The sequence below is a fragment of the Lethenteron reissneri genome, chromosome 21, assembly GCF_015708825.2.
Source record: "Lethenteron reissneri isolate LAM-NWPU_2019-01 chromosome 21, ASM1570882v1, whole genome shotgun sequence".
In the NCBI taxonomy this organism is placed as follows: Eukaryota; Metazoa; Chordata; class Hyperoartia; order Petromyzontiformes; family Petromyzontidae; genus Lethenteron; species Lethenteron reissneri.
Window position 1 is genome coordinate 9,493,875 of NC_083799.1, and position 72,089 is coordinate 9,565,963.

The window sequence follows — 72,089 nt, forward strand, 5'->3', positions numbered from 1 at the left end:
AGTATAGTGCTATAGCAATAGAGCAAGTGTGTAGCCACCGTAATTGATAGCTTCAAAGCGTTTAGCGAGGGGCCCTTGAAAGTGCGGGGCCCGTAGCATATGTCGCTACTTTTGCTACTAGGATAATCTGGCAATGGTTAGATCGTATAAATATATAAATGCGTCGTTAAACCCGCCACCACCCGACACAGCTAACTAGTAAGGGTTGTCACGTAAACAGAACATGCCAATTCGTCACTAGTACATCACACCGGTGTGTTGGAGAGCCAAGCCACAACATTTGCAATCTGAGTACGACGTTTCGCCAGTAATTACAACTAGCTTCATCAGGCGACAGCCAGATTTGTGGAGAATCGGCCTGTTTAGTTCCTTATATAGAGGCGGTGTCGGCGAAGGCTGAGCGGCGACGGATACGAGGGCGGATGATGCTGCCCAGCGAGGTGAGTGTGGGTTGAGACGACGAAAATTCAGGTCGCGGTATGAATGAAAACGATGTATTTGTGTGTACGTGCGTGGTGTTGGTCACACCCCCCCCCTCCCCCCTCAGAAGTTGCCTGAAAAGATGTAAATACATAATTTGGTCTGATCTCATCATCAACCTGTAAGCGTAAAAATGCATCGCAGAGACAGTTTTTGTTCGTTATTTTGCTTGGTATTAGGTTTGAACTGTGAAATGTCAATACAGTATCCATCCTCACGCCTGGGAAACATCAGTGGGTACTGAAGAGCATCGTATGACCGATGAAACTTCTGAAACTCGGTGCAAGCAATCGTTTCTTGCTTCTATAACAATGTCTCTTTTTTCCAAAATGCTGACCTACAATTAGAATCGCAACCTCGTTTAAAGTTGCAGTGTTAAAACGGCCAGGCTGTTGTTCATTTGATTTTTTGTCAGTGTTAATGATGCTTTTAAAATTGTCATCAGGCTGTCTCTCCATTGCCACGTTGAAACTTTTAACATAGTCGTTGTGTAGGTGCAGCATATTTTGTAGCTCATCAACGATATCTTGTCTTAAATTAGGATAAATAGCGCAACGTTGGTTTGTTTGTGATTCCATGCCAGCCATGAAATGTATTTGCAGGAACATTGGCTAATTACCGGCAGGTATAATGAAGGATCCAGCCAAAAAAGAACATTGTCCCTGAATTTTAAAAGTGGGCATGAAATGACTCTCAGATACAATATGGGCTCCAAATGAAGTAATTTAAAATGCATCATTGTATGTTCGGGTGGCTTGTAGAAACTCTTTACTACGACTGTTTGTTCCACGTAAAAGGCCATGCAATAGTTCAGGTTGTTGTTGTTGTTTTACTTTGCCATTGCAGCAGCACATCCTAGGAGATTATCCCTTCCACCTGAGGGCGTGGCAGTGAATACATTCGACTGACATGGAACCAATAACAAGACAGCAGTGGGTTTGATATGCAAAATAGGGGTTGTAATGGAATGAAGATTTTTCTTTATTTTTCCATCGCATTAGAATGCGTTCCTTTGCTTGAGACAGCCTTTCTTGTCTAGTGTCATTTGGCTCTGTCAATCTGTTCCGATTAGTACTTTCTCTCTGCTTTGTGAGCCTTATGCTTATTTTTTCTTTAGCCTCCTGGTGCCTGGCCCTCGAACTCCTTTCCCGCATACGTTGCAATCTAGAATTTGTTTCATCTTGAGTTTCCTCATCTCTAGCCTTTGCACTCCTCTTACGCTTATCTTCAAGCCTAATACAGCTTTCCTTCTCTGTCTCTATGTTTCTGGCCATCATTTTCCTTTTCTTATCATTCTCCAATCTCCTATCTCTATCTTCCTTTGTTTCGATAAATCTACGTAATTCCATCGTTTCCGCACCAGTGTTGCAGGTAACAGGACTCACTGTTCGTGGTATTCCCCTTTTATATTTGTAGACCTCCCAGCGACGTTTGTGAACGGTTGCTCAATATTAGTATGTGTCTGTTGTGCAAAATCAGTACCAGATAAGTGTTGCACATACATAACAGTTTCAGAAGAATGTCACTTCTGCAAGTGGGCGATCAAGTGTTGTAGGATTATATGGAAGAGGACTTGAAGGGAAAACTCTGTTGTTTGGCCACGTAAGATCGAAATGTCCAGCGTCTCGATTGCCAGAGAAAACCGATACAATAGAAATCCACTGACGGAGTCCGATGTCGCATTCTAAATTTCCGTCACGAAACACGATTATTCGTGACTCAAAGACAGCCGAGGCAGCAGCGACCTCAACAAAAGTGCCGTGCGTGTACGGCAGAAGCATGTAAGCCTCGTACTGTTGAGAAGGCATACATTCCTCATGACCTCCGTTGGAAATGAAGTTTCTGTAATGATCATAATTTACCACGATGTGGTGGACAACTTCATAGCGGACACTAATAGAAACTATTTCAGTCCTAAACAGTGCTAGACTGAGCATATTAAAGAGACATGCACCGTCCCCTGTCACCGGCATAACTTCAAAATCTGCTGCTTGCCCATCAAAAAAAGACGTTGTCTCTCCATTTAACGTCTAAGCTGAATTTTTTTTTATGTTTGAAGTAGAAAAACTTTGAAATGGACAAAACGTACTGGAGGATGTGTGAGAACAGACACCAAGCTCCAAACAGGACGCTAGCCCTTATTGTAGATGGTCAAATAATATGTGAACAATCCCGAAGTAGACACTGACCTATAGTAAGCAGGAGCAGGTCTGCCAAGCCCCTCCACAAAATACGTGAAAATGAATGTCTCCCTAGGCCCTGAAAGGAAGAGGTTTTTGCTGTTATAAAACACAATCAAATCGCAGATATCAGATTTTCAAAGCTGTTTTGAGGGCTATTATGGCGGCCATTTGTACGGGAAATATGGCCTCCGCGGAGGGTTGGGGGGGGGGGGTCCAGGCACATTGCATCACGCTGCCGCGCGCGGGTGACATGCCAGAGATGTGACGTCAGAGCTCACTTGCCGTGCAAAATATATGCATAATTGCGCCCCCCCCCCCCCCCCAAAAAATACAAAAGTCTATTTTTATAATTTTTGCATGGTGTACAGTCTGGAAAGTACCCACATGGCAAATTTCAAGTTTGTTGCATGTCGGGAATTACGCTAAACATTTTGAACAGACACGCATAATCACAAATTTTCCTTTTATATATATGGAGATACCCCTGTGAGCCATGCGGCTCTTGACTCGGGTGCAACCGTAACAAAACAAAAACATGAACAAGAAACATCTTAAAGTGACTCCACGCAACAGCCGGCAGCATGAGTCACTCCATAACAACAGGAGTATCAGCAGAATAAAACAAATTAAATACACCTTTAAACATCAGCACACTATAATCAAAACTCAAGATCATACTTTGCAGCGGTCATCCGGAATGATACATTTGATTTCAGGCCATTCTGAATAGCAGTGGCAGCTAGGGGTGGACAAATCCTCAAGAGCAGTTTTGAGTGAAGATCTCCCAGGTAGTGAGGCTAAACCGGGCGAATCTTTGCATTTGTGGAGCCGGAGTGGAGCAGGTTAGCGCGCTTCGCTACAAACCCGGTCACCCGAGTTAGATTCACGCTCACGGCCAACACCAGTGACGATTATTGGAACCGGTCCTGGGCCTCCCCTAGGTCGATTCAGCCTCAAATTAGTACCTGGTGCGAAGTTTAAATATCGCCACCCCCTCGTGTGCCGTGCGAGCCTTCATAGGTGCTGCTCACTAACAGCACTTGCCCCAACAGTCTGTTAAGTCTAAACGGGGTATTTTTTGCATTTGTACGGAAGGCATGGCCCTGCGTTCTTCTTCAAGGTCGAATTCGTCTTAAATTAGTTGCTGGCGTGGCGAGTAACCGTAAATAAAGGCGGCTGAACCTGATGCTGACTCAAACCACCTACTCGTGCGCCGTTCCGGCCTTAATAGATGCTCGCTTCACAATGTTTGCTCCATAGCCTCTAAAACATATACGGGGGGAGTGGTCCTTTGTCTTTTGTTTTCATATAGGTAGGTTTATGTATATGTATGTGTGTATGCATATAAACACGTAATTTTCCATTTCCTATAAGTAAGGGTCACTGATGAAATACTTTTCCTTTGAAAGCAGCGATCTCTTTTGCAGAATGTGTTATGTTTTGTTATTTTAGATGTGCAGTACACACTTGAATATGTTAACATGGTTAGTCAACGTAAGTGCACATGCATATCTATGGCACACACGGTATACATGTCGTCAATATTATTTACATGTCTGGAAAAAAGTTAACATTTACATTTATATACACGCGCGCGCGTGCGTGTGTACCGCATATCGCTCACGACGATAATTCTTCATGTCATAGACAGCTTAGAAACCTTTCTACCACAATCAATGAGTTCGCGAAAACAACCAATGAACATCAAATACCGTTGTTGCTGGCTTTTCCTGTAGGCTATGAAAGGGCGGTTGACTCGGTAAATATTGACGCTGGCATCCGAACTCTCACAAAGCAACGCCCATAGGAACCAAATCAGAAATGATAAACACATTTCGAGGATTCACTTATTTCTTCGCGTGACAACGTGGTGAGAGGTGAGTTGGTGATGCCGCCGCTGCTGATGCTGCTTTGGCAGTGGGGCACAAGCACAAACAACAATAACAACGTAAACTCAACGCATTCATCAAGAATACTGTATCGATAGAGTAAATATAATACCGGTCCTGAAATTGGGGTGCGTGCTACATGCGCTACAAGACACCACCAACCGAGTTCGATTCCTGGCCACGGCTCACAATCAGTGGCGAGTGATATTAGAGCCAGTCCTGGGCCTCCCCTAGGTCGACTACGCCTCAAATGAATACCTGGTGCGGTTTGTAAACATCGCCACTGGGGAGACAAAGGCGGCCGGGCGTGGTGCTGGCTGCCCACCCCCTCGTGTGCCGTGCTGGCCTTCATCGGTGCTGATACAGACTATATGGGATCTTTGTCTTTGTGATTTTCTCTGCGCGTTCTGCATAACGCAACACGTGCAGGCGTTAAGGTCACGAAGCAGTTGGTGGTAGAGGGGGGGGGCATCCTTCTCACACACGGCGACCCCCCCTTCCCCTCCTCTCTTTCAACTCCCCCCCCACCGCCCCAGCCGCGAACCCCGCGTCCCGCGCTGGCTATATTTCATTCCAAAGCACGCGGTGTATTACACAGCTAATTACACCATTAGGAGTTAATTAGGTTTGGGGAGTTCCTGTGGAAACCACTCGCCAAATTTTGTCAAAATTAATTTCCTTTCCAGCCGGATCACGAGGCCGCCCGCTCGTTCGCTCGCTCGCTCGATCCAGCGGCAAGCAGGAGACCCGATCGGCGGCGCGTGCGCTCATCACATCGTCACCCGGTGGGTTAAACGCGTGCTACTAAATAGTAATCACACTCACGTATACACACGTGCACACACACGCGCGCGCGTTCACACCGCGCATATACGGCGGCTCAGAGCGCCAGTGTTCCTATGCCGCACCTCACGCAAGGAAACACGGACACACACACGTGCACACATTCACAACCTCCATCATACCGACACCACTCAGCCTCGAGTAGACTGTTCAAGGCAGGTACTGTTAACGAGCTTCTAATAAGGGCCGCACTGGGGTTGAGAGCACCGTGCCTTTGTCTCCTCGGTGCTGATGGTAACGCACCGCACGAGAAACTCATTGAAGAGCGAGTCGGCCCAGGAGATAAGCGAGACAGGTAGAGACATCACTTGCCGTGACCGGGAATCCCACGGGTTCATAGCTCAGCGCTCTAACCGCTGCGCCACCGCTCTCCACCCCCCCCCCCCCCCCGTGACACATATCCATGCATTTGAGAGCTGCTCGTTTGAACGACTGCGGAAAAGGCTCCAGGGTGCCGGATTGAAATGTACATTAATTCTAGATTTGAAGCTTTCGTGACTGCAGGGATTCATATACTTAGGGTTTTTCGGTAAAGTCACGTAGGTAACATTTTTTTATAATAATGAAATAAAAATAAATGAATGAAAACAACTAAATTAAATCACGAAGTTTCGGAGGCAACGCACTAAATATAGTACGCAAGTTGAAGACGGAAGCTTGTGTTGCCTCCGAAACGTCGTGATTTATTTTAGTTGTTTTCATTCATTTTATTTTTTACCTGCGTGACTTTACCAAAAAAAAACAAAGAGTATGAAATGTACGCGGTGCCAGCAGCTCTTCACGGGCATCGTGAAGAGTCTAGGCATCGTGAAGAGTGTCTAGGCATCGTGAAGAGTGTCTAGGCATCGTGAAGAGTCACGAGTTACAAACTTGCGTAAGATCCACTGCGTTGGCTCCTAAGTCCCCATCGCGGAGATGCTGCTCGCCGCGGAGATTCGGGGCAGAGGTTCTAATCTGGGTGCCGGATTCTAAAGTGTAGTGATTTGATGGTGTCAGCTCCATCACCAATGAGACCCACAACAAAGACAAAGATCCCCCCGTATAGCCTTAACATATTTTTGGGGCAAGTGCCGCCCGGGAGGAGTACCGATGAAGGCCGGCACGGCACACGAGGGGTGGGGGGGGGGGGTGGCCATCAAACCCCACGCCCTAGTGGCAATGTTTTTACACACCGCACCAGGTACTCATTTGAGGCTGAGTCGACCTAGGGGAGGCCCAAGACCGGTTCAGATAAACGTCACTGCTGTTGGCCATGAGCGGGAATCGAACTCGGGTCACCGGGTTCGTAGCGCAGCGCGCTAACCGCTCCACCACCGCTCCACCACCGCTCCCCACCCATACACTCGCATAGGGACCCACATCGACTCAGTGGTGATTAAACCGGGCTGTCAAGTGGAGCGAGTTGATGGACTCAGCCCGCTCATACTCAATGTAAAAGGATGGCGCTGCACTTTCTTTGACTGACATGACCACAGAGCTCCTCGTGAAGGAGGTGATTCAAGGAAGAGTTTGAGCCTCGTTCTGACGTCATCATCAAGACAGTATTCCGTAACGGTGCGATTACTTTAATTTATTTGTGTATAACTTAGGGGCCGTCCATAAATGACGTCACGCACCTAGGGCAGGGGGGGGTTAGACATTTGTGACGATGGGGGGTGGGGTTTGAGAAATGTGACGTCACATCAAAATGCGCAACTTTAAAATAAATATAGACAAGTTCTACTTAATTAAATAGACTTTTTAATACATGTTTTCTCCTACAACATCAGAATGCAGCGCCACATTAAATACGCACTAAAATGTCTTTCCGACAGACCTGTTCTTCACCTGAGGACGGCTGCTTGCGTTGTGGCCGAAACGTCGTGAGAATTATTTTATTATTTTTTTTTCCCTTCTACGTGACTTTACCGAAAGAACCAAGAAGATGAATCCCTGCACTCACGAAAGCTTTAAATTGAAAATTAAAACAATGACAATAGTTTAAAGCGATTAGAAAATTTCTTTTTTGGGGTGGGGGGGCAGACTTTGTGACGTCATATTTGAGGGGGGGTCTGACTTTTTGTGACGCCGTGTGACGAAGGGGGTGGGGGGGGTTAAAAATCGTCCAAAATCGCGTGACGTCATTTATGGAAGACCCCTTATGCATATGTAGAGGATTAGAGGAGAGTGGTGGCGTCGTGTGCGCTGTCCGGTGCGGTGACATCACGGGACGTGGGGTCACACGCGCTGGGCAGTGCACATGACGTCACCCCTCCTAGGGTATTTAAGGGAGACCCCGTGACGTAAGCGGGGTCACTGGAGGAACGGGGATAGTAGAAGGGGTGAAGAGGGAACCAGGGATAGTGATACGTGTTAATAAACCCTGGCGGAAGCCCCTAACTCACCTCCGTCTCCAAGTACGTCCGTCGGAACTACTCAACAACTGGTGTCAGTAGTTTACACCGTCGCCACAATGTCTAAAGCGGGGGCACGGCGTAAGAACCCACCGGCACATCACTTGGAGGGTACCGAAGGCGGAGAGGAGGCTCCAGCAGTGACCCCGGAGCAAGGGACCCCGGTGACAGTCCCCATGGAGACGAGCGGGCCCGAGCGGGAGGAGTCGGCTGCGGGGAGTGCCAGCTCACCGCCGCCACCAGAGACGGAGAGCGTCCCCGCAGCTCTGCTGCAGCAGGTCCTGCAGGCGGTGGGGCAGCTGACCGTCAGGTTGGCCGAAGTGGAGGCGCGGACGCAGCCAACCGGCCCGCACTCGGGACGGGAGCAACCGTCAACCACCATCGTTGAAACCGCCGCCGTTTTCCCAGCGACCGCTCCACCGGAAATGGCTGCCATGTTGGCTGCGACGCAATCCGCAGCGGCCATGTTGGCTCGGGAGCTGTATGCGGCCGCTGCTACGGCTGCGACGCGGCGGCCGGCGGACATTGTTGCTGCGACGCCGCAAGTCGGCGCCATGGCTGCCATGGCGACCGTGACGCCGCGTCTCTCCACCAACGCGGCCGGGGTTTCTCGGCACGCCGCTCCTGCGGGACCAGCCGCCGGCGACGACGCGGCTCCACATCAAGCTGCGCCCGCCGGGGGGGCCCCGGGTAAGTTCGCGCGTGCCGTCCTCGCCGGGCCGCCGGGGTGGCCAGCGGCGGCTGCCGCTGCCCTTGGCAGGGCCCCGTGGAGGTTGTGGAGATCTGCCGGCCGTAATGCGTCCGGATTCGGTTCGGTCGCCGGCAGTGGATAGTGCACCCGTCCCGGCTCAAACGTTATGTTCCATCTACCCTGGGGGATCCACCCCCAATTCCGGAGTGGCCGGCTGATGATGTATCCGGCGTGCCTGACCGGCCGGGTCTCGTTGACAGAGGTGACGTCCAACCTGTGTGTGTGCCCCCAGGCCCCTCCCGAGTGAGGCCGACAGAGACCCCCCGGTCACCAGAGGCCACGGCGGTGGGCCTGTTGCCCGCTGACGGGCCACCTGCACGGGTGGCGGACACCGCACGGGGGAGCGGGCCAGCAGCGCATACCCGCTCGAGGGGGATGCGGCTCCGGTGACGGCCCTGATGGCCGTTCAGCGGGCCCAGCCCCTGGCGCCCGTTCGGCGCTATCCGGCGGATGAGGCCTTTGGGCTCTATTTGTTTTTTTTTTTTTTGTGGTTGTTGTTGCTGTTCTGCTTGAGGGGCCGTGCTGCCCTAAGGTTGAGTTTTCTAGCAGCCGGTTTTACCTTCAGGCACACGAACTCGTGATTATTCGGTCTTCGGTCCGGTGTGGGGCCCCGCTTGCGGGGTGATTGCAGCCGGGTCGGCTGTTTTTTTTTCACGGGGGGGGGGGGGGTGATGTAGAGGAGTAGAGGAGAGTGGTGGCGTCGTGTGCGCTGTCCGGTGCGGTGACATCACGGGACGTGGGGTAGCACGCGCTGGGCAGTGCACGTGACGTCACGCCTCAGAGGGTATTTAAAGGAGACCCCGTGGCGTAAGCGGGGTCACTGGAGGAACGGGGATAGTAGAAGGGGTGAAGAGGGAACCAGGGATAGTGATACGTGTTAATAAACCCTGGCGGAAGCCCCTAACTCACCTCCGTCTCCGAGTACGTCCGTCGGAACTACTCAACACATAGCCCCGAATTTGGATGGGGGAGTGGTGACGCAGTTAGCGTATACTCAGCTATGAACCCGGCTCCCCCCGAGTTCAATTCCAAGTCACGGCTCACATCATTGACGAGTGATGCTTGATCCAGCCCCGACCAAAAAAAACCCAGCCCCTTCACTTTAACGTACACTCATCAAAATGGTGAGTGATGGTCAAAGTTAGCATTAGCGCTCTCTCTACGCGCCCTGCAGTGCGATGGGGCGGAGATACGTGACGTCATGCACGCACGAACCAGGCTCAAGTCGTGCGGTTGACGAGGAGTCGGCGTGAAGCGCGATGACGTCATGACGTCGCCGCTTTGGCGCTATCGGGCGTCATCACACGCGTCGAAGTCACGAGCGTGGCTTTCGGGACGATGACAGTCATGCGGGTTGGTGAAGTCGGGGCCGATGCCACTCGTCACTGAAGAAACTCAGGACGCCGTGTTTAGAGCGCAGTGCGCTATAACCACTGCGCCACCGCTCCCCCCGGATTTAAACATATATACACACACACTTCATTCCTCAGATTGGTTAATTAATAACGTGAAATTGCTATATGCGCGAATCTGACGATAGGTCACAACGAGAGGCAAAAAATAACTCCCGTGGAAAAGCAAAACACGTCAGGGTCAATGCAGAGTGACGGTAGCTCTCGAGTGTGCAGGCGGTGCAACTGCGCCGGGGGGGGGCCCATGCTCACCACGCAAGGCCACCGGCCCATTCACATTTCAATCCACAGCTCAGCCCCGCTCAATCCCACATCCGCGACCCCCGCAACACATCTGAGATCGATTTTACGAGCCGGAGTGAAGAGGGGTTTGGGTGGGTGGGGGGTAAGGTAAGGGGTTGTATTTATTTTTCATTTCATTTGCCAATTTGTGAATGAGAGCCGCATCTGGGCAGGGTGCTCGCGGCGTTGCGCTCTGCTCCCAGTTTTTTTTCCGCCGCATTTGGAGATCAGCTCCTCCGCTTTTCTCTCCCGCGTCCTGTCTGTTTGTTGACTCTCGCTCCGTTCCCTGCCTCACTCCTCTCTCCGTCGCTCCCCCTCGCTGAGAAAATACGGATTCACTTCAATTTGTCGCAGAGGTCAGAGGCCGTGAGTCGTGCCTGCGAGTGTTGCCCGTACACGCAACGACAAAGGTCACCCGCATAGCCTCTTGCAAGCTGTGTGGGGCTGGCGAGCACTATTTGATAGTCGCTGCAACGTACGAGGGGGGTGACCATCAACCACGCCCGGCCACCTTTGATGTTTAAAACATGCCACCAGGTACTCATGCCGTGCAGGGTCCATCTAAGGGAGACAAAGCAGATCTTGCCCGTAAGCTGTTATCCGAACTCAGATCGCCGGATTGTTAGTACGCAACCCGCTACGCGAACAAGACAATTATCCCCCGTTTAGCCTCCATCGATTTTTGTGGCAAGTGATGTTAGCGAGCACCTATGAAGAAGGCACATGAATGGGGGTGGGTGGGGGTGGCCAGCACCAGGCTCGGCCGCCTTTGTCTCCCGAGCGGCGATGTTTACGCACCGCACCAGAGTCGAACGACGCTAACGGTCCCGTGGACAGTACACACAGACACGCGTGGAATAGCCCGCGGAGTACGCAGTGTGGCAGAGGATGGTAAACAAACCAAGGGTGGCCCCTTAATGCATCGCCCGGTTTGCACCAACCGCTTAACGTGATGGACATTTCATGATGAGGATCATCCCCAGGCATGCGCTATGCATTGCTGGATGAATGCCAGTTTTTTTTTTATCGTGAAGTCCTAGAGACCTGGCACTGGTGCAGTGCTTACCCACGGCGGAGCCATATTCGCAAAACTTAACAATATTTATACTTTCGGTAATTGTCAGTGGTCATCATAACCATCAGTTAGACGACAGCATAACTCAAAGCCGTCGCCATCTCTCAGCGTCGTGCGAGATAACAATCCATCTGGAAGCACAAGCATATACGAGCGCTCAAGTGTTGTACTTCTTCTCCTTCCCTCGCTCCGTTTCCGCGAAGGCCGTGACCTATACTCATCCTACGCCTTCGTCTGCCGCTCCGTCCTGAGTCTCGACCACCGGCCCTGACCCATCCCGCGTGGCCGTCTTTACGATCACTACGATGCGCGCAGCTTTGCGCGTGTCACGCCAGTTCGCGTGGTTTCTCCGTGTCTCTCGGTCTCAATCCAACCATGAATTTCACTCTTCTTAACTGACTTGTATACATACAGTACAGTCGGTGTATACGAATGTGCTTCATATGATTGCACGAAGGTAAATCGTCACGTGAGCGGTCTGTAAAAATAACAGACGTTGTAATGATTATATATTTAAATGCACCAGTCTATATTAATTTGCATAAGCGCAGTCACTTTCGTGAGATCAATTCATGTATAGGTCTTCAAAGCAATGTATTGTTGTCATTGATTAATTATGTCGTATTCAGGAGAGCCTCACTGAGTGAATGCGCTCTATACATATCAATCAGGTTTGAAGCGGCCCTTGGCATCTCCTAGGTCGACTCGGCCTTAAATGAGTAATTGGTGCAGTGTGTATTAAACATCAAAACTGGGGAGACAAAGGCGGCCGGGCGTGGTGCTGGCCACCCACCCCCTCGTGTACCGCGCCCGCCTTCATAGGTGCTCGCTAACAGCACTTGCCCCAACAATCTGTTGATGGCCACACGGGGGATCTTTGTCTTTGTGACTCCTTGCTTCAAAGTTAACAGCGTTAAGCAACATTTCGCGATGCATTTCACAAATTACTATTCCGACTTTAAAAAAAATCAAACAAAATGAAGAGAAACCAAACCAAACACATTCCCCGCTTTTTATTTAGACGGGGGGCTTCGGCGGTTGTGGTTGGGGTGGGGATTAGGGTGGTGGGGGTGAGAAGAGGGCTAAGGGGGTTACGGGGGAGTTTGGGGGGGGGGTGACAGGAAAACTCCTGTGTATGTGTGCGCGAACTTCCCCCACCCCCAACCACCACAATGGCAAAGATACCCCGGCTAGTCTGGCATATACTGCAGAGGCAAATATGTATGTTGAACTTCTTTCGCACCGTACGTAGCCAACCGTGCTAAAGCACAACGCCACCCACCAACACGCGCGCGCGCCCAACACCCGCGCGCCCACGTGCGCCGTAGGTTCGATGAAATGTCACAATTCTGGGTCGCGATTCGGTTGAAGACTCGATTCTTTTTGTCTCGTTTCCAATCGTATTTCTCACTTTCTCTTCGATCTCGCACGTACGCTTTTCTGAATGCAATATTAGTCAACACGTGTTGTGCATAGCGCTAGCGAGTCATTTACGCAGATCGTAAATAATCGATTCTCAAACTCACGACTCGACGTATGCATCACGAACCGAAGAATGGAATGTATTCAATTAATCGACGCGTCCTTAAATGTCTAGTGCCCATCCATCGACTCAACCATCGACGGATATTCAAACTAAACGGTGAAAAAGCGAAAAACTAAATCATGTAAATAACAATAATAGATTCATAATTGTTTATTTTTGGGTTGGGTCGTGTAAAAATGTGTGTCGTAAACCCTGCCACCACCCGACACAGCTAATTAATACAAGTGTCACGTGACTGTTTCAGCAGCACCACCACCGGTGCTGTTTTGGGTGGTTGTTGTTGTTGTTGTTGGAGAGCGATCTCGCAACATTTACATGGCGAATGACGTTGCGCTTGAGATTGCATCCAGCATTAGCACGGTTGGCTACGTACGGTGCGAAAGAAGTTCAACATACGTGCATACGTGCATCTACACAGCATCATCAAATCGTTTACAGGAGCTCGGATCTCGAGTAAAAGAGCGTCCTGATCCGAGTCTTGAAGTAGACAATACCGGCATATATATTCTAACCCGTAACATAAACACGTTCCTTCGGAGTGGGCAGGTAGGAACTTGGTTGGATAGCGCATTCGTGCACGACAGACATAAATATAATCCCTGGTGGGCAGTGTGGAACCTGTTGTTCCTACCTGTACAAAACGTCTCAGAGCACGGTTTAAATATACAGAGTGCTTAAAAAGCATTTTTACACTTCCCAGACCACGTGGAGAAGATCCCAGGCACGTGTTGACAATGATGGCGAACAAGTAGAGACTCTTTGACTTTTTAAAGCTCTTAACATTGCATTTCTTATCATGTTACAGTGTATTATTCTTTTTCCATTTAAAAACGATAGTCGCGTATAAGTGTTAACATTTTTTTAAACACTCTGTAAATATATAAGGGGCCATCCATTTAGTACGTGCGCAAAAATCTGTCAAAACTTGACCCCTCCACCCCATCCTGTAGGCACGCATACTTTTTACACCCCCCCCCCCACTGCGTACGTACGACCCCCCCCCACCCCCGAATCCTATAGAACGGCCGATATTTAATCCACGCAGAAACGATCAAGGATTAATAATATTAACGTGTCTAAGCAAACAGATAGTCCATCGCCGGACTATCTAACTCATTTGAAGGCCAATTTAGACAAATTATTATCGAGGCTTCAACCACCCCCCCCCGTTTCCTACGCGTACGCATTTGGGTTAACCCCCCTCCATGCGTACGTACTAAATGGATGGCCCCTAAATGAATCGACTCGCTGCTGGGTTTCGGGCGTGGCGGCATTGAATTGTTCGGTGCGTGATGCACATTGAGTAACCCCTTCTGCTTCAAGCGCTTAGCGGCAGCGCCATTCGTTTATAGCGAAACCCATCATCACCACCACCACCACCGTCATGACCACCAGCACGTGCTCGAGCAGAGATTATCCCTCGGACACGTGACGCCCCGGGGCAGGACGCGCACCGGAATCCAGAGCTCAACGGCAGTGCGCACAGCCCCAGATAGACACAACACGTTTCACAGCCCCAGATAGACACAACACGTTGCACAGCCCCAGATAGACACAACACGTTTCACAGCCCCAGATAGACACAACACGTTTCACAGCCCCAGATAGACAAACACGTTTCACAGCCCCAGATAGACACAACACGTTTCACAGCCCCAGATAGACACAGCACGTTTCACAGCCCCAGATAGACACAACACGTTTCACAGCCCCTAATGGCGCGTCTCGTGCAGAAACAAAGGCAAAGATCCCCCGTATAGCCTTAACAGACGTTTGGGGCAAGTGCTGTAAACGAGCAACTATGAAGGCCGGCACGGCACACGAGGAGGTGGGTGACCAACATCACGTCCGGCCGCCTTTGTCTTCCTCGTGGCGATGTTTACAGACCGCAGTAGGTACTCATTTGAGGCTGAGTCGACCTAGGGGAGGTCCAGACCCGGTTTAGATAATCATCGCTGGTGTTGGCCGTGAGCGGGAATTGAAGTTGTATAGCGCAGCGTGTTAACCGCTACCCTACCGCTCCCCACAAAGACACGCGCGCGCGCGAACCACCTTCATCGTAACACAGGTTGGCAAAGGCACAGCCCTGCAATTGCTTTCTCGGGTGACTGCTGTCGACATTACATCCACTCGAGGGGGCTTAGGGGAATCACTCTGGATCCTAGAGGGCGTTTGATCCACTCGTCCACGCTGGCCGGACGTCAGCAACACGGAGTCAACAACGACCCTCTTCTTTGTGCCTCTTCGTTTCTCATCGAGGTTGAAAGTGTGGATCCATTAGCGCTGTCTGTGCGTCCGTTCTTAACGGGGGGGAGCGGGGCGGGAGGACGCTATCACTCCCGTAAGCGTTGTCCACTATGCGTTGAACTTTAGCATACGGTTGTGTTGCTATTAGGGATGTACTCAGTTGAAAATCGGACAAATTAATCAAAGGGTCCCCAACGGAAAAAGCACAGCACAAAAGAGGTTATTTGCAAATACGCAATCACATTTTGCCGTTAGAGCCGCGTCCACGCTGAGCGTCACCGACATAGCCTCGCGAGCACGCATTGCATTATTCTCTTGCGCAACTGGCTTTGTTTTGGACAAAAGCTGATCGCGCAAGGCTGGGGATGCAGAGCGCTGGTAATAGGAGCCCTGCTCTCGACATCGGACAATTGTCATCACGATGACCCAACCGTGCCCTCCGTGGAATTGCGAGCGCACGGAAGCTCCACCGATGCCCCCACCCGGCTCCCCCATCTCGCGTAACCGCATTACACGCGCGCAGGAGGCGCAGAGCTCCCTCCCTGGCACTGTGAGAATAATGACCCTCGTTGCATGTAACCAGCCAATAACCTTCGCTGTCTGGAACACCGCTCATTTTCCTCTGCTGCTCCCACAGTCGAAACATTTCTAAAGTCCCCGCTCTCCACCGCCCCTCGTCCTCCCTGCAGTCCGTGCTCCCATGTCCTGCCACATGTTCAAAGTCCACGCTCGAGACTTGTTAGTTCACTCCGCCCGTTCCTTACTCCCTTCTTCTTTTCCTCGGTCTTTTTCGGGTGGCAGGGTGACATGCGTTCGATCACGTAACTATGAATGTGTCGTGAAACCCGCCACGAACCCGACGCAGCCAATTCGTAAGGTTTGTCATGTAAACAAAACATGCCGAGTGGTTACTAGATCAGCACACCGGTGTGTTGGAAAGTAAAGCCGCAACATTTACAATTCGAGTACGACGTTTCACCGGTAATTGCAACCAGCATCATCCGGCGACAGCCATAATTACAGTTCCAGATTTGAAGCTTTCGTGACTGCAAGGATTCATACTCTTAGGTTTTTTCGGTAAAGTCACGTAGGTAAAAAATAAATAATACATAATAAAAATAATAGAGATAATAATAGATATAAAATAATAAATCACGACTTTGTTTTTTTACTGTATCAAGTGATACAGTAAATTTAGCTGTGACGGTCCCACCTGATGACGGAGACTTGTGTTGCCTCCGAAACGTCGTGATTTATTATTTTATTTATTTTATTATCTCTATTATTTTTTTTTACCTACGTGACTTTACCGAAAAAAACCGAAGAGTACATAATTACTGTGTCGGGTGATGGCGGGTTTAACGACATGCTTACGCGATCTAACCCCCCAAAAACAACTTTATTACGGATAATATTGGTCACGAAAGCCTTAGTACTACGTGTTAAACCTCCTTCCATTCCCGACTCACCGGGGCGTAATTCTGTGTGGAAGTTGTACGTTCTCCCCCAAGTCTTTACGGGTTTCCTACGGGTTCTCTACTTTCCTCCCATATCTAAGCACACGCATGAACTGCACACAGTGTAACAGGCATTGGCCAAACATCTCGAAGCTGAAAATATCACTTGCAAATTACTCAATTGGGATTACACGAAGCAACATCGCCGACTCCTGCGAACATCTGGCAGGACCCACTTGAGAGAAAATGAAACTAAAAAAAGATTTTTTATTTTGCAAATTAAGACCCATTGAGGTTTTATAGCTTATTTTCAGAAGCGACTTGGCCACAATTTATAGCTCAACAAAGTGGCTTATCACGTGGACATTTATAGCATCCGAATACTCTCAACGCGTGTTTCTAAATGTGGAGGGAAATACCGGAGGACCCAGAGAAAAATCCACGCGACCACGGAGAGAAAGAGAACATACAAACTCCAAATATAGAGGCATCATCAGTCGGAATCGAATCTACGACCTCCTGCATACCAGGCGAGGTAGTTTACATCTCGCCACCGTGGTGTCCTGCCAAGACGGACGCACGGACAGTGCTGACGGATTCACACTTTCAACCTCGTTTAGAAATGAAGAGGCACAGAGAGTGGGATCGAGTTGTTTTCCAGGAGGATACTCGGCTGGCATATTTGAGGCAATTTCCATGACAATTGAGTGTTTGGCGATCCTTATTATAATGTTGTCCACGTATTATTAATTAAAATACATTTCGAATATTTTCTGAATCTCATTTCGTCATATATTTACCCCTTGACCGTATCGGCATGTGTTATTAGCGAGCACCTATTAAGGCGAGGCACAGCGGCACACGGAATGGGTCAGCGTGGTCAGCGTGGTCAGTGCTACGACCTGGGTTCCTTCGTATCACTCGCGCTGATATCTACCACACCCGCACTATCGGTGTGAATGTAATGTCGAGTAGACCTACACCACTTTCATGTTCCAAACCCAAATGCCTCTGCAGGTGACTTAACACATTCCTGCGGAGGGAGCTGGTAGGAACGTTGGGTTGCTTGGTCAATGGCCAGGGTCAACGGCGGCGTGGTGTATTCCGCAAATATGGCCGACTGTGAGGGCGGGCACAAGCCGGCGTGAGTAGGTTAAACGTTGAGTTTTATAAGGGCACCACGGGGTGACCAGCCCCTCCCCAACCAGCCCCACCCCTCCCACCCCCCACCCAGTAGTACCCTCCCCACCCAGCCCCTCCCCACCCTACCCTCCCCACCCGGCCCCTCCCCACCCAACCCCTCCCCACCCTCCCCACCCAGCCCCACCCCTCCCATTTTTGGATGCACGACGGGCTGACACAATAATCCCCTATTGGCTGGTGTAACCAGGAAGTTCCTACCAGTATTAACAACACATTGACGGCTCCTCGCAGACACGTGTCTGGTGTGTGATGTCATCTTCCTCGCCTGGTATGCAGGAGGTCGGGGGTTCTACCTCGATCCCGACCCTGACGCCTGTATATTTGGAGTTTGCATGTTCTCCCTCTCTCTCTCACTGTGGTCGCGTGGATTGTTTCCTCCAGGTCCTCCGGTGTTTCCCTCCACATTTAGAAACATGCGTTTTTATTATTTAGATTATTTTGCTGCTATAAATTTCCACGTGATATCCCACTTCGTTGCGCTATCATTTGTGGCCAGGTCAATTTTGAAAAAGGAGTTAATAGTTCAGTGCGCTTTATCTGGTCCAATAAAACTAAATTATTTAGTTGTATTTGTTTAAAGTGATTTGCTTACCTTTCTTATGCTTTAACACTCCTATCGTGGTTTTTTTTTATTGTTGTAACGTTCTGACCTGCCCCTACTGGACATCTGTGAAAAAACAGCTTCATAGCTCATCGCATTCCACCTCCGGTATAAATAAATACTCAGATTCTGCCTCTCGCTTCACATCCACGTGGAGGGTGTGACGGGGGGGGGGGATCGGTAGCCTCGTGGTTAGCGCACTGCATTACCAAACCCGCTCCATAATCTGGGTTTGAGTATAATTATCAGCCGCGGCGAACATCAGTGGCATGGCGATGTCCTAAACGGCCCTGCGCTTCCCCTAAGTCGATGCAGCCTCACAAGGTTATTATAGCTGATGCGGTCTGTGAACATCAGCATTGGGGATACAAAGACGGCCGGGTATATGGCTTGCCACACCACCACTCGTGCGTCACGCTATCCTTAATAGCGACTTACTAACGTGGGATACATGGTGGGAACTTTGTATTTGCGCGTGTGCACGTTCTCTATGCAGTTACCACCAATCCACTCATTTACAGGCACAATACACGTGCAGCCGAGCAATGATTCACGTCCACGTGCAGGAGGAATGGGTGGCTGTACCAATAACCGGTTCAGACATCACTCCCCACCGATGTTAGACATGGTTTGGAATCTAACCTATGTGGCCAGGACCGTAGAACATTGCGCCAACCATTGCACCACCACCCCTCTTCAAATTCCACGAAAACCCGCACTGGTAGGGCCCGGTTAGTCAGTCCACTGCTAGATGAGGGGGGTTGCTCCCATACCCTTGCGGGTCTTGGAGGGATATCGCACCATGCTTCCCCGCGTTAGTCCCTGCGGGTTGATGTCGGTGGAGTAAATGTATTTTTACTCTTAGTTTTTTCGGTAAAGTCACGTAGGTAAAAAATGAAATTTAAATTAATAATAGGTAAAAAATGAAATTTTAATTAATAATTTTATTTCATTTTTTAACTACGTGACTTTACCGAAAAACTAAGAGTATGAATCCTTGCAGTCACGAAAGCTTCAAATCTATAATTAAATGTATTTTGCCGCTCTTCCGCTGGCAGCCCACAATGCCTCTTGTACCGACCTTCTCTAAGCATGGCGGAAGTCGCCCTTCCAAGCACTATCCAGGCTCTAACCTCCGGTTAGCCTCCGAGTTTGAATGAGATCGGACGTCTTCTGGCCGATTTGATCATTGTCGGCGAAAATTCCCAGAACTTGTTCGGGCAAAAAAATAAATCCAGCGTCGGACTCGACGCGTTGAGACTTCGATGTGGCCGCTCAGACACACTCTCCTCGACCCCCCCACCACCACCTTCCCCCACAATGACGCCCCCCCACACCCCACCTCCTCCCTCACGCCACGGCCTGGGAAACGAAGTGCCCTGTCGCCAAAGGGAGTCCCCCATCCCCGACAACAACTGGTTCATTCTGCTGTGCGACGTCACAACAAGGCGGTTATTCTCCTGCTTGGCTCTCCAGGGGGAGGGGTGGCGGGAGAGGGGGAGTTGGGTAGAGGGGGCCTAAAGACTGTCTGCTGACCAATCCTCTATGTATATCTATGTGTATATATTGTGGGAAGCGGCAGTGTAGTATGTATGTAATTGTAACTTTTTAGCATCGTACGTAGCTAACCGTGCTAATCGGAGGTTGCGGAGGAAGGACAACAAACTAAACACGAAAAGCAGATCGTAAGAAATACGTTTCCAATCGAGATTTTAAAGTGCGTAGCTCCAGTGGCTTCCTAATATCGGAAGGAAGAGCGTTCCAGACGGCCGCAGAAGCGCATCTGAAAGCGTACGATGCAGTGACTGACTGTAATGGTTCGCACACTGTGCTACGAACCGGGCTGTCCGAGTTCGATTCCTGCTTACGACGAATATCTGAATCGGTCTAGGGCCTTCTCTAGGTTGACTCAGCCTTACATGAATACCTGGTGCGGTATGTATAAAACTGGGCAGCCAAATGCGGCCGGGCGTGGTGCTGTTCACCCTCTCCCTCGTGCGCTGTGCTGGCCTTCATAGGTGCTCGTAAAGAGCGCTTGCCCCAACAGTCTGTTAAGACTAAATGGAGGATTTCATTTTCGTATCTATATACTCTTAAACTTTGAATCTCCGTTAATGACTGGAGGTCAAATAATCAATGCCTAAGACCGGGCAGCAACTGCGATTACGAATGGTAGCCGAACAAGTAAGGAACTAACACCTTTCTTGAATTGATCGAGGTTATAGGACCTCAGATGATGCTTGGTGGATTATGGTGTCGCAACTTTGTGGCAAATGGTGACGGCTTGGGGAGGCTTTCATCCTCCCCCGCATCGCCAACCCACACCGACCAGCGTGGTGAAGTATGGTAAAACCACGTGCTTGACCCAAATAGCGTGGGGAGGCCTTCATCCAACAGTGGATTGACAAGCAAATGCTCTTCTTTAACATCAAACCATCCTTTTTATTTATCATCAAATAATGTTGAAATACAACAGCAGCAGAAGCAGACTTAAACAAAGCTGTACGAAAGAGCATAACAAGCAAGTGGCATTGTTTGCTGGAGTCCAGAGGCACACAGCCACTCGCTCTCATTTACCAATCCTTCAACACAGTCCGCTTTCTCCTCTTCACTGACCCCCTCGAAATGGGGCACAGGGTCAATGTGCGTGGCCTGCGGCCCTCCTATACCACCTCGCCACTGTGCCTTGTGCACTTGGCCAGGAACATTGCAACGCCAAATGAACAGAGCCGCGCACACGCGCGCACGCCGCAATTAACAGCCGGGGCAGCAGACTGAGAGGGGAGATGGCCGCACTCCTCGGCAGGTCAGAGAGGGCGGATTCGTCGGCACCGCTCGAGTTCTTGGGTCGGGTTCCACTGCGGGGTTTTCCGCCGCCCGCGATTGGTCAAAGTGGAGCAACGTGGATGTTCTCATCGGCCCAAGTAATCAATGACTGTACCAATGATATTTGAATAAAAACAAAAAAACTATATTTGGTTGCGTTATTGTGCAGCACATTAACGAATGTCGTTTCGAGTTTTTCGTCCATGCGTTGGACGCTTCGTTTGTTGCCTATGTTGCGATTTCAGTTCGTTTGTCGAAGGAATAAAGAGGCCGGCGCAGTTTATTCACGGTTTGGTGGCGATGGCCGTGCCCTGGCGTCTGTGGCTGAATCATGAACCATCACGCGAACTCCGGTAATCATCTTCGCAGCAATGTTTGGCTCACCATCGAGCAAAGACGGTCACCGCATTGCGCGCTTTCAGACGCGCTTCTGCGGCCGTCTGGAACGCTCCTCCTTCCGATGTTAGAAAGCCACTGGAGCTGTGCACTTTTACATCTAGATTGAATACTCATTTCTTTACAACTGCTTCTTGTTGTGTTGAGTTTGTTGTCCTTCCCCCACACCTCCAATTAGCACGGTTGGCTACGTACGGTTCGGAAGATGTTCAACGTACATTACACACACACACATACAGGAGCTGCGTAAAGGCAACGCGATAAGATTTCATGTTTACTTATTACAATGATAATAATGTAATGCATGAATTCAAGTAAACCCTCGCTGAGTCCCAGGACTCTTCCTCGGGAGGGTCCTGGATCGAGACGTTTGGGTCAATTCTTTATTGGAAAGCGTCTTGTTCTGTGTGGGTGTAAACTGCAGTGGGAAAACTGTGTCCGCACAGGCGCGTTCACGAACCCTCTTGGTGTACTTCCACCTCGTAGCCACGTCAAAGCTCACTGAGCTTGGGCGATTTCGCAACATTTGCCTGACCACCACAATCCTAGCCGACTAATTACCCAACTCCTCCCAATCGGTAATTCGGGACGTTTTGAATGTTTGCGCCGTTATTGACGGGGGGCCGAATCAGCACGCGGTTGAACGTTCCCCTTCATCAGCCAGCGTCTTGGGATGCGGTCGCACTCGGTCGCGTTGTTTGTTGAACTTGCATTGTAAAACCAATGTCTCCGCCGCGAACAGTTTGTGGGACACACATTATCGATAATCTGGCCCATCTGGTTCACATTTCCCCACGTAGCTGGATCGCGTCTCTATCATAATTCATGATCGATCCACTGCTGGATGATGGCCGTCCCAAGCGGTCGCCATCTCCCTCGAGGAACCCACAACAACATAAACAAACGACCTTCCGTTAATTTCTCCCCCACAAAAAAGTTATAAATCGGACCCATTGCTTTTCCAGGCTCGTGTCATCCAGCAGAAGTTGTTATCGCATGGAAACGCTGGCTTCCCTAGAAGCACAGGTAAATGCAGATAAGCGCAAGCAATAGCTGGACTCGAGCGCGACGGGACACAGAGGCCCTTTGATGAGAAGGGGGGCGGGGGGGGGGCAATCACCGCGGCTTCCTGCCCCGACGCCACGGGCCCTGCCCCCTGCCCGGAGACGGCCGGGCCGATGTCTCAGCGAGGTCATCACGACCGCTGTAAGCCGATCTCCGCGCATCAGCCCAGCGCCACGGGGTTTATCGTTCGGTCGCGAAAGGCGATCGTTCTGAGAGAACGGACAAAAGGGCAGCGGCATTCAGTTATCAGGGGGAGATACGAGGAGACGAGGGAGGGTGGGGGAGTGGAAGGGATGGAGGGGAAGTGTCTGTAAAGTGCTAGCTCCTTCCTGCTTCGCCCTCTCCACCCGCGCACCCACCCACCCACCCTCCACAAATCATCATCTTATCAATCTCATGCGTGATTGTATCATCGTGGGCCTCTCTCAGTCACAGTTCACCCATCGCGAGACAAGGAATAGTGGAAAACACAGTGGCTCTGAAAGAAAAAAAAACAGTGACATCCAAACTTGATTTGGAGCTTTCGTGACTGCAGGAATTAATCTTTGGTTCTTTCGGTAAAGTCACGTGGAAATAAAAATAAATAAATAATAGCATACGACGTTTCGATTGCAACACAAGCAATCATCATCAGGTACAAATGAAAGAGTAAACAAACCTAGTAAACTTAGAAATGTAATGCAATACAACACAGAGAGTCGTCTAACATAACAGTCAACACCCTACCTTTAACGTTCTTCCAAAGATTGCTAAATTTGAGAAAGAGACAAAACACAGACACGGAGACACATAGACAGACACATAAGCGGAGATAGATAACACAGAGACACAAAGAGAGAGACACGCACATAGGCAAAGAGAGAGACACACACATCGGCACACCTGTGTGCCTATGTGTGTGTCTCTCTCTGTGTGTCTCCGTGTTATCTCTCTCTGTGTGTCTGTCTATGTGTCTTCGTGTCTGTGTTTTGTCTCTCTCTCAAATGTATCAATCTTTGGAAGAGCGTAATCAACCAGGTAGGGTGTTGACTGTTATGTTAGCCGACTCTCTGTGTTGTATTGCATTATATTTCTAAGTGACATCCAATTGTATAAGGTTTTGAGGTTCACAAGCTAAGGTTATCGGGCTTAGCAATGGGCACAAAACGACCGTGCTTATTTTAGAATCAGAATGTTTGTTTATACCGGAGGAATCCGATGAGCTATAAAGCTTTTTTCACAGATGTCCAGTAGGAGCGGATGAGAACGTTTGAACAACAAACGATACAAAAACACGACGGGAGTGCAAAGTATAGGAAAGTAAACAAATGCTTTGAAAAATATATTTACAAATAAAATAGAACTAAACTCCTTTTTTTATCTTATCAGGTAAAGCCCATTCAGGTGTTTAATTATATTTCAGAAGCGACATGACCACACATTTTGATGGCCTATGAAATTAGAAGATTCCGTGTTAAATGCCGTTGCAGGCAGATGGGAATAGAAGGAGACCGAGAGAGACTTTGACTTTTAAACAACTTTTATTGCCACCAGCAGCAAAAAGCACTGGAGGCGATTTCGAAATGAAACACACAAAGTCACCAGCAAACAAATGAAAATAAACGCTGCAAATCCACGCGCTGTGGCGCTAAAATCATGGCGCACAACACGAAAGAAAAGTCACGTGGTGGTGGTGGAACGATGCGGCGACATGAGGGCAAGTAGATCTGATCGTCGAAGAGGCACAGAAGATAAGCATGTGGAGGAAGGGATTTCCGAGCAGTCGACCCCATGTGATGATGGAACTTTTGGCCTCGAAGAAGAAGAAGTGTTTGAGAAACATGGGAGCAGATAGGGGCGGGGTTAGGGAGATGAATGAGCGCTCTTTATTGGCTGTTTTTTTATCCCCAAGCAGCCCTGTGATGCAGCTCCACCACGTGCTGTGGTGAACCCTCGTCTTTGTGACGCAATTCTTAGAAGGGGGGGGGGGGGGAATTACACGATTTAAATCTGAGTTTAACACCGAAAACAACACATTTCCCGAGCCTCCGTCGTAAATATAAAAAGTGTACACAGGCGTGGGTAACCATTTAAAAATCTTTTTATGAGATACGGGGATTTTTCGGGGGCATAACCAGATCTTTCCTGTGGCTCAGTGCGATACAATTTTTTTTACTGGCGCAAAAACTACGTTTCCATTCCCTTAAACACAGTCCCCCCCAACCCCAAGTTGCTAATTCATGACCAATGGCAATGGAACAACATAGTCATTGAACTTACTGGCCCTTCAAGCTCACTGTGTACACAGCTTTTATTTTCCTCTCTCGACCATCCCCTCCCCCCATTCCACTCCCCTTATCATCGCCCCCCACCCACCCAACGACCCCCTTTCCGACATCCAGCAACTCGAATGCAGGCGGCGTGCCTGCAGCCCATTAGCCACATTATCGGCATTAATCACGGCAATGGGAGACCCCGCTGAACCGGGGCTAATTACCCGGGGCCTGTTTGTCTATGCAGTCAGCCTACGGGCCACGCCGCGACCTCTGCACATCACAGAGTGAGAGAGAGAGCGAGAGAGACGGGAGGTGGGAAGGGGGGGAGCAGGGGGAGGGGGGTACAGGATGGATGTGCGTGCCATAACCCCCACCACTATGCCCCCCCGCCCCCCACAGATTTCCCAGGTCACTGAGAGACAACAAGGGCCCCTCTGGTTCGGAACAGGGGACCGCGTGAGGGGCCCCTGGGCCGGCAGGAAGGCAGCCGTGACCCCGAGATGGGATGGAAATTGCTTCACGGGCAGCAGCATCAGTAACAGCAGCGGCAGCAGCAGCGACTACAGCAGCAGGCTGTGGTTGCGGCGGTGGCGGCGGCAGCTCGCGCGGCCCCGCTGGCAGACGTCGCTTAGAGGGTGACATTTACGTGCTCCTGGCTCCGCTTAATGGCCAGGCGTGCGTGCGTGCGCGCGCAGAAGAGAACAACGGGGCACAGCGGTGCTTCCAACGGATTGACAGAACATTTGCATACGGAATGCAAACGTGTGAGCGGGGGGAGGGGAGTGGTGGAGGGGAACCGTCTAAAATTAATGTGGGGGCAGCGATGATCAAACACTCAATGGGAGATTTGTGAGGAGCAGGCCTTGGAGGTCAGCTGTCAGCTGCACGGCTGACGTGGGATCGGCCAGAAGGAAGGAAGTGATGGCGAGGTGGGTGGGTGGGTGTGGTGGTATCAAGGGACATTATTGATCTTGATGTATATATGCTGAACCTCTTTCGCACCGTACGTAGCCAACCGTGAACTTGAGTAACTCCCTCGCATCCCGTCACCAACTGGAGGAGTTGCCTCTAAACTGTGGGGAGGGGGGGGGACTGCTTTGGAGGATAGGGGGGGGGGGCAGTCGGTCTCCTCGTCCACCGCTACCTTCATGACAAAGCCACCACATTGTGCACGGCGACTTCAGTTCCAGGTACTGCTATCTTCTGTCGTCCGTGACACGTGCTCTGGATTCTGCTATACTCAATGCACCGTTAATAGTGATCATATGTTTCTTCCAACAAAAGTCTACGTTTTCAAATAATGATTTTCACTTGAGTGTGAACCGACTAAAGCCGTCTGAGCTTATTCCAGGTCGACACAAACTTAAATTGCTATACTTGGTGTGGCGTTTCGATTCAAAGCTTTCGTGACTGCAGGGATTCATCTTCTTGGGTTTTTCGGTAAAATAATCAAAATAAAACATTTATTATGTTTTATTTTTATTATTTTATTACTTCCCTTCTACGTGACTTTACCGAAAAAAACAAGAAGTTGGTGTGGCGTGTAATAAAACGATACTGGTGAATCAGCATTGGGGAGACAAAATCAACCGGGCGTGGTTCTGGCCGCACCACTCCCTCGTTTTATGCCGGGTTGGCCTTAACGTGTGTTGGTTATACATGAGATTTCATTGATCACGCTTGATTTAGCCTGAATTCTTCCTATGCGTAATTATAGGCATTGATGATTCAACGGTAACATATTCAGTACAGGTTCGTAACAATAACATACTCTTTGGTTCTTTCGGTAAAGTTACGTCGGTGAAAAGAAAAAAAAATAAGAATAAAGAGTATAATAGAAATAACTAAATTAAATCACGACGTTTCGGAAGCAACACAAGCTTCCATCATCAGGTGGGACAACCACAACAATAACATGTGCATTGCGTTGTTGTGTTTAGTTTGTTGTCCTTCCCCGCATCTCCGATTAGCGCGGTTGGCTACGCACGACGCGAAAGAAGTTCAATTTACATACACACATTGTCGATGCAATTCACTCAGAGTGTATCACATGAGCCGTGTAAGGAAATCTAGAATCTACACAATTTCGAGTGAAGTCGATGTTGAATATGTTTTTGTTGTTATTGTGAATATCGTGTTTCTTGCCTCGAGCTGTAATCCCGTTTAACGTGGAATCGTACGTCTTTCTTCTTGGAAATAAATAACGCACGGCTGACGATGCACGAGACTGGTGAAGGAATGGCAGTGAAAAGGAGCGAACGCGTCCGACAGGACGACCATCGCGAGAGACGGAGCGATGACATCAGCTCGTGCGCAGGAGCGAGATGGATTGCGTCGATGGCGACGGCGTGTGATGGACTTTCATCCAGCAGTGGACAGAAGACCATCGTTGATGATGTGTTCAAACGTTGTTGATTTAAAGGTGACATCAGGGGGCGACACCGGAATTCAAGCAAGGATCGTGCAACGTGGGATAAACACAGACCCAATAAAATACAACATTCCTACTGACGTCGGGTCAAGGCATCTTTTCCATGATAACGCTGCATAACTAATATATGTTTTTCAATTAGCCTAAACATACTTCACTACGCTGGTCAGTACAGGTTGGTGATGGGGTAAGCGTGGGGATAAGGCCCATGAGCGGTTTTGGCATCGCGGGCCACACTGATTGTTGTTAGTCGTGGCCGGGAATTAAACTCTACTGGAAAGCCGTGAAGAGCCGCCTTTTCGCTCTTCGGATTCCTCCATGTATAAATAAATATTCTGATTCTGAAATTCTGATTCTCAAAGTCTGCAGTACGGAAACCACTGCGCTACTGCTCCCCACCTCCTCCCCATTAATACACAAAGTACACGTGGATACAACAACTAGAATAACACATCTAGCATCGGTTTCCGTGTTTACATGGAGGTTATAGAAGCGTCGTGAGAATACGTGAGGATTTGATTGGAAGCTGTCCTTTCTCTCACGTCTCTATGAGCTGTGAAGGGCCATTGTTCGAAACGTCGCCTCATGTGAAAAAAATTTTCTTAAATTAAGGCTTTGCTATTGACGAATGTGTTGAGTTATTTTGTTTGTTAAATATTACAGGGTTGGGGTACTCATTTATTAAATTAGTTCAATAATCCAAAGCAGGGCCCTCCTGACACACAGATTTTGGACTTAGTGAGGCTTTCCTATCTATATATATAAAATCGCAAATCTGTCTGCCTGTTTGTCTGTCTGTCTGTGTGTGTGTCTGTTTGTCTGTGTGTCGCCGGACCATACGCAGTTTCATTGGACGAAATGTGAGGGATTTGCGAGACGCGATTGGTCCGTTTGGTTTTCCACGGCGGTTGCCCCTGGCAACGGGTAGCGACGCATTCGCTGCGGGGTGGACTCCATTTTTAATTTCCGTTAAAAATATGCGCACGCATTAACACGCGACTCTGAGGTAAATTCATAAAAGTTTCACGTCCTCTTCACTCCCCCCCCCCCCCACCCCAATGTGTACAATTACTATTATAGGGTCGGTTGATAATAAAATTATAGCGATTAGACAGTATTATTGTAGCACGGGGGGGGGGGGGGGTTAATGGCCCCAGTACCCAGCCTCAGCCGGGTGGGCAATCTAGGCGAGGCCGGAGGCTCTGCACGGTACTAGGCCTCGACACCCCACCACACTATAGGCCGTACATATTACTGCACAGCGGCCGAGGAGATCGTGGCTGGGGGGGGGGGGGGGGGCAGGGGTAGCAGCCCATCTGTGTATATATGTAAGGTTATTAAGAAATATATTTTTCACCCGGGCAACGCCGGGTACTTCTGCTAGTCTATATATATAAAATCGCAAATCTGTCTGTCTGTTTGTCTGTCTATCTGTCTGTGTGTGTCTGTTTGTCTGTGTGTCGCCGGACCATACGCAGTTTCATTGGACGAAATGTGAGGGATTTGCGAGACACGATTGGTCCGTTTGGTTTTCCACGGTGGTTGCCCCTGGCAACGGGTAGCGACGCATTCGCTGCGGGGTGGACGCCATTTTTAATTCCCGTTAAAAATATGCACACGCATTAACACGCGACTCTGAGGTAAATTCATCAAAGTTTCACGTCCTCTTCACTCCCCCCCCACCCCAATGTGTGCAATTACTATTATAGGGTCGGTAGATAATACAATTATAGCGATTAGACAGTATTATTGTAGCGCGGGGGGGGGGGGGGGGTTAACGGCCCCAGTACCCAGCCTCAGCCGGGTGGGCAATCTAGGCGAGGCCGGAGGCTCTGCACGGGACTAGGCCTCGACACCCCACCACACTATAGGCCGTACATATTACTGCACAGCGGCCGAGGAGATCGTGGCTGGGGGGGCAGGGGTAGCAGCCCATCTGTGTATATATGTAAGGTTATTAAAAAATATATTTTTCACCCGGGCAACGCCGGGTGCTTCTGCTAGTAGGTATATAAAATACTTTCGTCTATTGCACATTATATTACAATTATTAACGCTATGAATCGTTCACAAAAAAATTACATTATACACTTGTTAATATAATGATGGAGATAATTGTAATGTTAATTATGAAGGTATAATACGGGATGATAAGCTTTTGTGTGTGTTTACAACAGATGTAAATTACTGCTTCAGTAAATTACTGCGTCAGTAATTTACATCTGTAGTGTGATTACCCACGTGTGTTGGTGCGTGTGTGTGTCCGTGTTGTACGTGTGTGTGGTTAAGCGATAGCTACGAACCCAACGACCGAGTTCTAGTCCCGCCCGCTCACGGCAAAACACCAGTGACGATTTTCTGAACCAGTTATGGGTCTCCCCTAGGTCGACTCAGCCTCAAATGAGGGAAACAAAGGGGGCCGGGCGTGGTGCTGGCCACCCACTTGATCGTGTGCCGTTCCGGCCTTCATAGCCGGTCGCGAACAGCACTTGCCCCAACAGTCTGTTCAGGCTATACGGAGGATCTTTGTCTTGTACTCAAGAAATCCGAGGGCGCTCACATTAAATTGCCTATGCCAATATGCCAGTTGCGCACGGCAATGGGGGGGCGGGGGGGGGGGGCTGGTTGGTTAGGGGAAGAGGTTGCCCCCCCCCCTTTTCCCCCACACCCGCTCCCCATGACCTCCCCGTCTCCGGTCCCCGTGCATGTATGTATGCGTGCATAGGGCGGTGCGCCTCGAGAGCCTTTTGTGAGACCTGAAGGCAGCCTGTAATCTGCTGCAATTATTTGCTCCTCCAATTTTCCACCGCTGTTCATGCCGCGCTCTTTTCTCCCCCCCCCCCAACCTCTTCTTTCTTCTGTCTTGCTTTCATGCTTTCATGCCGAAACCAAAAGCCCGTCTTGCAGATGCTGGAGGCGTTGTCGCGCCTTCGGAATAAGCGAAGCATGTACGAATTAATGCACCACAGAGACACACATCGATAGAACTTAACGCGTGCCCGCATTTGTACGTGCGAGGTCACGTAAGACACGATGGTCCTGTCCTCGACCATGCTAACGGCCTCAGCCGTCAGCAGTGGCTCTTACGCTGTTCGTCTGCAACATCTCAATCAACTGCGTCGCTATGCATGCCTCCTCGCTCACGCGCTTCTGTTAGGTATAACACATTACCTGTATGTATGTTGACATTCTTTCGCACCGTACGTAGCCCGATGTGCTAATCGGAAGTGCGTTAGCAGTGGCGCACACGCACAATGAACAACAAACTTAACGCATTCGTCAATAACGTTGTGTGTGGCCTTAAAAGGAAAAATAATTGTACAATAGGCGACTTTTTTGCCAAAGGCCCTTCTTCTTCGCACGTAAATACATGTTTGTTAGAATAGATGCAATGCTCGTCTTATCTTGTTTTGCCTATATTGCACTGTACGTTGCGTTTCTTTGCTATCGACGTCTACCTTGGAAAATATGTTGTTTGTGAGCTCTCCCTTGGGTTTAGATGAAGGTTATCTGATTATAGAGAGGTGAGTTGAGTGTTAATTATCTCTGTCTCTCTCAGTCGGCAGTACGTATTAATTCTCGCACGATGGGTGGGTTGCTTTCTCGCCTCTGCTGATTATTTATTTTACCAGGCAGAAACTTACAATCAATGTCTTCCACTTGTCTAAATTCCCCACTGTGTGCTCGGCACACGAGGGCGTGGGTGGCCAAAACCACGCCCGGCCGCATTTGTCTCCCCGGTGCTGATGTTTACATCACATGTCAGGTATTTATTTGAGGCTGAGTCGACCTAGGGGAGGCCCATGACCGGTTCAGATAATCGTCACCGGTGTTGGCCGTGAGCAGGCAGAAATCGAACTCGGGTCGCCGGGTTCGTAGGGCAGCGCACTAACCGCTACACTCCCGCTCCCCACGCTGAACAAGAAGCAACACCACTTGCACAGGCACTTAACACCACACCTGCGACCACACGAGATGAGATATTGCGGGAGCGACTTGGACACCTTGATGCTGAGATCAGCATGGACACGGAGGCGAGTGGACAGCACGGGGGACAATCGTGAGGTGGACCACGTAGAACAACTCCGAACCCGACTTTCCACCCAAGTCGGCAGCTCAAGATGCAACCTGGCCACGTGGCAGTGACTTCACAGAACCAGAGAGCCGCTGCGGGTCACGCGGCGAGAGGTAAATGGCCCTCCTGCACTGTGCAGCGTCTTGCAGCAGGCGACTTGCTAGCGTTGACACGCGCTCGCCACTTGGGAGGACGTTTGACTTTGGTGGACAGACACGAAAAAAAGAAGTCAGAGTGAAAAAAAATAAACCTGCTTATTTACGTCTAGATTCGAAGCTTTCGTGACTGCAGGAATTACTATTTGGTTCTTTCAGTAGAAGTCACGTAGAAAGAAATTAAATGAAATAATAATAGAATACGACGTCTCGGTTTTAGCAATCTTTGGAAGAACGTAATCAAGCAGGTGGGGTGTTGACTCTTGTGTTGGCCGTCTCTCTGTGTTGTATTGCATTGTATTTCCAAGTTTACTATGTTTGTTTTTTCTCATTCATGTGTACCTGATGATGGTTGCTTGTGTTGCAATCGAAACGTCGCATTCTATTATTATTAAATTAAATTTCTTTCCACGTGACTACACCGAAAGAAACAACGATTTATTTACGTCTTCTTGGTTCTTTCGGTAAAGCCACGTAGAAGGGAAAAAATAAAATAATAAAAATAAAACATAATAAAATCTTGTATTTTATTATGTTTAAAAACAATTTTATTATGTTTTAATTTTATTATTGTATTATTTCCCTTCTACGTGACTTTACCGAAAGAACCAAGAAGATGAATCCCTGCAGTCACGAAAGCTTTAAATCGAAATTTATTTACGTCTGTTATAGAGTTGATAACTTTGACAGTCAGTTTCTTAATCCACTGCTGGATGCGTTCCTCTACCACGAGATGCGAATTGTGGTGGGGGGGGGGGGGGGGGGACTGATCATAGATGGTGTAGCGGTTCGCGCACTGCGCTACGAACCCGGCGACCCGAGTTCGTATTCCCGATCACGGCCAACACCAATGACGGTTGTCTTAACCGGTCCTGTGCCTCCCCTAGGGTCGAATGAGTAACTGGTGCGGTGTGTAAACATCGCTACTGGGGAGACAAAGGCGGCCGGGCGTGGCTGTTGGCCACCCATCCCCTCGTGTGCCGTGCTGGCCTTCATCGGTGCTTGCTAGCAGCCTTCCCCCAAAGGTTATCCGGGTGATCGTTGTTTTTGACGTAGAGTACAATCATTAATGCTCCTGCAATTCTCCCTGCTGTCCACGTCAATTGTGGTTAACCGTATTCTGTACAAAACGAGCGAATAAAGTGGACATTAATGACAAAGTCGTCATCAAGTGCTGTCGTTAAATAGTACAGAGCCTTTGTTAATCCACTGCTGGACTGAGGCTTCCAAGCAATGTGCCGGTCATGTGAAGGTGGCTTTACCATACTTCACCATGCGGGTCACTGCGGGTTGGTGAAGGAATCTTACAGGACCCGTTCCAATATCAGTCGCCACTACTGATGCGCTATCATATACCATACAGGGACATTGCCCGAAACATCGCAGATTATATAAATGTTTATATCAACAACATAATAGCACATCAATAGTACTATGAAGAAGGACCATTGCCCGAAACGTCGCTTCATATTTATTGGTTTAAGGCCAGTCACGTTCTTACCCGCTTCTACTGGACATCTGTGGAAAAAACAGAGCTTCATAGCTCATCGGATTCCTCCTGCAATATCAATACATAACACATTCTTGCGGAGGGAGCTGGTAGGAACGTTGGGTTGCTCGGTCAATGGCCAGGGTCAACGGCGGCGTGGTGTATTCCGCAAATATGTCCGACTGTGAGGGCGGGCACAAGCCGGCGTGAGTAGGTTAAACGTTGAGTTTTATAAGGGCACCACGGGGTGACCAGCCCCTCCCCACACAGCCCCACCCCTCCCACCCCCCACCCAGCCCCACCCTCCCACCCAGCCCCTCCCCACCCTCCCCACCCAGCCCCTCCCCACCCTCCCCACCCAGCCCCTCCCCACCCTCCCCACCCAGCCCCTCCCCACCCTCCCCACCCAGCCCCTCCCCACCCTCCCCTCCCCACCCAGCCCCTCCCCACCCTCCCCTCCCCACCCAGCCCCTCCCCACCCTCCCCTCTCCACCCAGCTCCACCCCTCCTATTTTTGTATGCACGACCGACGGACGGACACAACAATCCCCTGTGGGCTGGTGGAACCAGGTGGCTCCTACCGGTATTAAAATTCAGCGTTGATTGACGCGTGTGTCTATTTATACCGCGTGACGTCATCGCAAAGTCAGCATCGGGGAGGGGGGCGAGGCTGGGCTTGGGGGGATACATGACGTCAAAGAATTGCGACTGAGTGACGTAACGCGCTGAAGCAGAAGCAGCAATGGCCGATAAGAAGCCCGCGGTGGACCTCGGAGTGCTGGAGGAAGACGATGAATTCGAGGAGTTCCCAGCCGAAGGTGCGTCGTCGGGAAAATAAACAAAAGATAATGAGCCGAAAGCTTTCGCTCGACGTCCACGAACAGTTCATTTTTAAACGAACACAGCGAGACGGAGTTCACCCTGCCGATCCGTCCGCGATGCGTTTCGGCTCGTCATCGTGGGTAGGCCTCCGCGAAGCCTGCGGCCTTGCCTGGATTCTCAGCGGAGACGGTGTCAGTGGTGAAGGCGGCGGGTGGGGGGGGCTCCCGATGGAGGCCGCGTCGATGGTTTCCCCGCCTGATCTCTTATTCAGAATACGTATTTGGAGGAATCCGAATACGTATATTTATACTGGAGGAATCCCATGAGCGATGAAGCTGTTTTTCACAGATCTCAACATTGCCGATGAGCAAATCGGCCAGAATTCGCTCGATCACGCGGAGTCTCGTAAGCTAAGCAAGTGTGAGTCTGGATAATGCTTGTAAGGGTGACTTGCGTACGTAATAGGTGTTATAGGCTGGTGCTGAGCGGCGTTGTGCGCCGCGGAGGACTGCAGCAATATCCACGACGTTATATTTATTTTTCACGTCTGCTGCCCGCCTAAATAGACCGGCGTGAAGGTTCAATAATTCCGTGTTCATCATAGACCAGCGTCATCCGATCACTGACGGACCGTTTGTGGGCACTGTTGCTGAAATCATCAGCATTGCACTGCTCCTCAAAACAGACGACACTGCAGCCAGATCGGTGAGGCTCGTTCGCTCTTCGACCCCAGACGCAGTTTGCGTGAAGTATGGTCTAAAAACAAGCAGCTCCCACGACCCGCACGGCGAGAGGGGGTTTCTTAGCCAGCAGTTGTTCGCGACAGAAGGACCATGCATGTGGAGCAAACGCAATGTTTTCATATCGTTCATAGTTTTCTGATGCGGCATAGGCGCACGCCTATGATTCGGTACTCTTTGAGGCTTCAATTGGTGCCGTGAGGTGGGCCAGGAGATGTCAGTAGAGAAAGTTGGTTCTTGAAACCTGTGTGGAGCGTCGAGTTTCATCTCGTACGCGTGGGCTTTCTCCGTGTACTGTACTTGGAATTTCTCCCACACACAGAACGCTCAAATGGAATTTGACAAATATTCAATTCGTGACCTTCCTGAAAAAAATTCCTTTGAGGATCTAGTTTGGCGTACCAAACGAAATTAAGTACTATACTTTTGCAGTTCATTGAGAAGGTATTGTACGTTTTTGTGTTGAGATGTGTAAGCGTACTTGGGGGTAGGACACCGCTTAAGGTAACAGTGGACGAGGCTGGTGACAGAATAGCAGTCAAAGCAGAGAACATGCCCAAGAGTATCGATCGGTGAGATGGTGATATAATTTCGTGTACAAGAGTGAGTGGTTTTGGCAGTTGTAGGCCTTCATCCAGAGTATATAGACAGTGTCATTTTTTTATCGCAAAGGCTCTTGAACCATGTCCGGTATTCACTTTAATTTCAGCTTCTACCCATTATTGTAGCCCAGTATTCAGTGTATGTATATTTATTACCTTTTGTTTCTGTATAAAAAGCAGCAAAGGACATTTTATTTTCACGCACACATTATCCGACACCGTGTGTGCAGTTGTGTAAAATCATCACCGTCGCTCTTAGAATGGTTATACAATTGTTTTAGATGGAAATGATAAGTGTACTATGGTGACAGGAGATGTGCAATGGTTTCAAAAGGTAACAATAGGTATACTGTTGCAATAGCCGCACTATGGTAGACTGGCTTCCGTCACAGGAATGTCGAATTTCCACCACTGGCTTGAGGCCAAACGTGGATATTCGCACTTTTTCATGCTCATACATGACAAAAACACTTTTTACCAAATCGTTAAACTTACCAGACAGAAAAGTCTGTGCTGGCTGGAAACAAATACCACAGTACACAGTAAAGATGGTTTATATACGGCAAAACCATGGCAGATGCAGATACCTGATGTACAAACAGACCATACAACATAAGGACGCAATGCCCGATCCACAAATACGGCGATACACTTTGCTGATCCTGACGCAGTTATCTGGCTTGACCACCGGGATGTGAACTTGTAGTTATTGCTCCTGCATCTCCATCAGCTATACGAAAAAATAAGATGTTTAGCAGAAGGCACAATTGTAACCATAAGTTCCGTCCTCCCAGCATGCTTTGCATTGCCAATTGGTATCAACTTGTTTTTTGCTACTAAGATTCAATATACTGGCCATATTATATTAGGCAGTAGTATGTCAATGACATAACTGGATACTGGTTTTGTTCTTGTGTGGAATCATCAATACACCATAGCCTTGTGCCTTAAGTGCTTTATATGGGCAAGCCCTCCCAGAACACTGGACTGCTTGGCACTCCATAACGGCGACAATGAACCAATCCTAACGCTAAATTTCGATTTAAAGCTTATATTATTTTATTACGTTTTATTTTTATTATTTTATTATTTCCCTTCTACGTGACTTTACCGAAAGAACCAAGAAGATCAATCCTAACGCTTTATATAAATAGGACTAAATACGAAAAAAAAAGTTTCGTGCAGGCTGGAAGCTAATAAATAAGTGAAACACTGACAATTATATGTGCATTTACAAGGCACTTAGCCTATGGGAAAACAAGTAAATAATTTTCATTGTTGGCAAGGCCTCTGTGCTCATTGTGTTCAGTGATCCATCATGGCTGCATTTGTTGGGACACCGGAAAATGTTTGTACACCGGCAAATGAAATGGCTAAATTAAGGGTGACTTCTTTCTGGAAAAGAGACCGCTTCTCTCAATGAGCTATTATTAGGTCATCTAAATTATTTACTGTCAGTGCCCGGCAAACCTTAATTTTCAGATGGGAGTAATATTTTGGTAATATCCCTAATGCAACACAAAGGGAATTCTTCTACAGAGTAGCATTGTTACCTTTCAATTTGTGGTTTGCACACTGCGCGATGAACCTGGCAACCTCCGTTGTATTTTTGGCCATGGCTGACATCAGTGGCGAGTGATATCTGAAATGGTTGTGGGCCACCGCTGCACTGACCCGCGCTGGTAAGTGTTGTAAAGTTCCGTTAAACAATCCCTTTGGCTGACACGGCATGGAGTAGGCCTTCAGCTAGCAGTGGATTGTTAGAGATGAACATCACGTTCTAAACTAATTCTCACCCTGCCGGGAAACTTGGTAAATTCCTTATTGAGGATTTTTGTTCTATTTGAGAGAAAACCCAGAGTGCCAAGAGAAAGAGCCCACATTGCCTCCAGTTGGCTAAACATAGGCTGTCCTCGCATTTGCTTATGCTGGTAATATTATTGTACTTCTCTAAGTGATCTTTTACGTCATCTATCCCATGATTTATTGGGCAGGTTATTTCACTCCACAAATCTGTAGTTACCGATTGTATATGGAACCACTGCTATACGTGTCCCATTATTAGTTTGATGATTCACGGCTTGGAGCTGCCCAGAGCTGCACACCAAACGAGACATCACTTGCAGGTGCCATCAAATTTAAAACACCTTTACGAGCAAACGAATATGCATAACACCCACATGACGCCATAACTTGCAAGCGCAGCTGCAGAAGTGGGCAGACCTGCATATGTTTCACTTCGACTACTACAAAGATAATTATTATTGCGATATTCCAATATCAACTTTGCAGAAGCTCCCCGATGTGTTAAAAATTCAGCTGCTCGGCTAGTTGGCAGAGTAAATTAATTGAGCACATGCCAGTTCTACATTTGCATTAGCTTCCAGTGAAAGCACACATATGGTTTTAAAGTCATGATGCTGACGTTTAAGGCTGTCGGCGAGTTTGCACTTGCACGTGTCTCACTGCCTGGCTATCGCACCGCACAAACCAACTCTGGCGCCGCTGCAGACAGTGGACTCTTAGCTCCCTGCACTGCCGCCAACACTCCTGGCCAACACTGGTAACGGAGCTGTTGTCAAATAGGCGACAACGGTACAACCTCGGTCGTCCAAGTTTGTTTTGATTTATTTGCAGCCTTAGAAAAATGTGGCTCTTTTTACAAGGACATTTCAAATGTGGAGCATGGTTTATGAGATGACTGTGCTCATCGGATGATCAAGGCCTCCGTATGCCGTCCAGTTTGGAGGAGCTATTTAACCATACTTCCCTATTCACTCCAATGCGGGTTGGTTGAATACATTACCTGGGTGAATTTGTATCATCGACAGGTGGGTGTCATGTAGACAAATGGTCAATTAATATAAGGAAGGTGCGGTATTGTGTTTGTTTGCTGTTATTTTTAACAGTTTCCTTTTAAATCCCATCATGCAGACTGCCTCATGCATGTGGCCAGTATGCCGTGACATAATTTGTCAACGAGTAAATTATGCAAATATGTCGGACTTCTTCTTTTGCACCCAACGTAGCCAACCTTGCTAATCGTGGGAGGAAGGACAAATGATGTCACGTTTTAACATTTTGTATTTGTACGTTAACCATTATGCCAACATACTCCCACAGAGTTTATATTAATTGACCGCAATGACAAGTACATTATGGCCTGTGCAGAAGAGTTGGGGGTGCGAGAGGCCGTGCTCGTGTTTTGCCGTTGCAGACTGGACGGGGCTGGACGAGGACGAGGACACGCACGTGTGGGAAGACAACTGGGATGACGACAACGTTGAGGATGATTTCTCAAATCAGCTGAGGCAAGGCTTGCTTACACCTCAGTCAGTCCAGACCCCACTACGTATGTATGTATGTTGAACTTCTTTTGCAACATACATAGCCAACTGTGATCATTGAAGGTGCGGGGGAAGTACAACAAACTCAACTCAAAAAGCAGTTCTAAAGAAGGGTTTTCAATATAGTTGCTCTAAAAGTGCATAGCTCCAGTGGCTTCCTAATATCGGAAGGAAGACAGTATTCGTAAATACAGGCATCACACACCATTATTTTTCGACTATTTCTATTCTCCATTGCAACCACAGCAGCGCTTATTGGCGTAGCGTGGTTGGAACGGGCTCTTGGTGCAAGCAATAAAGTGGGCCCCCCATCTGCTACCCCTTCACTCCCCTGCCCACGTATAGCCTTGCACCCAAGTCAGTGCAGTCTACATGTGTTACTCAGAGAATCATACGAGCCTGCTTACCCACACTTGCACGGTAATCTAATAAAGTTATGTTCAACACTTTACCGATAGGTATGCAACTTGCAGTACCATAGCACAGATTAATCGGTAACACATTTTTGTGCCAGTATATATGCACTGCTGTATTTTTTGGGGGAATTAAAGAGCCCATTATTTTGACTCTCTTCCACGAGCTTTTGTGAAGCCTGTTGCATGAATATCATTGATTTGAATGTGCATGGCAACTGAATACAGTGGTACCTCGGTATACGTCATTAATTCGTTCCAGAAGGTAGGACTTATACCGAAAATGACGTATACCAAACGAATTTTTCCCATAAGAAATAAAGGGAAAGGAAATAATCCGTTCCAGAGGAAAATAAATGATATTTTATATAGCATATTATACATTAATGGAGTTGTATATAATAATTTAGACACTAATTACTAAAATGCATACAGAAGTCACGTGACTGCGCTGCTGCCAGCTGCGCTGGTCACGTGGCATGCCTCAACCCGGGGCTCCACCCTCCATGGGGGCAGCCCCCGACGCCCCCCCCTCCTCTCCCCCACGCCCCCAACACCCCCCCTCCTCTCCCCCAGCGCCCCCCCCCCCCTCCTCTCCCCCCCCCCCCCTCCTCTCCCCCCCCTCCTCTCCTCCCCCTCCTCTCCCCCCCCTCCTCTCCCCCTCCTCTCCCCCCCCTCCTCTCCCCCCCGCCCCTCTCCCCCACGCCCCTCTCCCCCACGCCACCCCCCCCTCTCCCCCACGCCACCCCCCCCTCTCCCCCACGCCACCCCCCTCTCGCTTTGTTTCAGTCGTGAACGGGGGGGGGGGGCAGCTTACACTGGTACTGTACGCGATGACTCATCCCGACCCCATACAAGTTCTAGCAAACGCGTCGTATCCCAAGCAAGACGTCGTATCCCAAGGCATTTTTTCCTCCAAAAAAAACACGACGTGTACCAAATTCGACGTATTCCAAAGTGGTCATATACCGAGGTTCCACTGTACAACATAACCTCTAGATGTGGTGCACAGCAATATCCAAACCGAAATTAAAACAAATGTAAAGGCAACGTTGGTTATGAAATCAGCCTTTAAATAACCCGCAAAAGTGACGATTTTACATCTCAATTTCTGAGTTCGTTTTTTATTGAAATAATGGCAATTTGTAAAGAATTGCATTATTGGACACGTGTCAAACGGATCTGTCAAGGTGAGGAACTTTTTTTGGCAATTCCTATGTAATAAACTGACAAATGCAACCTCCAGGCATCCTTGGTAAGCAGAAAATGGCAGTAAATCTTTACAGGTGATGGGGAGTCCTGGCTGAGCCAGTAGGAACAAATGACTGTAATCTGCCCCCGAGAATTGGCAAGATTTCTCACCTCTGTGCAGAGCAGCCATCTGCTGTAATGGCCTCCATTACATTAGAAAGTCAATGGATGCATGAGGCTTTTATGGATCTGGGAAACTGTCAAGCCACCACCATGCTTTACTATTAGCCTTCTCGAGAGCACCCATTTTGAGGTTATAATAACGCATGTTATGTCGTCTCGTATTTATTTATCTTGCACCTTGGCGCGTGCACGACCACGAGTGAAAATGCAACGGTTAATGACGATGACGCTGCTGTCTGTTATGCGGTCGCTATTAGAGGAACGCTTGGCTTTTCACGCGCTTGTGGGAAAGCTGCGAATGCCGGGTGCGCTCGTGTCCCTCTGAAGCACTGCTGGTGGAACATTGTTTCTGTTGATGCTGCTCAGTCGTGCAAAAGAGCTTCGCTCAATGTGCGTTACAACCCGCGAAGAAAAGGGGATTTGTACGGGGTGTGGCGAGAAGGGAACATGTCGTCGGACGTGCAGCACCTGCCTGCTTTTTTTTTTAAAGACTTGCACAGCAGCTGTGCGGTGGGTTTTACAAAATTTGCCACAGCTGACTCATCCAAGCATCCAAACACTTGCTTGATTGAATAAGCTGATGAGCTATTCTGTAACTGGATGGGCTCCTGAAGCAATCGGGGCTTGTTTATAAACAGGCGCATTACCTGATTGTGCTTTGGAGCCATGTGCAGACATGAATTAGCTTAACGCATGCATTAAACGTCACTGATTTTTTTTCTCTTGTCATACATAGTTAAAATAATGTGGCAATGTTCAATACAGGGCATGAGCAATATTTTCAAGCCTTTTAACAGTCATACATTATTTACTGCTACGATATTCCAACACTTGCATTCTATTGCGCATTTGATATTCCTTTATCCCCTTTGACAGACGTTCTAATTGTTGTTTTTATCCTTCACTGCTTTCAGGACCGAGCTTGAAAAGCACGGACATAAAATGGAGACCTCGTAGAGAAGGAACGACGTTTGTGGGGGGGGGGGGGGGGCTGAGAGTCTTCAAAGCCCCCCACACAGTTTGGCTTTTGCATTAAAATGCCTCCCGCGACCGCTGGGTTTTTTTTTTGTTGCCATGACCTGTTCTTGGAGTCGTCACGGAAGAGAAAGGGGATGAGTTGTGGAAAGCAAACGTGAAAAATGGTCACCATTCTCCAGCCATGTTGGATTTGTTTAATGTCCCGTTGGAATTTTCACCGTTCGGAATAAAGTTTAATATTTTGTTAATTTGTTATTGTGTGTTTTAGTGTTGCCAAAATAAACTTAACTGTTCCACTAAAAAAAAACAATGTTGTTTATAATTCACACATCTGGCCATGTGGTTTTATAACCGATTATTCACGTACCGGATTCGCATTTAGAAGGAAGAGAAATAATGCGACTTGTTATAGGATATATTTATATGCTATTGGGAAGCAGGATACGTTTATACTGTGGCAGTTTGTGTGAACATTTTTCAAATATGTTTGATTGCATAAATGGCACTTCATCAACATCTGCCATAATTCACCACTGGATGTTGGTCTCCCCACACCTTGGCCATCTTTCAACGACACGTATTCGGTACTTATTTAAATTGACATGTAATCCCAGCACCGGGTTGAGAAGTGGAAATGTAGTTCGGAAGGGAAATAACCAGATCTTTAACCCACATCGGCATCACCCCCTAACTCGCAGTGTCCCTAAGGAGAGTTGTCGAGAGAGGTAGTGCCAAGGCTACAAACAGGGGGAGCGGTTAAGCGAGGTTAAAACAAAGGGCATTGCAGTGAGGTGTTTCTCCATAATAGCTCTGTGAGGCTGCTATCATACAGTTTTTGCGTTTTGCTGTAATCTCTTTTGGCAAAGCCCGTGGGAACGGTCAGACTGGAGCAAACTTTAACAGAAGCCTTTAAAGAAAAGTGCGGGGTTGAGGAGGGGAGCTGGCGGCTGGGGTGTAATCAAGGTGCAGACAGACAACCGTGCCAGGTATTCGGGTGGGCTGGCCCGTCTGTTTCAGCCACTTGGGGTTGGGCAGGGGTTATAGGGGGTTTGGAGACACGGTGGCTGGTTGAACACGTGGAAGATGACTGCACGCTGGAAGGGGTTGTATTGCAGGTTGTTTTTTGGGGTGTGGAGGGCGAGCTGCTTGGGGAGGCAGAAGATAGCACAAGCGCGTCTTTGCTGGACAGGGTCAGCCTGTCTATGGGCTGGACAGGAAACAATAATTGCTCGTGGAATGCTGGATGGGCGCTCGTTCGCTTTCCTGTGTTAACGAATCAAAACAAGGCCGATTAACATCTCGAAGTCGCCAAGATAACAAAGGACATCAACCCGCGTTGATGGGTCTAAGTTCGTACAGTGATGGACAGATTGTGTTCTAAAGCCACTAACAAATTGTGGAGTTGATTCATCTTTGGCCATTTTAATCAACTGCTAGATGAAGGCCTCGCCAAGCCACTGCCACCTATCACGTCCCCGCTGATCTCGTCAATCTTTCTCCGCAATGGAGCCCTCTCATCTTTACTTCTTGGGAACTGATTAATAATACAGTACATTATTCTGCCCAGCTTGGATTTAGCGATTGTGCGAACCCGGGTTCCCATTATCTTGAGTAAAGGTGACAGTTAACAGACGTGAAGCTCATTCGTAATGGAAGCTCATTGCTCAGCAGTTGTCAACGTCAACCTGGGATCTGCCTCATCGCAGTAAAACCTCGAGTCCCAATGCAATTTTTCTGGAGGGCCCTAAATTGCAATGTTTGGTTAATTTATTTACAAGAGTGTTGATTATGCGTGTATACATTACATGTGCATACCGTGTACAGTACATATATTACGAAGACTATAAAATGTTCACGCTATCACCTGCATAATTCTGGTAACAATGGAATCCACCTAGTCTTGAGACTTTCAAGAGGGTCCTGCATTGGGATGTTTTGGCCAATTCCATGACTGAGTGTCTTCACGTGGGAGTAAGCTGGGGGATCCAGATAAGCCCCATCAAGAGTACGAGGGGGGATAAAAACGAATACATTTATGCGAACAGATGGATTTAGGAGCCAATTTGCAGTGCTGTTGCCATCATGGCCACCTCAGGCCAGCGCTTTTGGGAGTTTCACAAATCTCTGATCCACCACCAATCTCCACAACTGCTGGATCAAGTCTCTCTCGCGGGGAGTGGCACCTCAAAATGAGCTCTGTGTTTGTCCACAAAACCCCAGACAGTTTTGGCCTAGTGAGCCCTGCCGCCGGGCATGTTATCATCTGCAGAAGTCAGCTGTTCAGGTGCCTCCCTCCACGTGCTAACAATTATGTTTGTGTAGATGACTTCCCATCGACTGCCAGCAATCATGGCTAATAACTGGTGATGCGGAGGCCTTTCAACGAGTTCCAGAGTCGTTTGTGTCAGGAATGTTTAATGTGCTCAGATTGCCATTAAAAAAAAACTTCGCGTAAAGAGCGGATCTTCCCCTCTGCGTGAATTATACGCGGCGTGGCTGTTCGATGTGTAGTGACTGGTTGTCATTGTATGGTGCCGGGGCTTATGAAGCCACGGCGGATAATGTGCGGTGCGGGCTCCCGATGAGGGAGCGAGAGGGAGCGTCAGCCAGCCAGGGTTACCTTGGGGCATGATACGCTGGTTGACCTGCTGACACGTGACTGGATGATATTGGAGGGGGGGCACCAGTGGCCGGGGGCCGCGGGGCAGTCGCGTGATCCAAAAGAGCTCTCGGGAGCCTTCGGGAAGGAGCTCGAGAGCTCTGGAAGGTGGGCGGGGCGAAGGGCGGAGCCAGCCTCAGCCCAGGGGCATATAACGGGGGGCCCCGTGAGGAGCTCGGGGTTCTTCGTGTGCTGGTGTGAAGAAGATCCATGTTGGGGAGAAGAAGCCTCTAGCCACGCGGTCTGGGACCCAGCTTGTGGTCCGGACCGGGATAGCGAACCATGTCTAGTTCTGCCGTAACGTGGTTAGATGGGCATTCGAGACCTGAGTGTAGATCGTGTTGTGTTGCGTGCTGTTGTATAATAAATAGTGTTGCTCCCAAGATAACGTCTGCGACTTAGTTGGACTCAGTACAGATGTAACCATCAGGCTGCTTGGTGTCAACCAGACAGTCCGCTCAGTGTCATTACTGTCGAGTGTGCAGGTGGTGTAACTGCACCGGGACCCATTCCCCGGGGGATAAAAGAAGGCGGGGGTTGGGGGGAGAGGCTGAATTTGGACAGATGAGGTACATTTTTGTATTCCTTGCACCCGGGCCCACGCCAATTACCCTACGCCACTGAGTTCAATGGACTTTTTCAGTGTGCATTTATTGTATATCGGAATATGTTGAATTGCAGAAGCGTGAGAGATGGAGATGGAAAATACACTTTTTTATTTTTCTTTACCAGATAAGGCCCACTGAGCTATAAAGCTCTTTTTCAGAAGTGACCTGCCAAAAATGATAGCTCAAGGAAGTGGCTTAACACGTGGACATTTCTGGCAGCCAAATACTTCAAACACATGTTTCTAAATATGGAGGGAAAGAAAACCGGAGGACCCGGAGAAAGATCCAAACGACCACGAGGAGAACATGCAAATTCCAAATATACAGGCGTCAGGATTTGGATTGAACCCACGACCTGCTGTACACCAGGTGAAGTAATTAACATATCGCCTTCATCCAGCACTGGACTAATCATGACTGAAGGATGATGACACCGGAGAAACAAGGCATGCATGACATTATTTGTTTTCATTCGGTGTTTTTTTTTCGACGTGGCAAGATTTCGTTTTATCGGTATGGTAGGTAGGAATTGGGGTGTCATTATTTAGACCGCATCCACACTGACCCCCCACCCTGCCTTCCTCTCTGCACCAACCCCCGCTGAGAAAAAAAAATCTTTAAAATGTTCATGTCAACTCGTAGCCACGTGCGACTCGTGCGCCTTGCCGGCACTGAGTAGTTCAGGGTCTTTGGCAGCCCTTGCCCGAACCGTCCATCTACCACTGTGAAGTCCACACGGAGGGATCTTTGTCTCGAGCGTGAGACAGCGAGTCAGTCAGCCAGCCCCTGTCGACTACAGGTCACGAGGACGAAGAGCAGACAGAGCCCACGGCCATTTACTTTTCATGCCCCCTTTCATCCACACACGCCCAGATGAGAGGGCAGAAAGACAGGGGAGACGAGGGGAGAGCGAGACGCACACACAGGCACAGAGCGCGTGTTGTTGTTGGCTGGGTAATAATTATGGCGCTCGGCTCCGTGATGGCTTCAACAAAATGCCACTGCGGGTCAAGGCTTCCCGTCCGCGTCTCTCGCTGGACACATGCCTCACGTGATGTGGACTACGGCGTGGGAGGAGGTGACGAGGGGTGGAGGAGGTAGAAGATGGATGGAGGATGGTGGTGGGGGGGGGTAGGGAAATGGGGGAGGGGAGGGGTTGTAGGAGACTGGGAGATGGAAGAATAAGAATGGTGATGGAGGAGGGTTCAAGTTGGGAGGAGGTTGAGGGATAAGCGGGGACCGGGGCGGGGGGTGCGGAGGCAAGGGGGGGAGAGGCAGTGCCTTGCTTCACGAGTCCACATTACCTGCGGGATGCCTTCTGTTTGATGTCCCCACCCCATCCCCCTCTACCACCCCCCTCCGTCTCCACTCCTCCACCCCGTGGTCCAATCAGAGATGGCTTCTGAGAAGAATGGACCACTGCAGGCTTTCATCACTCAGAAGGTCACTCAGATGATTATCTGGGAGCTCGAAATTGCGGTATCTTTGTGCGACGTGGCCGAGGCGAAACCAGCTCACAACCCGCCCTGCATATTACATTTTAAATGCTATAGGCATCGGCAAGAAAATAAAAAATAGGAATAATAGAAGCAGCCTCTGCTCTTAATTTATCATGGAAAAACTTCACTAAGTCTCAACATTGTGGGGGGAGGGGGGGGGGGTGTTTATCTCGCAGTAGTTAAACCTCGATTTTCAAGGCTCCTTTAGAGGATGGTCCTGAATTGCAATGTTTAGCCAGTTCCTTTGTAAAGAGTTTGTAGTTGTACATATACATTACACGTACGTATACACCTTATATAAACATGTACACTCTTAAAGGCCAGGCACACGCCTGATATTATCATAATGCAAATTATTTATCCACGAAAGCCTGGCTGATAACACTGTGGCCTTAAACTGGAAAAAAAACACGAAATAGGTGACGTTTTGGGCAAAGGACCTTCTTTACAGCACATTAATTCTTTATTTCATAGCACGTGAATACTTCACCATTCATGTGCTATGCAGAAGGGCCGTTTCCCAAAACGTCACCCATTATATATTTTGTTTGAAGTTCACGGTGTTATTGACAAATGCGTCGAAGTGTGTTGTTGTTGTTAAATCTTGACTTAAAGCTTTCGTGACTGCAGGAATTCATATTCTTGGGTCTTTCGGTAAAGTCACGTCGATAGGTTCAAAGAAAATAACAAGAAACAACTACAAAAACTACGACGTTTCGATCGCAACACAAGCAATCGTCATCAGGAGAAAAAATAGCGGGAAAACTGCTGAGGAAGGATGTTTTAAAGGTTTGAAATGGGTGTAGCCCAAGGGTCATAAGCGAAGTGGGCGGGGCTAGTGATGTTAATGTGAAAAATTTGCATGTCAATGTAAGGTCGGAGAGCTACCTCCACGACGAGGGAGCGGAGGTGGCCATTGTATTGTGAGAGATTAGCATGTCAATGTAAGATCGCAGCGCCACCGCCACATCGAGGAAAACGAGCAACGGTGGCTGTGTTAGTGCGAGTCATTTAACCTGTCAATGTAAGGAGATTTAACCTGTGAATGTAAAACCAGACAGTCGAAAATAACTACTAACATCGGAAGGTAGGATGGAAACATCACAGCCAGTTATGACTTAAATTGGTTAATAACGTCCTTCCAATGATTGCTCAGTTTGTATCCATCTTCTCGGTTGAAATTCTGTCTGTGTCTATATATATGGATGGCTTCATGAACGAATTTTTGTTGATAGCCAGTGGGTTTGCAAAGTACCTTCGTCTTAGAGAAATCAATTTCGTGTGAGCCCACCGCATTAAAACAATGATCAGCCACGGCAGAGGTGTTGGTCCTACCGTGTTTCAGATCTGACTCATGTTCACGAACACGGTCCGAGACATGTCGCTAAGTTTCCCCAATGTAACTACTGCCGCAGACACAGCTTATTTTTTTGTAGACGTCGGGGTATTGCATATCAGGGATCACATCCTTCACAGACGGGATCAGATCACGAATTTGATGTACTGTGTTAAATCGAACCTGGATTATGTGCTTGCTCATGATTTTGGAAATATTTTTAGTGACCCCTGCTATGTATGGCAAGGTGATGGTTTTGCTTGGGTCCTCAGATGATTCTTTCCCAACGGTTGGGGTGATAGCTTTACGGATTGTGTAGTCTTAATATCCATTCATCTTGAGAGCTTGGTCTACAACTATTTCAAACCTTTAAAACATCCTGTTTCAGCAGTTTTCCCGCAATTTTTTCTCCTGATGACGAGTGTTTGTGTTGCGATCGAAACGTCGTAGATTTTTTTTGTTATTTTCTTTCAACCTATGTGACTTTACTGAAAGACCCAAGAATGTGTTGTTGTTGTTTGTGCTCGTGCACCACTTCCAACTCAGCAGCAGCTGCATCAAATCACTATATTTTTTTGCAGGGTACTTATACGTTGATTTGATTGGCGAATTTGTCTAACGAGTTTTATTTGGCTTCAGGTGGGAGCAAACCCAGAGTTAAACGAAGAAAACCCAACATGTAATACGAAGGGGAGTCCCACAGACAGATTCAATAATCCATTAAGTTACTATCGTGGACACTGGGATACCACCTCGCAATCCGCACTAAAACACCAAGCAAGTCGGATTTATTCGACGCTAACCTCACAGCTCACAAATAAACTCCAAGCAAAGTTATGAACTCATTGCGAGGCTTTTGATGCGGATTAGAGGTTTATAATACAGAGACCCCCCCCCCCCCCCCCCACCACATACTGCACAAAAATAAAGATCTCCCCCCGTATAGCTTACATCGGCTATTGGGCAAGTAAGCTTAGCCAGCACGGCGGACAAAAGTGTAGTGTGGTCAACACTACGCCGCGCGCCGCCGTTGTCTCCCACATCACTGTTGATGATTGTTCACATCAGACTCGGTACTTACGGAAGTCTGAGTCGACCAATTGGGTGCCCGGGAAACCGGTTCAGATCACCACCACCGATGTTAATCTCGGGACCGAGATTCCAACTCGGATCGTCGGGGGTTCGTAGCGCAGTGCGGTCACCGCTCGGCCACCGCTGCCCGCGCACAGCTTGTTCACGGCAAATGCCGAGCGCCCTGCTGATTCCAACTCGGAGAGGCACGTGTGCCACCTGTCCTTTGTTATGTAAAGTTTAATGCCGGGGCAGAAGAACGGTGGCAATTCAGCCCCTTAAATTGGGCACGTGGATGGCTCGTGGCCCATTAAGCCGGCCACAGCTGCCTAATTGCGACGTCTCCCGGAGCCCGTAGCGTGGCGATGGGAGCCGTGGCCCTAACGCCCCCGCACAATCAAAAGGAGAGTTGGGGAAAGGGGGTCGGTGGGAATTCAATTTAGGGAGCGGTGGCGGCGGTTGGGTGGGGGGAGCACGTTTGCATCCAGCCGCTTTGCAGCAGCTCGCTCACTCTATAGAGAAATGCGTGCCGCATTGTTATTGATGAGCCCTGGCTCAATGCGGGACTGTGTGAGCTGTTGAAAACGCGCGGGCACGTGTGCGCATTTACGGAACGAATGCACACTGCATGCGGCACTGGGCGCGTTCTGGCTTCACCTGTCCGAGGCACGTGCGGGATCGGCATCCTGGGTGGCTGTTTTTCTCGATGTCTCTCTTAGCGCGCCTCTATGTGTGTGGCGCTTGTGTCGCCCCGTGTCCCCCTGCCTCTGCGTACGTTTCTCTCTCTCTCCGTGTCTCTCTGGCTCCTGTGTCGGTTCCTCCTCTTCTTGTCTTGCTGCCTCTGTAGCTCTCCAAGCCTCTCTCCGTGTCTCGCGCTCTGATCCTCATTTACAATATTCCATTTGTCGATCCACCATTGCCCGGGTAGTACTTCAGTACCGCAGCACCAAACGTGCCATAGTACCCAGGTCTGCAGGTTCTTGTGCGGATGCTCGGTGGATGATTAATTACATCGCAAGATTTGTGAGAGGTGTCGGCGGATACGGCAGACCCCCATCCAGCATTGGATCACCGTAGTCACGGCTGATAATGATGCTGGCGACGACGAAGACACGGGAACGATACCATCAAAGATACCACGGTACACGACAACTCGCAGTTAAACACAACGACGCGATAAGTCGCCAAAGTGAATCTTCACATGAAGGACCACGGTGGGTGGAGGGGGAGGGTCATGTCATCGCAGCAGCCCGACGCCTCCACGTTAATTTGTTTCAATTTGCGGCGATCGGGACGCACAAAGCGAAGGGTTCGTTTGCCCAATTTGCGGCGTCACCACCTCTGGGGACAATGCGACACATGCGCTCACGCTCGTCATGCTAATGCGGCCCCGTTAAAGCCATGTCCGATGCACGTGATTGATACAATCGCCACGCGTGGATGGAGTTTCTGAGTTTGCAAGGAATCAATGCAGCGGGCGTAGCGTGATTGGCATGCATGGGCCCTGGTGCAAGGAATTAAATGCCCCGCCAAACCCCGCCCCTACGTCAAATTCCCCACTCTCGTCTTCAAAGTTCGGCGCGTGGGACCCGCTGGTGGCTGGACCCCTGTGCAGTTGCACCGCCTGCACACTCGATAGCTAACGCCACTGGTTCAGTGCAGCATGAACATATTACAGAGTTGAACGTGCGCATGATGAATCTAATTTACAGATTCCCTTATCATTCCACTGCTGGATGAAAGTCTCCCTATGCCCGTCAGCCGTGTGGATTATTTCGCCATATTTTACCACGCCGGTCAGTGTAGGTTGGTGACTGATATTCGCCGTTGCCAAGAATCGACCTCAAGTGCGCTAACCTACTGACTGCACCATCGCTTCACCCTCTATACCTGTTAGCATACATATCGATTAAACTCATCACAGCGCAATTTTTTACACTCGTCGACAGGAAATAAAGATCTCAACGTTTCGGCCTAATGTCCTTCAATAAATAGATTTATAAATCCAGCTACAATTTATTTTCGCTGTCAGTGGCATGTCAAACACAAACCGCTGTCAATCGTGACATTAATATTCTTACGTAACCTCTTGTTTGACGTGTAAGCTCACGGGAGCAGGAACATTGATAATTGAATATTAGTTCGCTATTACATCCTACGATCACTAGAGATGGATGCCGTCATCTAGCAGTGGATTGATTATGACTGCTGCCGATAATAATAATAATAATATTTGTTCGCAAGCTCTGCTTGGTTTACGTAAATTACGGCCTCCTCTCGTCTCTGGCCCTCCGCTAATTCTGACCGCAGGGCGGGCCCACGTCTCATCAAAGCGCCCACAACTGTTTCAATCTTCGGCGAGACTAAGCGTGGACGCGACCCAACCATTGTCCCCATAATCGCACCTCTCACAAATAGGGGGAGCGGGGGCTGGGATGGGAGGCGGGTTAAAGGGCGGTGGTGTGGGGAAGAGGGTACGGGAGTTCGCTATTGAATAGATGCGCGCGCACAATGCCGCACAAAGGACGGGATTGCTTTGTAGAGGCTCCCGGATAATTGTTTTTAATATCTCGGGCCCTCTATTCATACGCCGTCTATGGGTGGCCGGGCAGATGTGTGCAATTACCAGGGCAATTCCTGACACTGCCAGTAACTCTCACCCGGTCACTCTCACTCGCTTGTTTGCTCGCTCGAGTGTGTGCCAGCGTCACAGCCGCGCGCCGCTCACGACTGCCTCCTCCTCCATCCCTACCGCGCTTTTATTGATGGGTCGCGATTATTATGGCAATTAAAGTAATCGGAAAGGACTAATCCAGGACAATGACGCTCGTTCACTTATTCCGGAAGATCCATAGCCATGAACAGAAAATGGGAAGCACCTGCGGGGCTTTGAATGTGGAGGAGAGGCAATAATTGGCCCGTTGCACGTGACCGCAATCATGGCATCGCTCCACGTCTTGGACTCAATGTGGCTCGAGATCGGGAATATTAATTTAGGAGCCTGATTTTTCCGGGTGTGTGAACCACGGGGGTGGCGGTGAGATGGGTGAGGTTGAGTGGAGGGTTGTGTACTTGTGTGTGTGTGGGGGGGGAGCGGTGGCGTAGCGGTTAGCGCGCTCACGGCCAACACCCAGTGACGATTATCTGAACCAAGCCTGGGCCTTCCCTAGGTCGACTCAGCCTCAAATGAGTATCTGGTGCGATTTGTAAACATCGCCACTGGGGAGACAAAGGCGGCCGGGCGTGGTGCTGGCCACCCCCCCCCCCCTCGTGTGCCGTTCTGGCCTTCATAGGTGCTCGCTAACAGCGCTTTGTACGTGTCTCCCTCTGCTTCTGAAGCGGATGGTCTCCTGCACGCCTCGATCCGCTGGGTTCGGTTTTGTTTCAACTCGAGTCCATTCATCGGTGTTCTTTTGACGATCTCTCTGCGGTGTTGTTTTCACTTTGTTAGGAGTTTTAATTCGGTGCTCGAATGAAGGCGGTTTTATTGTATTTTTTTTCCAACGGCCCCCCCGCTTTGAATGAAAGACAACATTGGTGTGGCCGAGATGGAAATAAATAAATAACACACACACAATTGATGTGAGTACACTCGATGTTAATTGAGTAGTTGGGCCATCGAGGCCGTGAGGCACGCGTGAAGGACGCCGTGTGAGACGCGGCTCTCGAATTCCACGAGCTCCGCCCGCGCCCTGAACTTCGTGACATCGTCTCAGCCACGTGCGGGGGACATCTGCGGCGTGCGAGCGACCACAGGTGATACACGCAAGTACAGACTCAGCTCCCCCGTGTAGCCTCAATAGACTGTTGGGGCAAGTGCTGTTAGCGAGCACCTAATGAAGGCCGTAACGGCACACGAGGGCGTGGGTGGCCAGCGCCACGCTCGACCGCCTTCGTCTCCCTAGTGGCGATGTTTACACACCGCAGCAGGTATGCATTTGATGCTGAGTCGACCTAGGTGAGGCCCAGAACCGGTTCAGATAATCGCCACTGGTGTTGGCCGTGAGCAGGAATCGAACTCGAGTTACCTGGTTCGTAACGCAGCGCGCCAACCACTGCACCACCGCTCCCCATAACACACACAAAGCCATACACACAAACGAAAGGGCGTTACAATTTTTAAATATATTTAAAATAGAGCAAAGAGACTGGCATTAAATATGACGTTACAATCTTTGTAGGATTACTCTGACTGTATAATGAATATTATTCTTGATACGACTCGCATACGAATCTAGTCACGCAGTGTTATGCGAAGGTGACGTATGTGGTTATATTTCATAACAATCTGTCGGCCAGCTCTCCTCATCCACTGATCCCCGGAGCGCGTCTTCCTTCCTGCTCCCGTGGACTCGTGGCGACACTGCTCTCGTCTCGCCCCCCCCCACCCCCCCTGGGGAGTCGTGGCGAAGTGGTGGTGGTGGTTACGCGCACTCCGCTTTGAACCTGGTAACCCGAGTTCTATTCCCGTCGATGGCTAACATCAGTGGCGAGTGATACCTGAACGGTCAAACCTGTTAGCTCAATTAGCCTTGAATAAAAACATCAAGTATATAAAAAAAATATATGAATCTCATACATTGCAAATTATAATTTCACGCACAATTCGATACATATGTAGTGACATCGCGGATATCACTGGAATGCCGGCTCAAGAGGCGGCACCGCGTGCGATGTATTGACATCGCGGGCACCACGTACATGTGGGTGCAGTTCCGGCCCTTGAGGGGCTCGGTGAGCACTGACTGACAGCGCTGGATGGCACCACGCTCTGCGTGCAGTGCCGACCCCTACAGGATGTGGTGTCAGAGTGCCGGCCATGGGAATGGGTGACTAAGGGCCATGGCACTCTGGTTGACCCCGACAGACACGTGACCGGTGAAGTCTACACAGGAGCCCGCAGGTGGGGGCTAGGGGTGGTCACGTGTCAGGGTCGAGATCCTGCTCGAAGGTTCTCGAAGGTGGGCGTGGCTAAGGGCGGGGCCAGCCACGCCATGGAGAATATAAGCCGGGTCCCCGAGCGGGACTGGGGTTCAGTGTTGCTGTTGTTATTCTGACAAGAATCGACGTTTTACATCCGAGAAGAGTCACCAACACGTGGACCTGGACCCAAGCTGGGGTCCTGTCCGTTGTAGCTACTCCCAGTGTGATTAGTGCGGTTAGCCTGGTGGTCCACCACCATCGGTTGTTATATGGCAAAGGGGCAGTCACCCCTTTGTGTTGGTATCAATAAATGTGTTGCCCCCAAAGAGTATACGTCTGTGACTCCGCTGAACGCACTACACATCTATACGTATGTAGAACCTCTTTCGCAACCGCACGTAGCCAAACCGTGCTAATCGGAGGTGCAATGATTAATCGTAATCGATGTACATCTTGGGATATGTAAGTGCACATTGCTGCGTCTCCCACACTGGCAGTGTCCGTAGCTGTCAACTGAGCCCGGTGCCCACGACGCCCATGCTCCGTTGCACTCACGTGACACTCACGTGACACTGGCAGAGCACGTGACAGGTCCATTGTATTGGCCAATAGTTTCCTCTCCGTGAGCCAAAGATGTATTGAGAGTCATAAGTGCTTAGTAAGGGATAATGGATGGTGAAGTTCTTATTAAAAGGGAGTGGGGAGGGGAGGTACGGGGGTTGTGGGAGGAGGCTCATCCTGACTCCTCGGTCATCCCCACATCGGTCACGTCTGATACAAGATGAAAGAAGGAAAACTCCGAGACGGTTGCGGCAGCAGCAGCAGCAGCAGCAACAGAACGGGCGCCAATTGGCACACCGCCGTACACACTTTGCGTAACGTAGCAGGGACGAGCTCCCGATCTTCTACTCAGAGCCGCAATGATAATTACATACAGTGGTGAGAGACAGAGAGAGAGCAAACTTGTCAAGTCGGGAGCCCTTTATGCAAAAAAAACCCAACAACACTTTATTAACAAACTACTTGCTTGCGCGCTGATGAAAACAGACGGAGCTATCGTGCACCCTCCTCCTAGCTCACTCGACTCAGCCACTCACCCGAGTCCCTTTCTTTGTAATAAAAACATGTTTGCCCCATTAATGGGTGCTCATCATGCCGAGCCCACTAAGATGTTATCCATTAAATGGATTTACTCGCCGGACGATGCCCGTGTAATTATGTGAACGTTACAAACAGCTGTGTGGCTGGGGAGAGAGAAAGCGAGATAAAGTGCACGGTCGGCTAATAGTATGAGAAAGTGCGTGATAGCGGCAGCTCGGCAGTGTGGACCGCCCCAACAAAGGTTCAGGGAAGCAAAACAACAACGACAAAAAATCGAAGAAAGAAAACCAACACGAAAACAACAAAAATGTTCCAGCGCTAAAAAAATCAACCCCAAATATGGTGAACGAACGAGGTGGAGTGGTGGTGGCGCCTGTGGTTAGCGCGCTGAACCGAGTTCAAATCCCGGTCAGGGCTAACAACATCGGTGACAAGTGATATCTGAACCGGTACAGCGGGACCTTTATCCCCTCCACCTCCATACAATGTTCAGCGTTTATGCACATTACTCCTAAATATGTAAATTACACAGAGCAATGGCGCAGTGGTTAGCGCGCGCTACGCTATACCCACCAACACCAGTGACAATTATCTGAACCGGTCCTGAGCGTCCCCTAGGTCGACTCTGCCTCAAATTAGTATCTGGTGCGATGTGTAAGGGAGATAAAGGCGGTCCGGAGTAGTGCTCGTCACACAGACCTTCGTGTGCCGGCCATCATAGGTGCTCGCCAATAGCACTTGCTCCAACAATTTTTTTAAAGCTACACTGGGGATATTGTATTTGTCTTGTATACATGAACAGTGCTGTGGATCGATGCGGTGGAGTTTAATTCCAAACCAATGCCTCCAAACCGTTACATGGACACACGCCAGCACTGACCAGGGTGGTGAAGTATGGTCAAACAACCCCCACGAACAATACGGCGTGGGCGAGGCCTTCATCCAGCCAGTGAATTGACACAAAGCTCTGCATTGTTTTTATTGCTGTCACAGACGACAAATCGATTTATGCCGAAAAAATTTGGAACACAACAACCGTGGACGGAAAAAGCACGAGACAATTGAAGGCGGCGTTAGAAACTCTTTCACGGGGGCCCATTAGAGGCGACGCCTGAGAATCCACACAACGCCAATGTGCGGAGAGCAACTTGAGAAGCCAGCCGTGAACAACAGCGCTCGCTTGAGGTTCACGTCCGTGCTTAAACAAAAAAAAATATCCCAATACGGCGGAGGAATTAAAAGCCGCTCCGTAAATCCAAAGCGCAATTATCAATGTGTGATTGCGACAACCGCCAAGAATCTCAGCGTTAAGATTCACTTTCGCAGTTGCGCAATAAAAAAAAAATGAAAACCCACACGGTTGCCAACAATCCTCCTCCCACATTATGACCGTGTGAATAAAACGGGCGCCATCCAGCCAACCGAGATCTGTTGCGTGGCATTGCCACTTGCTGGCTGGCTGGCTGTGTGACATCACTTCCAGCAGGTCAGAGGTTGCTTTTGGGAGGGCAGCCGTAATGGTAGACAGATGTTCCTGGAGGATGAGGAGTGGGGTAGAGGGTGAGGGCGGGGGGCAGCGGGGGCAGGCGAGGAGAAACCGCGTTGGGGTGGGGAGATGACCCCTAAGATTGGTTGGCAGTGGTGGGGGGATGGGGGTCACAAGCTCCCAGCCACTTGCACCCGATCGGGGGCGGTCGGGGGTTGTGGGGGGGGGGGGTTACCGGTTTTTCCCCGGGGCAGAGGTAGAAGAGGAACACAAATAGTAAGGCCTTCCTTCCAGACTGCACGGGCAGCCGTGGTGGCCGAGCAGCGCGCCGCGTGTTAAAGGTCCGACAAACAAACATCCCCTGCCTATTACACCGAGAACCGGACAGCGGAGGCCGGGCCCTTTGCCGTGGCTCTGGCTTTGAAGGCTCATCCAGGGTCAGGGATTAGGCGGGGAGGTCCTTGTTAGGGGTGGCTATCCAGTGCGCGTCCGGGCTAACTGCTGCCTGTCCCTACGGGTGTAGGAAATAGGCAATCTCCACAGGAGATGCTCATTGGACCAGCACCCCCACACACAGACACACAACCTCCCCCCCCCCTCCCCCCAACATAATACATACACACACCAACCCAGCCACAATCCACAAGGCACACAATCACCCCCCACGGTATACAATATAAACGAAGTGTTTAAACAAGACAAAATATGTATGTATTTTTTAGAACACACATCGGTACATACAAACTCGCAGCACGTCAACTGGTTGACGCACTTGGGGCAATGCCTAGAATTCAGACGTACGTGTCAAGATGCTTTAAAGATGTGGGTGTCATTAGGGTAACCACGAAGCGGCTTTGTAATTTGGGCACAGTATGCCGGCAATTCTACAGCGGCGATTCAGATTTTTGTTTTGTTTAATCGTCCACCTCGTAAAATGCAACGGTGTCGGACGTACTCGGACGAACCTGACGTCTGAAAAAATGTATCTGGTAATGGTGCTGCGTCGGCGATGGTGCACACATAACAACAATAAACTCGACACATTCGTCAATGACAGTGTGGCCTTAAAAGAAAAAAAACATAATAGGCGATGTTTCCAACAATGACCCTTCTTGATAGCACCATGTATGTGCTATAAAGGACCATTAGCGAAACGTCTCCTTTATACAAATATATTTTTATTTTAAGGCCAGTGTTATTAGCTTGAGGTTTTTTTTTGACAGGAGCCCTCATCTCGGTTTTGCCCTCTTAGGATTCATCAGCACAGCCATAGTTACCGATGCTCAACGCTGCAAAGTCTGCACTCTGGGAACCATTAAAAAATCTAATCTCGGAGCCACTGCTGCCCCACGTGCCGTGGGGACATCATCAACGAGCACGCAGTCCGCGTGCTCTTCACGGCTGCCATGTGTTTTGTTGTGGGCGCATTCAATTCACCACATTCTTATCAAAGTAGAAGCATCGTGTGCGGGTGACCTGCTCGAGAAGTGGGCGCGCATTGTCTGATACTCCTGTATGGATTGTGCGGCGGGACGGTGCTTTGAGTGGCAACTCGCGGCCCCCGTGTGCCCCCAGTGGCTTATCGTGGTTGGCACGGTCCCTGGTTGCGAAAAGATTCCCCGAATAGTGGCACGTGCTGTTAGCGAGCACCTATGAAGTCCAATACGGCACACCAGGGGCTGGATGGCCAGTACCACGCCCGGACGCCTTTGTCTCTCGAAGGTACTCATTTGAAGCTGAGTCGACCTAGGAGAGGCCCAGGACCGGTTCAAATAATCGTCACCGGTGGTGGCCGTGAGCGGGAATCGAACACTGGTTGCCTAGTTCGTAGCGCAGCGCGTTAACCGCTACGCCACCACCACCAAGACTACCATCCCCACCCACCCACCAACCAACACTACCATCCCCACCCACCCACCACTGCCACCAGCATCCACCACGACCACCTACAACATTACCTACCCAGGCCCACCATTTCCACCCATCCATCACTACCGCATACAGCATCAAACATCACCCACCCAACCACCACTATCTCTACCATGCTCACCCACCTGCCCACCACCACCATCGCCATCACCACCGGATCCCCACCAACTCACCACCCGCCGACCATTGCTCTTTAACTTACTGCCCTTCTACAGAGACAAAGGCGATGCAGGGATGGGCAGCAGCTGGGGCGAGATCTGGAGAAGCTGAGAAACAGGCCGCGCGCGCAACGCTGATCGCGGAATACTAATGATCACTCTGCCACGCGTGTCCCACCGCCCTTTCCTATTAGCAGGGGAAACGACGCTCGCATGCGTGGCGGAGCGATGCCCAAGGACGTGGTCTTCCGAGGCGAGTGCTTCGAGATCACTGATTGCTTGAGCCGCGCCCTCTTCTTGAAGTGTAATTTGCTCCCGAGGAGGTGGGAAGGAGGATGATAATGAATGAGAGCATCAGACCGGGTTCGCGGTTAGCCGAAAGGAGTGATCGGAGTAGCTAATAGGCGCGTTTCCGGCCAGGTGGCGCCGCGGTAAGAGCGTGCGGCTCGCAATCAAAAGCTTACAAGTTCAAATTCTAGTTGGGGGTTGAGTCAGCCCATCATCATGACAAATCATGTCCGCGGAGTCGATCAAATGAGGACCACTTTGTGGGGAAGACAACAGTGATTTTCATATGGAAAGACTCATCCTCGCCATAGGAATGCGGAATTTCCACCACTGGGTCTGCAGGGCTGCAAGTAGCAGTTGAACACCAGTGCCTCAGTGTTTATTTCAACAGTAAATTACTTTAACTTAATGCATTTTAAAGTCGATTCTCATGCTCACGGGTACGTGCATGGTATCGTGCACGTGCGAATCCATGTATTTACAATTTTTTGCAAATTAAATACAAATCAAGTGTTTCGTAATTGTTCATATATAACTATTAATTGGGCGTGAGGGGTGGGGTGGTGGGGTGGTAGGGCCGTGGTTCACGCACTGCGTTATGAGCCTGGAGAGTGATATCTGAACGCGTCCTTGGGTCGGTTCACATCTTTACCAAACCGCAATGGTCAGCGTGGTGAAGTACGGTTTAAACACATTCCTGCGGAGGGAGCTGGTAGGAACGTTGGGTTGCTCGGTCAATGGCCAGGGTCAACGGCGGCGTGGCATATTCCGCAAATATGCCCGATTGTGAGAGTGGGCACATGCCGGCGTGAGTAGGTTAAACGTTGAGTTTTATAAGGGCACCACGGGGTGACCAGCCCCTCCCCACCCAGCCCCACCCCTCCCACCCCCCACCCAGCCCCACCCTCCCCATCCAGCCCCACCCTCCCCACCCAGCCCCTCCTTACCCTCCCCTCCCCACCCAGCCCCTCCCTGCACGACGGACACAATAATCCCCTGTGGGCTGGTGTAACCAGGAGGTTCCTACCAGTAACAACTCCCGCACGGCGTGGGGAGGCCTTCATCCAGCAGTGGACTGGCAAAGTTGCTATTGTGGCGGGCGAGGTCCCAGGACCGAGACTGGTTCAGATATCACACGCCACGAATTTTATCCGTGGCTGGGAATCAAACGCAGATCGGGAGATTATTTGCGCATGTGCGCGAACCACTGTTCCAAATACCAATTTTTGACATAGTGTATCTTTTTTTTTAGTTTGGTCGGCTGGCTGGACGGATGGACGGTGACGTCTGAAGGACGTGCGCGTTGGTCGTTTAAACAAAACGTGCATTGTAAATTTCACATTCTAAGTTTCCCCACCTTTGTGTTTTTTTCAACGTTAAAATTTATTTTATAGCAAAAGGGGCTTCCTCGTTGAAATTTTATATTCGCGGAAACAAAGGCGCTCCCGTGTATACCCAAATGAGAAGAAAAATATTTTACGCTTGAACCGTGACAAGTGAGTGATTGTATCTCATCGTTAAAAGAAGTTGACCAAAAAAAATCACTATTAGGCTGACCTCAAAAAAATCTAGAGGGTTACAGACTCGGGGAAAGCAACGTATGGCAACGTAAGGCTATGCTCAACCCCCCTTTTCCATACCTGTCATCACAACCCAGCCAGCCCTGGCTCCAGCTACCCCCCACCCGAGCCCACCAACCCCCCCCCCCCCCGACCTTCAACAACTCCCGAAGTCTGGGGGAAAGAGAACCGCTTCCTTCTGATCTCTCAAGCGTCCCCCCCCCCCCCCCCCCCCGAGCGCGTACCGTGGCAGCAGCACGGGCTCCCACAACGAACGGCATGAGCGACACAGCGGCGCTCACAACAGCGAGTTGAGCGAGCAGAGAGAATGATTATTGCGCATGCCGGTGCAATCACGGTGACTGCCACCTCATCACAAAGAACCCCCCCGCCCCCCCGCCGCCCCGCCTCTCTCGGGACGAGAGCTCACACACACACACACACCGTGGGAGTACTTATCACTTGAGAACAAAAATCTTTATTTCATTTTTTTGCGTAAATTTATCACGTGGATTGGCAGCTGGGTGAAATGTTACATCGCAGGCCCGTGATAGATGGCTTTGGTAAGGCGTTTGTCTAGCGGTGGGTTGAGCATGACTGCTGATACTGCTGATGGTTATGGTGACGAGGATATTAGCGAGACTAATTTGGATTCGTAGCTGGACAGTTTAATGCATGGCCGGACCGTGGGGAGGCCTTCATCCAGCAGTGAATTGATCACGGTTGATATGCGGTCGGGTCTCTCCAAAGACGCTGCACCGAGTAGCAGGACGTGGGCTCCGTGGACACGTGGGCTCTGTGGACACGTGTGCACACGTACAGCCCTTTTGTCTATCCACTGCTGGATGGGAAACTCCACATTCTGGGGGGGGGGGGGGGTCGATGTTTTTTTTGGATACTTCACCACGCTAATCAGCGTGGGCTGTTGACGGCGATGAGCATAGGCGTGGGAGTGTAGATGTAGATGCTGTAGAATCATAATCATTAGATATACTTGAGGAATCCGATGAGTCCAGTAGGGGTAAGAACGCTACAAGTCAACAGTGGTGGCCCCATCTGTTACAAAATCCCGGCGTTCCGTGTGTCCGTCAACTAAATTGTAACAGTCTTTCACAAGGCCTGAATCAACACGTTTAAGAAAGTCCCCCCCCCCCCCAAGATGTGGAGCAAAAATTTTGATCCAACAGGGTTCCAAAAATTGTCGACCACCCCCGCCCCCCCCCGGAAAAAAATATTTCATAGGCATATATGTCTACACACCTTACAGTAGCATCTGCACACATTGGCGGCGGGGGGGGGCATCAGTGGGAGCAACGGGAGAAGCCCTCCGCAGGGGCTCGAATAGGGCAGCCGTAGGCCGCCGACTTGAGTCTCCTCGTGTACAAAACTCGTCCCCCGCCACGGGATGTGGAATTAGCGCAATTGAATCGGGGCCCTAAACGGAAGATGAGTCACAGTCTCAATGGTCATTTTGAGTAAAGCACTTTGAATCGTTTGTTTTCTATTATGTAGCCACGGTTCCAGAACGCGATTAAGTTTGTCGGCTTCTGGAGAAGTAAACAAATACAAAAATCTAGCCAAAAAAATCAACTCTGTTTGGCGAAACAAAGTCTAAGGCGATACAGTGTTTCGTTTTGGGTGAAGTCACGTGGCAGTGTTATGCCGAAAATCCCGTGTCGCTAACCCTCGACCACCCGACGAAATGGTCACGTTGACAAAGACATGATTTATACGTGGCCCAATATATTGATCGAAGTATGGACAATAAATCGGATGGCTTTAGACTTTGCGTTTGACATCTTCGAGCGTACGCCGAGTCAATCAATGACCATGTGACTGCGTCGCCGGTAGCTGGGCTTGAGCAGTTGGTTCGAACTTAATGTGGAGCTTTCGTGACTGCAGGAATTACTCTTTGGTTCTTTCGGTAAAGTCACGTATAAAGATAAACTAATAAATTAAATACTAGCATACGTTTCGATTGCAACACAAGCAATCATCATCAGGTATAAATGAAATAGAAACACAAATCTAGTATACTTAGAAATGTAATACAACAGAGAGTCGGATAACATAACAGTCAACACCCTACCTGGTTAATTACGTTCTTCCTGAGAATGCTAAATTTGAGAGAGAGAGATAAAACACAGAACCAGAGACATATAGACAGACATATAAGCAGACAGATATCACAGAGATACATAGAGAGAGGCACGTACATAGGCACACAGAGAAACCACGCCTCCGTGTCGAGGTCTTAAATAGAGAGAGGGGGCGGGGGCGGAGAGAGAGGGAGGGGTTAGAGAAATTAGCATGTCAATGAGTGGCACGGTGCAAAAGCTTGGTTCGAGTAAGCGGTCCATGGCGGCGCCGCACCCAACGCAAGCAGCTGCCGATATCTCACCCTCCCCCGTAGTTCTCCCCACCATGTGGTTATTCACCATCTCCCCCCCCCCCCCCCTATTTAAACCTCTCTTCATCTTGCGTCTTTTGTTCCTATTTTTTCCTTCTTCCTCCTAAAGATATTCAGACATTACTTTTTGTTTTAAACGTGCATTTAATTAGGATTGTCTTAATGTGTTATTTTTAGTATGCCTCTTACAGAAATGTGTTTCGTGATTTTATTTCGTGCCTGTAAAGCACTATCTACTGTGTTTTTTTTTGCACGAATAGTGCTATAGAAATAAAGTTCGATTGATTGATTAATTGACACCCTAACATCGCCTCGTCGTTTGTAGTGTAGGTAGGGTGTGTCATTACACCTGGTGAATTTCCACTCCCTTTTTGTCCGCGATGTGGGGGACGCGCACGGGGACGCTGCCACAGCGGTGTAATGGTTCGTGAACTGGAATTCCCAGAGGTTGAGTAAGGGTCGGTGGTGGGCCTGTCAGTAGCAGACTCCTCAAGAAATGCTGCATAAAGGCATCTGGCAGTAATGTTGTTTCATCAACATCTTTGTGTGTATGGGCATACACGCATTCACCCAGATTCGGTAAACGTTCGACAATTCAGTATGCATGTGTAGCGCATGGTGTAATGACAGCAACAAGCAATACTATAATAATAATAAGACTGGTCAACAAAAAAAAAATATTTTTTCTGGCCTGGACTTTTGCAGCTGTTTTAGACTAATTTCAGGGTGCTGATTCCAAATCTGATCTCAGATTTGCTCTATCACATCATTTTTATGCTATCGGCATACCCCATTTTCATTGATTTTACCCGAAATTAACTCTGTCACTTATGATTGCAAGTTGTTGCGAGTCAGTGACTGCTTTAGTGTTAAAATATGGTGCTGTATTTTTAGGATAGTGTGTTTATAATATAATTTTATGTAGATATCCACATTTATTTAATATTTTTCTTCTGCAGTTTTTATTGAAAATGCAATATTTGATATCTCAAAAACCTGATGTGATAGACAAAAACCGATGCCAGATTTGGAATCACAACCCCAATATTACCTAAAAACCGTTGGAATACCTTATGCCAGAAAAAGTGTGTTGACCAGTGTAATAATCCACGGCTCTTTGTCGAACCAGTGCTGGATGGTCTCCCGACGACATGTCAGTTCGTGCAGGCTTTTTGACCATACTTCACCACGCTGGTCAGTGCCGGTCGGTGAACGGGTGGGGGAGACGAGCGACCCAGGACCGGTTTCTACGTTGCTGGCCAGTCAACATAAGACCATGGCCGCGAATCGAATGCCGGTGTCCGAGTACACAGTGAAGCGCGCTAACCACTGCATGACCGCTCCTTGATCAGATATATTCTCACCTGAAAACAACCAAAGACAAAGATCCCCCTCCCCCAGTATAGCTTTAACAGACTAATTGGGCAAGTGAATGGTAGCAAGCACTTCGAACGTCAACACAGACAAACGTTGCTTTATTATCCATATAAACGCATATATATATTCCTATATACTTTCAAAACTCACGACGGCCTTACGTAATACACAATCGTAATGTTCTAGCCTGGTCTCCTGTACAGTCTGCAATTCTTGTTTCAGCAGCAGCAGCAGCAGCAGCAAAGAAAAAAAAATCTGCAATGTTCGTAGCCACATGCATTATATCCCAGGAGAAATGTACCACAAAGAGTCTGGTTTTAAATGAACTCCAGCTGAAGGCCTGGCCACGGTTCAAACCATGCGGAGTTCGTGGAGCTTGGGATCTCTACCGCTCCTTCTACCCAGACTCAGAGCACCCACCCGCCCCTGAAGCCATATATATTTCGTCTTTGAGCCAATAGACACACAATTGTGTTCATCGGTACCACCCAAGGGTGGCAAATGCTAACAATTATTTCCTAGAGGAATTGTATCGATTGATCGCAAATATCGATGATAGCAAGATCGTGGTCGTAGCTTTGTATGAGAAACTGTCATTGAAGAATGATATCTCATGGAGCCTCCACTGTTGTCTCGACACGCCGATCGAGCCTGATGATTGTTAAACGCATCACGTGGGAGGCACGTCACGTGAGAATAATGTGTGTACCAATCGTCGGTCTCTGCACAGCACGACTCGCTGTTGCCTTCCACACAGAGTGGTCCTCACGTTATCAACCCTCTGAAGTAACGATGGACTGCATGGGTCAACCCAGCAACCAGCGAATTGAACTCGCCACCTCGTTCAGATCCAGAGCCGCTCGCTCAAGCGCTGAGCTACCACATCAGACCGCGAAACATCCACGTAAATACGAGGCGTGTCTGTAAAACAGGCAGGTGTATATGTAAAGTAGTAACTCGGCAGGAGACGACTTCACGGGTAGCACACTCTTTATTTTCACCAACTTGTAGTTACACGGATGACTAACACCCTACTTCGTTACACGGGTGACCAACACCCACTTAGCTACACGGGTGACGGACACCCACTCAGCTACACGGGTGACTAACACCCACTCAGCTACACGGGTGACCAACACCCACTCAGCTACACGGGTGACCAACACCCACTCAGCTACACGGGTGACTAACACCCACTCAGCTACACGGGTGACCAACACCCACTCAGCTACACGGGTGACTAACACCCACTCAGCTACACGGGTGACCAACACCCTCCTTAGCTACTCGGGTGACCAACACCCACTCAGCTGTACTGACACGGGCTCTTACGCCCCGTAGCCTTCCGGGACACACCCAGCCGGGGTGCCCGTCTCGGCTCTGGGTACCACCGTCCCGACCCACACGGGCGTCGGACTACGGTCCCCCCAGTCTCGGCTCCGAGCCACACAGGGCCCCGGTCCCCACAAGGACGGCGGGACTAGGGGTCTCGGGCCACTACCTCCTCCACCCCGTCTTCGGTCTTCAACTGGTTAACACTGACCCCGAGTGCTCTCGCGCGTCCCCTTTATACCCCTCCTGCGGACGTCGCTGAGAGCACCCACTTATCTGACCAATCACTGCGCACTCGCTACGATCCTCTTTTCCCAGCTTGTGTGAGCGCGCCTCACCACCGGCGCGCGCGTCCATGCCACGCCCACATCGCGTGCCCAACCCCGCGCCCCGTGATCCATCACTGCCGGCGCACGTCAATACCACCACTACATCACCCCCTACCACATAGCTCGCAGCCGACCCGGCTGCTAATAAAACATACAACACCCCTTCACCCCCACGTGTGCCCCGTAACATAACACAACCCTAACAACACAACATGAACACCGCAATCCGCAAAACCCAGCAACCGCCACACCCGCAACAAGAACAACATGCACAATCCGGCGAGTGGCAACGATACTGTGTATGCGGAAAGAGTAACAATAAAAAAAAATTTCTTTAATCATTTTCTCTTCTTTTCTCTCCGACTCATGCAGCGTCCCAATGTCCGAGCGTCCCTTGAACGGGACATTACCCCGGCAGAGGGGGAAGCCGGCAACGAAGTCGGGCTTTAACAAAAAAAGAAATTTTTTTTTTTTCTTTTTTTTTCATGAAAAGTGTTGCGTCCTTGCCCGAGTCCGCCTTGCCGGACCGTCGTACGGCACAGGACGCAGTTGGCCATCCGGCGGCGCCGGCAGTTCAGGAAGGCATGGGCCAGGCATCGGGGCTCCGCGCGAGCCCCGGGGTTCCGGTTCCCGACGGTCAACAGCCGTCAGGTCCGAGACACCTGGGGGTGGGTCAGGTGGAGACACGTGAGGATCAGCCTGCGACACATCCCTCCCCGAGTCGACGGTCACATCACACGCTCGGTCGTCACGGCACAACCCGGGGTCACGCGGCGCCGCGTAGGGTTTCAGTCGGGAGGGGTGCACGTACCAACGGCGTTTTCCCCATTTAATCTGTATACTCTGGGGTCGTGCAACCCGCACAATTTCCACCGGTCCCCTCCATGGTCTCAACAGTTTGGGGGACGTAGCCAACGGTGCGTGTGGACAATGCAGCCAGGCCTTATCGCCCGGTTCCCAATTGTGCGTATGCACCTTCCGTTCATGCAATCGCTCGTTCGCGATCTGCCGAGAGCGTGAATTCAATCTCGCAGCCTCTCGCGCCTCAGCTAATTTGGCAATGTTAAACTTAATGTGGTCTGCCAATTTAGATTTTGCACGTGGCTGTGAAATCCCCAGTTGGACGTCCATGGCCGGATCAGCCTCCCGCCCATACATCAGAAAAAATGGAGAAAACCCCGTCGCCGCATGGGGTGCCATCCGATAGGCCGCTAGTACCCCCGGTACCTGTAAGTCCCAATCCACCTGGTCGTCGCATACCTGTTGGCACAGCATAGACGTAATCGTCCTGTTCAGACGTTCAACCATACCGTCAGTCTGCGGGTGGTACGGGGAGGTACGTACTTTCTTTGTACCCAACAGGTCGCACACCTCGCGCAACAAAACACTCGAAAAGTTTTTCCCTTGATCCGTCAGCAAGCGTTCGGGGGCGCCTTTGTCCAAAACGTAACCTTGGACAAAGGCGTCCGCCACTGCCGCAGCCGACTGGTTGGCGAGTGGCCACGCCATGGGCCAGCGGGTGAAGTACTCTACGCCAACCAGCAGGAACTTATTTCCCCGAGGTGTAGTGGGAAAGGGCCCCAAGATGTCTAGCGCGACCAATTCGTTCGTGCGCGAAACTTGAATGGATTGAAGCGGTGGATTAGCCGCTATTGGTGGCGGTTTTCTTTTAGCGCACCCTACACACCCCTTAAGAATGTTCGCCACGTCATTGCCCATCCCAGGCCAATAGTAGTCTCGCTGAATGAGGGCGAGCGTTTTGTGAAACCCCAGATGCATGAGTCGTTCATGGGCAGCCAGGACGACCTTACCCCGTACAGCAACCGGCACCACAAGCATGTGACGCCGGGACATGGAGTCCCACTTCATCAAGAGGCCCTGTCTGCACACCCAGGAACCGACCCGCGTTTCCCCGCCCTCGGGAACGTTAACCTTCCGACGTAGCGCGAGTAGGGAGCTGTCGGCCATTTGCAGACGGCCCCACTCGATGAGAGGCAATGCTAACAGCGAGTCCCTCCTCGTGGGGGCGTCGACCCCCGTAGTATCCGTGGCGGCTAGCACCACTTCTGCGGGGACATCGACAGAAGGTTTACACCGCGCCGATCCTAACTGACATGCGCATTCCGTACGCGTCGGCAACCGTGACAATGCATCCGCATTCGAGTGGCGCAACCCCTTGCGGTAAATCGTCGTGAATTGGTAGTCCTGAAGGACCTCCAACCATCGGGACAATTGGCCGGATGGCTGCGCCACCCGCATAGCGTATTGGAGAGCCGCATGGTCCGTGCGAACCGTAAAGTGACGGCCATACAGATACGGCCTGAATTGCTGTATAAAAAACACAATCGCCAGCAATTCACGCCGTGTCACGCAGTAGCGTTGTTCCGCGGGGGACAGAACCCTGCTACCGTAGGCGACCACCCGTTCGACCCCCCCGACCACCTGTGAGAGCATTCCCCCGATACCCGTGTTACTGGCATCCGTGTCGAGCACAAACGGTTGCGTGAAATCGGGGTAACACAAGGGGGGAGCCTGCACCAAGGCGTCACGAAGGGAGCAGAACGCGGCCTCCTCCTCCGGCCCCCAGTGAAACCGCACCCCTTTAGCCGTCAAGGCGTGCAGGGGCCTGGCTATGGTGGCAAACTGTTTGACAAAACGACGGTAATAGGAGGCAAATCCTATGAAGCAGCGGACTTCAGTAACAGAGGTCGGTGTTGGCCATGAGCCGACGCATTGCGTCTTAGCAGGGTCCGTCGAGATCCCCGAACGGCTAACGATATGGCCCAAATACCTGACCGATTCCCGAAGCAGAAAACATTTAGCCGGTTTAAATTTAAGCTTCGCGGAACGCATCCTGAGAAACACTGCCCTCAGTCGCTGGAGGTGCTCCTCAAAAGTTCGGCTGAAAACGATGATATCGAGGTAAATCAAACAGGTGTCCCATTGAAGGCCTGACAAAACCAATTCCATGAGCCTCTGGAACGTGGCAGGAGCGGAATGTAAACCCATGGGCAATCGGTTGAACTCAAATAGGCCTCCCGGTGTCCGGAAAGCGGTTTTAGGTTTTGATTCGTCATCGAGGGGCAATTGCCAAAATCCCGAAAGCAAATCGAGCGTCGAAAAAAACTGTGCTCCTGCCAAGGCATCCAGCGACTCATCCATCCTGGGGAGCGGATACGCATCGGCCATTGATATTTTGTTTAGGCGGCGGAAATCAACACAGAACCGCAGGGATCCATCCTGTTTTTTAACCAAGACGATAGGAGCACCCCACGGACTGGAAGAGGGCGCAATGATGTCGGCCGCCAACATGTCATTTACTGCCGACTGCACATGCTCCTTCTCGGCTGGACTGAGCCGGAAGGGATTCTGTCGAATAGGGGCCGCGTCCCCAGTCTCTATGTGGTGGCGCAACAGGTCTGTGCAGCCAATGTCGTACTTGTGCCTGCTAAACAAGTCAGCGAACTCGAGCAGCAAGCCCCTCAATGCACCCAACTGCACACTGGACAAGGTACTGGACCCGGCACACAACGAGTCCAACCACTCCGTCCCCTCCTCACTTTGGGGATGCGTATCGACATGTGAATCGGCGTGAGCAACGAGCTGTTCCTCGACGGGTAGCGGCGCGGCGTGAGCGAGCACCGTTCCCTGCGTAATCACGGCCGGCCGCGACCCCGTATTCAGGACCACAACGAACGGCTCACTGTCCCCCCTCACCATGGTCTGGGCCACCGCTAAGTCGAGGTCCCCTTTAGCCCTGTTAGACGGCCCCAATAGAACTCCCTGCGCCCCCGCATCCGCCCCAAGGGGTTTTCTCAACCGAAGGGGTACCAACATTTGCGATCCCGGGGGCACCCGTACAGTCCGGGTTGCCAGCGCCTGCACCGTCGCACAAGCCGTGCGTATCTTATTTGGACTCTTCAAAAACTCAACCCGCCGACCCGACGGAAGCTCAATGCAGGCCTGGTCTATGAGAATTTTTATGGGCATTTTAGACAGAAAGTCCGTGCCTAGTAAACAAGGAACGGCCAACGATGATGATACAAAAATAGGACCCGCCAATTTAATGTCGCCAATACAAATATTTGCCCGAATCTGGCCGATGATTCCCAAAGATCCCCCGTTTGCCGCGTAAAATGGTACGTCCACCGGCAGAAGTGGTCGACATTGTACGGGAAGAATATTATAAATAAGGTCCGAAATAATAGTGGCCGACGCACCCGTGTCCACGAGCACCCGGACCTCAACCCCGTCAATGTACCCCGTTACCACGGACGACCCGGCCGACGCAGCCACAATCCTGTGGGCCAATTCGGACCACTCGACTGCCTTCGGGCCGTACGCGGACCCCTCTCGCCAAACCGAACCCCCGGCGCCCATACACGGTCCCCCCACCGCTAAGCGGCGACCCGAACGTGCCGTGCGTGTGGACCGAACGTGTGAGGTGCCGCGACTTGCCGGGTTCAGTTGGGATGTCTTGAGTCCCTGGTCGTCGTCCGGACGTGGTCCCGCGGTGCGTTGACGCGGGGCCCGGCACCCGGACGCGACGTGGCCCCGAAGGCCGCAGTTGTAGCAGACGACGAGGGACGTCGTAGGTTTCGGTTGCTCCAGCTTGCGGGAGGAGCGTGTGGGCGAACGACCTCCCGTTCTCCACTCCCCCGGCCTCGAACCAGCGAAGGCCTCCTCCCGAGGCACAGCAGGCTGAGGTCCGATGATCGTGGCGGCCGGTGCCCCGTTCTCCACCGATGCGCAGACGACCGTCGGCTTCCGCTGTAGGACCTCGTAAGCGTGGATACTCGTGGCAATCCCCAGGGAGCAGATGTCCATCTCGTCCGCCGTATTAATGGGAACTCCCAATCCGTGAGCCAGCGCCAGCAGCTGCTCCGTCACCATGGCGTCCTTCCCCTCCTTGTCCATGCGGGGAAAAGCTGAATCCGCCAGGGCGAGCAGCGCCGTGCGATAGGCGAGCGTTGTTTCTCCAACCACCTTCCGCCGATCGTAGAACTGGTGGCGACAGGTCGAGGGCGGCCCGAACACCTTGGCCAACAGGTGCAGCGCGGCCTGGAGCGTTGAGCGGGACGACCTCGGGGCAGACGTGAAGGCCGCAAGCGCGTCGTCGTCGAGCATCGCTGGCAGCGCGCGCAGGGCAGTGGTGTCGGACCACCCCGACATTTCTTGATGCGCGATGAACCGTCGCTGGAAGGCTCCCCAGTCGCCCCCGTCCGCCTTGAACACCGACAGCGCGGGCAATCGTTGCTGGAGAACTCGATCGTCGTCGTCGTCGTTGGAACGATTTTCCCGCGCGCCGCTGTGGTTGTAGAAAATGTCGGCTCCCTCTGCAGGCGCAAAATGGAGAGCTCCGGCGCTCGCCGATGACGCGGGCTGCGCTGTGTGGAGACCTCTGGCCACGTGGTGTCCGCGTTTCCCGCCAACCGGAGGCGGACCCTCAAAAATGGCGCCAACTCCAAAACTTTTGGCGCGAAACGCCTTATGGCGGGAACCCTCCAGCCGCGCCGCCTCTTCCAACCCCGCAGGCGTTCCACCGGCCGCTGGAACGGAGATCTCCGCCAAGATCGCAGCGGCGGCGAGCAGCAACTCCGCCAGGCGGGAGTGTGCGTCCTGCAGGCTGGTGTCGGAGGCGGGCGGAGCATCGGCCATTTCCGCGAAGTGCTGCATCGGCGGCAACTCCTCGTCCTCTCCTCCCGAGGGTTGTGTCACCGGTACGTCGTCGTCTCCCCGGTCTTGCACGTGGGAACGAGAAGTCTTCCTTGTGTCCATTCTCCTTGAAGACAGGTTTACTTCTGACGCCAGTTGTAAAGTAGTAACTCGGCAGGAGACGACTTCACGGGTAGCACACTCTTTATTTTCACCAACTTGTAGTTACACGGATGACTAACACCCTACTTCGTTACACGGGTGACCAACACCCACTTAGCTACACGGGTGACGGACACCCACTCAGCTACACGGGTGACTAACACCCACTCAGCTACACGGGTGACCAACACCCACTCAGCTACACGGGTGACCAACACCCACTCAGCTACACGGGTGACTAACACCCACTCAGCTACACGGGTGACCAACACCCACTCAGCTACACGGGTGACTAACACCCACTCAGCTACACGGGTGACCAACACCCTCCTTAGCTACTCGGGTGACCAACACCCACTCAGCTGTACTGACACGGGCTCTTACGCCCCGTAGCCTTCCGGGACACACCCAGCCGGGTGCCCGTCTCGGCTCTGGGTACCACCGTCCCGACCCACACGGGCGTCGGGCTACGGTCCCCCCAGTCTCGGCTCCGAGCCACACAGGGCCCCGGTCCCCACAAGGACGGCGGGACTAGGGGTCTCGGGCCACTACCTCCTCCACCCCGTCTTCGGTCTTCAACTGGTTAACACTGACCCCGAGTGCTCTCGCGCGTCCCCCTTTATACCCCTCCTGCGGACGTCGCTGAGAGCACCCACTTATCTGACCAATCACTGCGCACTCGCTACGATCCTCTTTTCCCAGCTTGTGTGAGCGCGCCTCACCACCGGCGCGCGCGTCCATGCCACGCCCACATCGCGTGCCCAACCCCGCGCCCCGTGATCCATCACTGCCGGCGCACGTCAATACCACCACTACATATACACTAACCGTAATAATAAAGGTGTATTTTTTTTTGTTATATCGCGAAAATATATAA

At 50.3% G+C, this 72,089-nt stretch overlaps 1 protein-coding gene across 1 annotated transcript; it reads left to right on the top strand.

The window, feature by feature from the left end:
• Positions 1–33,743: 33,743 nt before the first annotated feature.
• On the top strand, positions 33,744–41,578 carry SEM1 (SEM1 26S proteasome subunit). The gene is made up of 3 exons (XM_061555739.1): positions 33,744–33,872; positions 38,436–38,529; positions 41,267–41,578. The coding sequence occupies exons 1-3, from the start codon at positions 33,797–33,799 to the stop codon at positions 41,307–41,309; spliced, it is 213 nt and encodes a 70-aa protein (XP_061411723.1). The 5' UTR covers positions 33,744–33,796; the 3' UTR covers positions 41,310–41,578.
• Positions 41,579–72,089: the final 30,511 nt, after the last annotated feature.

What these genes read in the sequence shown, in the direction of transcription:
- SEM1 (XM_061555739.1), top strand. Translation starts at nt 33,797, where the DNA reads ATGGCCGATAAGAAGCCCGCGGTGGACCTCGGAGTGCTGGAGGAAGAC. An exon ending in CGAGGAGTTCCCAGCCGAAG is followed by an intron (nt 33,873 to 38,435) that starts GTGCGTCGTCGG and finishes TTGCCGTTGCAG; the next exon opens with ACTGGACGGGGCTGGACGAG. An exon ending in GATTTCTCAAATCAGCTGAG is followed by an intron (nt 38,530 to 41,266) that starts GCAAGGCTTGCT and finishes CACTGCTTTCAG; the next exon opens with GACCGAGCTTGAAAAGCACG.